This window comes from Euleptes europaea, chromosome 5, assembly GCF_029931775.1.
Source record: "Euleptes europaea isolate rEulEur1 chromosome 5, rEulEur1.hap1, whole genome shotgun sequence".
NCBI lineage: Eukaryota > Metazoa > Chordata > Lepidosauria > Squamata > Sphaerodactylidae > Euleptes > Euleptes europaea.
The window spans coordinates 53272475-53344563 of NC_079316.1; the positions used below are offsets into that span (position 1 = coordinate 53272475).

Consider the following 72089-nt stretch of genomic DNA (forward strand, 5'->3'; position numbering starts at 1 on the left):
CTTCGGAGTGATAGGAGCGCCACCTTGTGGACGTAGATGATGTTAACAGCAAGAGTAGCTTAGCAAGCGACCATAAAGCTCCGTGTGCGAAGGAGATAGCCTACTTTGCCTAAGAGGTCTCTAAATAATAGTGTCATTTCCATGGATGCTGCTGTATAAATAATATCCTGTAATAGGGGAGAGAAGCTGGGTATTATTTGTATGACCCATCTGGGAAGCTTCATGCATGGGGGTGAGGGCTTTGCCTTCCAAGCCTTACTGAGCAATCTAGGCAGAAGAAGAAATAGTGTGGCCACGAGGAGCCACTCCAGTTTGGGAGACTGTCCCAGGGAGTCACCCTCTAGGAGGCAAGTACTCTCTCCTTCCTCCCCAAAGCCAGATGGTAAAAAGGAAGCTGGAACTGGAGAGGAATTAGCTGCCACTAAATTCTATTTAATTCAATGGCATTTACTTCAGAGTAGACCCACTGAGAATTGGTCCCATGAATTAGATTTGCTAGCTTCCCCCCTTTTGTTTTCTGTGCCCTTAACCACTGCATAAGAAGCAGAAGTTCATTCAGTGAAGGGCATCTCTATGCCTGAGCCAGCATCACCAGATTCTGCTTGTCCTGCAGTTGTTAAAAAGCCTGGAAGCCTGCCTGTGGGGAGGGGGGGAAGGTGACATGCTTACCATGAATATTTACTTTCCTAGAGCCTATGTTTATATCAAGCAGTCTGCCTGTGGGAATTTAAAGAGCCTCCTACAAATCAGTTATCACCTATGGTCCCATATGAAGCATACAATTCAGCATGGGAACTTCTTGTAGCGTCCTACGCTCTGCAGGCCAATTGTCTTCAAAGTGGGGGGCTAGAGCTGGTAAGACCAGGCTTGTGCTAGGTAGACCAGTTGATCCAGCAAGGCTGTCTTTCCAGAGCTCAGCTTAAGTAGCCTGGGAAGTCATTGATCCCAGCTGCGCTGCTGGCAGGTGCTGGAGTTCCTGACCTTGCACTGTGCATTGGTCAGGGTTAGGGTTGCTAGAGCCACGTTGCGAAATACCTGGAGATTTGGGGGGTGGAGCCTGAGGAGGGTGGGGTTTGGGGCAGGATTTAAATGGGGTATAATGCCGTAGAGTCCACCTTCCATGTATAGGTGATCTCTGTCGCCTGGAGATCAGTTGTAATCCCAGGAGCTCTCCAGCCACCACCTGGAGGTTGGCAACCCGAGTCAGGATCCTGCAAGGCAGTATGACCCTCTGCATCCTGCTCTAGTCCAGCCTGGCACTTTTACATCTCCTGTGCCACCTGGGCCTTCTACCACCACCATTCCCTGATGAGTATGAGAGGGTCGGGGTGGGGTGTGGCTAAAGGCCCAGGTTTGAGCCCTGCCTGGTGGAGGTCTGGTTGCTATTTCAGGGGCTGGTAGTGAGGTTTCGCTGGCAGGGTGATCTCTGGTGCTGATGGTACATTATCAGCAGGAGCCCCTGGCTCCTCTGGTCCTCCTCAGCCACCACCCTTGACTCCTCCCCTGAGGACTCCAAGTCAGAGTCCCTGAGCTGCTTGGAGGGGATCATGACGCATACAGAATACACGTGGTAAATGGGCAAAATCAACCAACTGACCCTACATGTGCACTTTCTGTTGTGGCCCCCACCTCATGGAATGCCCCGCCTGACAAAGTAAGGAAGATTCCCACTCTCATGGTTTTCCGCAAACTATGCAAAACTGAGTTATTCAAGAGAACTTTTTTTTACACGGGTTATGGGTACCGTGGACGGCCAAAAAAAACAAACCAGTGGGTTATAGATCAAATCAAGCCTGAACTAAGGTTGATATTACAACAAAATATCCCTAAAACAACAGAAATGATGCTATTGAGTATAATGCCTGATACTATAGTGAACCAGAGACCTTTTTTGATGTATGCTACTATTGCCGCCAGAATGGTATATGCTAGGAGATGGAAAATGACAGATATACCAAACAAATCGGAGTGGATTGAAAAAATGATGGAATTAGTAGAAATGGCAAAACTTACGGCGTTGGTAAATCAAAAGGATGATAATGAATTTGCAAAAGATTGGGAGGCATGGATTAATTATTGTAGAGATGAACTTAAATGTGATATTAACAAATGTATTTTGATCTAATTCAGAAAGGATGTATAGGGCATGGATGGCTTTGTTATAATTGAATTAGAAAAACAATACAAAGAGGAAAAAAATGTTAACTAAAAGATCAGAGGAGGGGGGAGGGGAAGTCAAAGAACTATACTTTTTAAAATGCGCAATGGAATGTATAATGATTATTTGGAAAAATAAAATAAAAATTTCACATGAAATCAAGCCTGAACTGACCCTAGAAGTTAAAATGACTAAACTGAGGCTATCGTATTTTGGTCACATTATGAGAAGGCAAGAGAAAAGACAGTCTTGCTAGGAAAAGTTGAGGGCAGCAGGAAAAGAGGAGGAGGACTCAGTAAGAGATGGATTGACTCAATAAAGGAAGACACAGCCCTCAATTTGCAAGATCTGAGCAAGGCTGTCAAAGACAGGACATTTTGGAGGACACTGATTCATAGGGTCACCATGAGTCAGAAGCGACTTGACGGCATTTAACACACACACACACACAATGGGGCCGTACTGTGACAAAATGGTTCAGAAAGAAGCTTGGGGTAAAGGGTTAGGGCCTATGGATTTACATCACTGCAAATAGTTCATACTATCTGTGCTGTAAGTACACACCTACTATGTAATTTCAGCATTGTTTAACATACCATGTTTAAGTGCTTATGCTTTGTTTCAGGTTTGTGTCAGCTCTGTTTCAGATTTCTGTAATCCAAATGTTATTGCATTGTTTATTGGATATCCCATCCTGTTGATGGTATTTGATTTACACTATGTAATCTGCCCTGAACAGGATGGCCCAGGCTAGCCCAATCTTGGAAGCTAAGCAGGGTCAGCGTTGGTTAGTACTTGGATGGGAGACCACCAAGGAAGTCCAGAGGCCGGCAATGGCAAACCACCTCTGTTCATCTCTTGCCTTGAAAACCCCTACGAGGGTCACCATACGCTGGCAGAGACTTGATGGCACTTTTCACCACCAGTAATCTGCCTTAAACCTCAGTGAGAAAGGAGGACTATAAATAATATAAATTTAAAAAGTGAACATGTGCAGTCATATATACACACATGCACTAACATATGCAGAAAATGTGGAGAAAGCAGAAGATGGCATTAATTACTGCAGAAAAATAAAAAATAAAAAGGCCAGAGATGGTAATAGACCATTGTAGATCTCTAGTACTGAAAGTAGAAAACTTAGTCTAACTTTTGTTCCCAAATTTATTTCTAGATTATCTATACATTCACTGCATTGAAAAATTCATATTCTTCTTACTTTAATTTCCCAGTAATCTGGATCTCAAGTGCTTCTTAGGAGAAATGACAAATCAACTATTTGGTTGGAGACAGAAATGAAATTCTGCCTTTCAAGAACAAGATAGGGCTTTCAGTGTTCTCAATGGCCCTATTCCTATGCTGTTAATGGGCACAACCAGGTAAATTTAGCATGTGCTTATAGTATGCAGATGGCCTGGATGAAGCATTAGTAATTTAATTCTTCCATATCAGACTGCTGTTCAAACACAGGAGCAGGAGAAGCGACCAGTTTTTTTAGAATGATTGTAGAAGATAAATGATCAAAGACAGTAGGAAGAAGATGGGTTGGTCCCCATCTTTAAAAAGCTATGCATGTGCCACACATCTGACTATCTCTGCTGGTCTTCTAGGTACTGTATGAACAGAACAGTAGGCAATAAGTACTACATAGTAGATATGTACATTCCAGATTGCTTGTATAAACCCTGTCCTAGATATACTGAGAGTAAATTAAACTTGCCTTCAGAATTTTATAGATGTTGTTAATCTACTATTATAAGTCATCATAAAATAGTTGTAAATAAAGTCAGAAAATATATTTTGACCAGAATAAATAATTTCTATAGGCCATGAATTGGGAGAGGGCATATAATTTCTCCACAATGAGTGGGGAGAATGAAGGATATAGGGAAATGTGTTGATTTAGTCACACACATTTGTGTTTGCTACGTAGACACTGTAACTGTTTCAGAGAAAACTGGTGCTTCTTAATACATTGGTGAAAAGAAGTACATCCGTCAATTGTGGTAAATCACTTGTTATATTGTATGTGGTATGTACTTCAACAGATTATGATTTTATGGGGGAAAGTATCAGAAACGGCAACAATACTTTGGATTTATACAGTTCATCTCAAGTGGTCAAAGCGTTTCACATGCATTATCTAGGTAATCTTCACAGACCTCTAAGGAAGGCCACTGATCTCCCCCTGTTGTAGGCAGGAAAATCTGAAAAATAAAGATTTGCCTAAAAGGTTTGAAGCAGAGCCTTTTTGTTAGATACAGAATTACAGAATATTCTATTTTTAAAAAAATGCTTAAGGAGCTAAGGTGGATCATATTTTATATTTGGAGGGGGCATAGAACAAAGAAATGGTTCTATGGCCATGGTTCTATGGCCAAAGCCTGTTGTGGGAATGAGAAAATGTTTGGTATGGTGTGTGTGTGTTTGAGGGAAAGAAAGTGTACGAGGTTCTTTAGTCTGTCATTCAGGGCTCTGGCTGACGGGAGCTGTTTTGGTGGCAGAAAGCACTGATTGCTGGTTTAAGGAAACAAAATAGCAATTGTAATTACGGGCTTTGATAAGATAAGGTGTGTGTGTGTGTGTGTGTGGTGGGGGAGGGGGTTCTGAGCAATCACTACCCATTTACACTGAATTAGCAGCTGTCACTCAGGCCCAGGCTCAAGCAGAAGAGGGGTAAAACATTCTTAACTGGATAATTTCTCTAAAGGGTTGGGACATCTCTGATGACAGCAAGTCTCCCTCTTCCTGGCCCTCCTTCTGACCTATGTTTGTGCTTATTGTATAGCTGTGAAAGACCCTTACCTGATCCATGATAGGTAGGTGGAGAGATGCATGAGCACACACACACAGGTGAGAATATATGGACAATAGTGGCATGCTCTTACTTGTTTTTTGTGATTACCCCCACCCATGCTGCCTTTAGGTTCAATGATGCATGCCCTCATGAAAGGCAGAATATCCTCTGCTTTAAAAAAATGTGAAAAGTATTCATTATTCATCAATGTATCTCCTGCCTTTCTTAAGGAGAGAGAGACCATCTCTAGCTGCAGATGCTGTTTAAAACTAAGGACCAATTTGCTTCATCTTCCTGTCTTTCTGAACAACACAAGAAATCTTCCAAGAAGCTTGTACAATGGGAATTTAGAAGTATTAAGAACTCCTAAAAAGTTTACTTTTCTTTTGGTGTTCTTCTGTCCTATAAATCTATGCATGCAGAGTAAGGAGTAAGTCCCATCCAGTGTAATGGGACTTATTCCTTACTCTGCATGCATAGGATCGTTGACTGAGAGCTGAGTTTTCTTTAGATAATTCAGGATCAGGTTTGTGCGGTGAACCACAGTAATGTATGAATGATGTTTTTAACAGAAAATCTGCTACTGAACATCTGCTTGGATATAAAGCTTGCAGTCGGGAATGAGTCTTCAGGATGTAACAACCCATTTTTTCCTTTCTTTTTCAGAAGCATTTCCTGGGAACAAGTGGATGGGTCTCAGGCATGAAATGTTCAGGAACTGGGTCAAGATATTTGGAGGAAAAAACTCTTTGACAGAAATGCAAAATAAAATCTTTATGTCATGTGTGCTGTGTAGGTCCCTTTACATCTTCTTGCTGCTCTGATTTAATTTCCTGTTATTATCCCTGCTAAACATATCCTAATATTTTCTCTTTGGAATAACTGCTTTGCAGTTGCTGCAGAGGTTTTGTTTTCAAAGAATAGAGGGAGAGTTTCCAGTAGTAACCTCCAAAGTTAGTTACAGGAGGAGCATTTCTTGAGTTCTGCAGAAGAACTTCCAAAACAGGTGTCCAGGTGGCGGCAGGAGATCTTCTCCTTTCTTTAACTTTCGAAGTTCACTTCACCTCTTCAGCAGATGAGTCATCTCTGAATAATGGTTGCTTCTTATTCCATTACACAGGGAATAAGCACAGCACAGAACTATCAGTTACTTGCAAGATCAGGTAAGCATTTTTTAAAGAGTTTATTGGAAAACTAGAGTAGGAAAAATCTACAAATCCTATGTCTGGGCACTCTCCTTAGCATGAATAAACCATGCCTTGTAGATATGATTGATTCCTTCTGGGTTCCAAAGTAGTAAGTACATAACATTTACCCTGTGTGCAAGGAAGGAAGTCAGCCTAGAGTTCATGCCATAGTAATTTCTTGACTTAGAAAACTGAATCCATATGCTAAGTGATATACCAAGCTTGGTATAGCACGAAATGCCATAAAATGCTGATAACCTAGTTTCATACTCCATACCTAGTTGTCATACTTCTTCACATGGTGCATTGGTAGCCATTTATTTATCTAGTCTAAGGTGTGGGTTTTTCAAGCAAGCAAAAGACTATTCCCCATAGAGGAAGCTGTGTGAAGTTGTAGACCAGGGAGGCTGCACTATATCCTGGTAAGTAATGAAACCAATCCACAAGTGAATAACTGTGCCTACTGGGGAAGCTACCTTCATCTCAATACTAGTTTGTAGTTATTACTGCTGCTCTGTCTTCCTCCTGTTGCTGCTTCTAGATAGGCAATTGGTTAAAACATCCTGATATAAATTGGAAACAGAAAGCTAGGAGTCTGAAATTACATAGCTTTTTTAAAAAAAAGCATACAAGTTCTCGTCTTACGACATCCCTGTTGGGAGATGGTTGAAATTTATGATCCCGTTTTTAACTGGAGTTCAAGGTGTCAAATCTCAAAGAACGACAGACAGAAGATGGTGCTGATGGCCTTGAGGCTTTCCTCAGAAACGTCATGAATGAATATGGCACTGGAGGCAGGATACTGGGGTGATTCCTTTGGATTCACCTGATGGGGACTCGCCTCAAAACAACTTTTATAATAGTTTCTCCTGATTTTTGTACATACTCGGCATTGCAACTACTTTGGAGGAGTGGTTTTTTTTAAGCAACTCACCCTCCAAAAAACACACCCACTCCCCAAAAAAGCTATTTGTGTTTGAACATGAGTATGCAAGAAAAAAATCATTTTCAGTGTCAAATTCAGTAGTGGCTAATTTATTCAAATAGCCTCGAGGCTAACTGAAGCATTTGGGTAATTGGATTTGGATAGAAAGGAGTGCTGTTTGCAGGGTGTTAACTTGCAAAGAGGTATATGGAGGAGATAAGTAGATTTGTATGGGGGAGGTTGAATAACTGAGGTCGGGATAAAGTTATTGTATTATACTGGGTATGTATTGGAGTGGGGATGGTGGTTACTTCCCACCAAACACAAAATTACGCAGAAGGTATACCCACTCCTCCACCCTCCCCCGCTCCCAATGCTCCAGAAGTTAGTGAGGCTGCCACTTTTGGCCTTATCAACTTGCAGAGTAGATAAAGTTACCTCTCGAGCAGAAGGTGTGCTGCTTGTGAACCCTCACAGGGCTCCCCCCGCCCCCCCCCCACAGCTGACCGACTCTGTTGTTTGGGCTTGGGGGCTCAGTTATCAACAGAGGGAAAATTGCTGCGTTTGGGGGGCACTTTGGTTTGGGATAGGTGTTCGTGCCGCCCCAGTTCCCCCCAAATAGCTTCATTTGCCTCGAAAGTGGTGAATGAGAAGAAGGGTAAGCGGATAATGGGACTTAGGGCAGATAATGGGCACTGTGGCTTATTTATTGGTTTAGCGGAGTGTTTTGCCCCCTCCCGAAACTCTTGTTCTTCAGCCTAATCCTTTTAATGTCTCTCACTTGCTGTAGTCGGCTTGCACTGCCTGTCCCAATCCACAAACCAGATTTGTCCAGCTCCGCGTAACTGCTGGGGGCTGGGTCTGTGCTAGAGTCACTGCAATGAGGAAGGGCCCAAAGGGGCATTACTTGCCACTTGTGAGAGCAGCAGCAGCACCCACATTAGGATAGGGCTGGCCATTATGCCTTTCCCCGAGGCACAGGGAGAAATATCTGTGCCTCTACCAATCAGCCTTTTAATATTGGGGAAAGACCGTTTTCTAGCTACAGACAGTGGGGATTATAATTTAGGTACAAGAATATTGGATTTAAGCATCAAACATCTTCGGTGAGTGGGTATGTGTACCTTCTCCTCCCTTGGTTATCTGGGACCTGATGTTTTTTTCATCCATCTTTTCCTCCTGTCTCCACAACTCTACAACCAATAACTCACTGAAGTAAGAAGTAAGATGTTCTTGAGTTGAGTATCCCTCCAGCACCTTCTCCACTCTTCTCATCTGGTTTAGACTTTGATCAAAACTTACCTGCTCCTCCTCCTTTCTTAGAATCATAGAGTTGGAAAGGACCACCAGGGTCATCTAGTCCAACCCCCTGCACAATGCAGGAAATTCACAACTACCTCCCACACCCCCAGTGACCAGAAGATGGCCAAGATCTTATCCCTTTACTAATGTTGAAGATTTGAAGTGGGGGTGCTGGGATGGTTGGAAATTATAGCCTTCCCCCATGTGTTGAGGGGAAAGAAGTGTGAGTGTAGAACATCTATGCTTCATGTAGCCCTTGGCTGAGCTGTATAACTTGTAGGTTGGTCAGCTATGCTCTAGCGGGCTTTTCGCAAAAAAATAAAATGCTCCATCAGGGACCCTCACCAAGCACCACTAATTGATCTTGTACATAATATGTTACTTACCAAGCCACAGAGGAATCAGAACACACTATAGTCTTACATACATGGAACATGCTCACTCTACTACAGTAGGTTGGCCCTAGGTATGCAGCCATGGGTGCTTTCCATAGAGGCAGGATGCTACAATAGCCACTCTGACCTATAAATCATTCAGCCCCCCTTTTTTACAAGCAGGGACTTCCAATTCTATTAATTCGGTAGTCCATTGCCTGTTAAATGCACCGAGACCGGCAAGCCCCAGTGTCCAGTACATGCCCAGGGGTGACCCGTGTGTAAGCTAGTCTTCGACATTGCGGCGGCGCTACGGCCCAGGCCGCTCCCAAGAAGGCTCAGCAGGGCGGCCAGGTTTTCAGGCGGCCCCTCCAGACGCCCCTTGAACAGCAGTCCGCAGCGACTCCCAGCTGATGCGATTGACCTCCATGCCAGGGAAAGCTGCCACGGCCCATTTCCACCCAGGAAGCGGGTGTTCAAGGGGGCCACCCTCGCCCTCGGGGCCAGCGAGCAACCCCACCAGCCCCGCACGTGCAAGCCCCCCGGGGCCTTTGCCCAGCGGGCTCCCGTCCCCACAGCCCTGCCGATGGCTGCTGTGTGTGTGTTAAGTGCCGTCAAGTCGCTTCCGACTCCTGGCGACCCTATGAATGAAAGTCCTCCAAAATGTCCTGTCTTTGACAGCCTTGCTCAGATCTTGCAAATTGAGGGCTGTGGCTTCCTTGATTGAGTCAATCCATCTCTTGTTGGGTCTTCCTCTTTTCCTGCTGCCCTCTACTTTTCCTACTGCCCTCCGATGGCTGCTGGGGGTGGGCAAAGAGAGAGGTTCCCCAGAAGGTGCGCCCTCCCCTCCGCCGGGACGCCTTCAAGCCGGGTGGGGTGGGGTGGGGGTCCAACCCCAGCCCGATGAGAATGGGCTGGCGCGTTGGCGAGCGGCGCCCAAGAGGAGGGCCCAGGGCCGGCCGGTGCACACTCTCCACCCCCCACCCCCCACCCCCCCGGCGCTCCGGCAGAGGAGCGCACACCTACGCCGGCCGCCGCTCCCCTCCCCTCCCCTCCCCTCCCCTCGCGTCTCCTCCCCTCCCTCCCTCCCTCCCCTCGGGCAGCAGGGCCAAGCGCTGCACTCGGCCGCCCGGCCAGTGGCCAGCCCGCCGGAGCGCGCATCGGACGCCGGCCGGCCCGCTCGCCTCTCCGCTCCGCTCCGCTCCGGCCCCAGCTGTCAGCCCCGTCCGGGCGGCTCGGCGGCTCCCGCCCCTGACAGCCGCGCCCGCCCGCCCGCCCGGCCGCCCCGACGGGACGCGCCCCTTCCCCTCGCCGGCTCCGCGGGCTCCGCGGGGCATGGGCTGGCAGGCAGGCGGCGGCGGAGCGCCCTTGAGCCCTTGAGCCAGGCGCGGCGGGGGCCGGCCGGACCAGCGCCCTTCTGCAGGGGGACCCAGACGCCGCCCCCAGCCCCCAGCCCGGCCCCGCCAGCGGGGCTCCTGCAGAAGTCAAGGGAAGGAGCGGGGGGTTTGGGGGGAAGCCGGCCCCCCGCCTGCCTGCCTGCCTGCCTGCCAGCAAAGCCCCCCAGCCGCCAACGCCCGCTTCTGCCCCGCCACCCGGGCCGTGGCCACGCCGCTCAAAGCGCTCAGGATGAATCCCTTCTCTTCCGCCTTTAGCTATTTGTAAGTAACCCTGGGTCCTTTGGCTTGGCCTGCCCGCCCCCCCGTCCCCCCGCCGTCGGAAAAAGAAAAAGAGCCCCCTGACTTTTCCATCTTTATTTCTGCTCCATTTCAAAGGCGGAAACAAATCACCTCACCATCTACTTTGTTTTTTCCCCCCCTTCTCCCCCCACACCCTTGTCCATCATTCTAGGCTACTGCACTTGTTTGCTTTCTGCTTGCAGGCACAGGTAAGGAATCGCTTTCTTTATTACTTCTTAAAATATCTTCTTTCGTTTTTGTATGGAACGATAGCCAAATGGGCGCTTGGAAAGGTCACCCATGCTGGGTTTTTTTTCTTTTTCTTTCTTTTTAAAGAAAGCGATCACAAGAGGAGGGGATTTGTAAAAGTGGAGATAGGAAAACCTTGAGCGGCCAAACGCCTGAGCGGAGAATTTTAGATTGACGACTGGGATTAAAATAAAGGTAGACGAAAGTTTAGAAGGGAAATTGAGATTGCAGACCTAGGAGCCAGCATCCTGCAATGATGTGGAATACAGAGCAGGAAATAGATGCTGATTTGTTTAAATTGTGCTGCAGTTTTTCTCCAAACCAGCAATTTTTAAAGCGTGTTTAAATTATGAGAACTTTTTGTTCAATTATCCTAACCCTTTTAAAATATACTTAAAAAAACCATTAAAAAGGCAGGCGCTCTTGCGAGTTTTAATCAAATACAAAAGATTTCAGTATTATTAGTTTTGATCGCTAGTGATTAAACGTGCCACCGCTGTATTAAAGTTGCAGTCTGATACCCTGGAAATCTATAACCCTTCTGGTGCAGTATTGATTGCAAATCCAGAAAGAGAAAGAGAAATGCTTATGCAAAAATTCCCCCACAAGAGAGAGGTGTAACAGGTGTAAAATTCTGAGTTAAAAAATTGTAATCTTCCCCCAATTTTCTACCTGCAAGAAACGACAAGAACTGTTGTGGGTGTAAGGGAGGGAATATGGAGCTGTGTAAAAAGCTTCAGCATTTGGGGGCATCGGTGCAAAGAGCGTCTGGTTGTCCACATGGTCCCCTCATCAGAGCTAGTAAGGGAATTTAGTGATATTATCAAAAGAACTGTGGATAGGAAACGTGCACACACAAAGGAAAAGAGAGGGAAATTGTCAAGGGAAGACCTCTATAAACTCTGCCTTTCGGATGGGGGGGGGGAGGTTGCTTTCCCATTTACATGGAACAACCTTAGCATTTGACATGGGGGCTGGAGGGGGGGAGAGGTTGCCTCGTGCGCTGCCCCCCATGAGGTTGAAAGGAACAAATCTCCTCAACATTTGCTCGGAATACGTCTTTATAAATGTCAGGGGCAAACTAAACCCCTTCAAACTTAAAAGAGGAATTGGAGATTTAGAGGGGGTGGAAGAATTCTCCTAAGACCAGGCTGGGAGAGGAGAGAAACAGATTTGGGTAGTGGCAAAATCATTGTGCAGCTCCGCAGCCCGAGTCGTTCCATAACTGAACATACTCCTCACAGGCTTGCGAGTGCTTTGAATGTGTGGGGGTGGTGGGAAACCCACAGCTAGCCTCAGTGTGTATGGAAGGGCTCATAAATATTAGCTGGAAAGACAATTCCGAACTGCCTCGGCTTCTGACACAACTGATCCCTGTTTAAGGGGGATAAAATACGGCTGCCTTTGCTTCTTTTGGGGGGGGGCAATACTCTGGTCCGGGGCACGAGGCCGCTGGAGCACCACAGGGCAGAGCTCTCGGGCGGGCCATTTGAAGTACCAGCAAAGCAAATAAGTCCGATTATGGAAATCCCGAGGATCGATCGTATGGCACCATATATACAGACAGATATGAATGGTACAATGAGCAAAATCTGGTTTGTGTGTGCTTTGGTGGTAATGTAGAATAACCCCAATGATTGCTACAGAACTCTCTTGGATTTTAATAGGTTTAAACAGGGCTGGGACCCTTGCCTAATGCAGTTCAATTGTGTTTTCAATCTGCTTCAACTCAGTGGAAATCTGGGGAAACATGGAGCTATTCTGGTGGTAAAGCAAGAGCCAATGGCACCTGATTCTGAACCCAGTTCTCTAGAATCACCAATGCTTTCCGTATTCTGGGTTCATTTCCCATTGACAAAATGCCTAGTCTGGGCAGGATTAAATTTCTCAATTACAAGTCAAATTCCAGGGTTTCTTACAGCAACCCCTATAACAACCCTGGCTCTGCACTGCTCCAGCTCAATGTCCTCTCAAAACGCCCCTGGAACATGCCAGCATAGCATTTCTCGGAGGAGTAGAGATTATAATGGTGTGTTGTATATTTTTTAATTTCCTAAAGGTAACTGTTCAGTCCCCACCTAATTTTACACAGCATGTGAGGGAGCAGAGCCTGGTGACCGATCAACTAAGCCGGAGACTCGTCCGGACCTATCAGCTGTACAGTCGGACCAGTGGGAAGCACGTGCAAATCCTGGACAACAAGAAAATCAATGCCATGGCAGAAGATGGAGATGCTCATGGTAAGGCTTCTGCATGCAGCTAGCAGGGCTTGGGGGAGAGGGGGGGGGATGCAGCACAGTAATTGATGATTTCCGTCCCCTTTGTCAGCCAGAATCATTACAAGCATTCAGAAGGCGGGGGAGGGGGGTTGTGATGGAAGAATGCGGCAATCAGTATTTATAATAATAGTACATTGTTTTCCCTCTGAGGATTGGAATGGAAGCTTATGGAGAGGGGTGTGGGGCTTTAAGGTTTTTTACACCTGATCTTCGACCACTCAAATGAAGAGGCAAGTAGCGATTTAAAAAAAAAAAAAGTCAGTATGGGCAGGGGGTGAAAATGCCCCAGCTGTTTAGAGGTAGTGGATGGTGTGTTCCTGAAACATAGCCCCTGACAGAGAAGCGAAGAAACTTAGAGGATACAAAAGCCCCAGGTTTTTCAGAACCTAAGGGAGAGCCTGCCCATCTGTGACCTGAGTGGAGCCTGAAAGCTAAGCTTTGGCAACCGACTGAAACTTTTGGCATGTGTGGCGGGTCTTGGCAACAGATCTCCTTCTCCAAGAAAAAGGGGTGTGATGGAGGGTTTCTGGGCAGGGTGAAAGTTTTAAATACTTTGACTGCAAGTGTTAACCTACACTTTCAAGTGACCAAGGCCATATAGGAGGACAGAGGTGTCAGCCAAGACTGGGACTTAAATAAACAGTACAGCCTCTTCCTTGTAACTTTCTTTATATATGTGGGACACCCCGTGAGGTTAGGGGAGATGTTACAAGCTCGGTCTCGCTTTGTTGGAAAAAATGTACGTCCCCTTGTTGCGTGTGCACATATTTGTATAGTTATGCATCATGGTCTTCAGCATTAGCTGCAGTTCTTGCTTATGTGCTCTTATGCAGTTTGAGATTGGTTAAAGATTTTATGTTGACCTTTAATAGCTGGGGCTCAGTGGATTCTACACAAGTATATACGTAGATTTCAACCTTTCAAGCAAAATATCTCAACCATAAACCAGCCGAAATTTGAAGGAGGCCAGTTTGTTTCCAATGAGAGAGAAACCATTTTAAAAACTTCTTATAAGAAAAAGAGCTTACTGCAAATTTAAATAACAATGTACAGAAAGCCCAAAACGAAGCAAGAGAGGCAGCTTGAAAAAGAAAAAACTTCCTATTAAAACATAATAAAAAGGTTAAGCATTTGAAGAGCAAACTGAGCAGTGATCTAAAACAGAGAGAGAGAAACACAAGCAGTTTTTCAGATGTAAAGTTTTAAAAGAGTCGCAAGTCTGTAAATGTTAAAATAGAGGTTCAGGATTGTTCTGTATGAATCTCTGGAGAGACCCCCATGTCTGGAAGAGCTATTAAAACTCTTCTTACTTTCACCTTTTTTAACATTTCCTGAATACTTTCTCCTCTTCGCAGTCCAGTTAGGGGATCAAGTGTGCCTTGCTGCATTTTTCCTGCATCTACGTAGCCGCTTTCCCTTCAAAGTTTGAGCATGAAACATAATTTTACTGGGATAAATCTGTCACAGAAGTGAAAGAATAGAGTTGAAAATGTTACGCTTTCCCCCCACTGCACCAACCTTTCACACCATTAACAATTTATATTAAAACCTCAAGTTTTGTTTTATTTTTAAATAGTATTGATCTGGTTTCCTTTTATTTATTTATTTTGGAGCTGTCAATAAAAAAAGAGATTTATTCCTTCCAATGACCATTTTCTCTGCTGTGACACTTTTACGGCTGATTTAATGTCAGGTCAATTTTTGTCAGTTATTTGTCTTAATTGTCAATATTGGGCTTGGCTTTCTAATTAGGAGTGGAGCCCCATGGATGAAAACATTTGGTCCATTTCTCCAAGTGTCATTTAGCAATCTGTAATCTGGATTAAAAGTCTTTACCTGTATGAATGAAAAGGCAAATTGCTTTGGAAGTAAACTGTAACAGTGAATTATAATAAACTTTAGCTGTGTCGGTGGGTGTTTGAGGACTGGGCAATGCTGCTAGGGGCAGGCTGCGTGACACATTTTGGGAATTTTGGATTGGGATATCTTTTCCACTGGCGTCTTTATAGGCAGGTTGTCCTTGTTCTTTGCATTCCTGCCCTGCTGTTAATCCATGTCTCTGCTCCAGAGTAGAGTTCCTATGGGGCCTGCCAAGCGAGCAGTGATTCAGCGTTGGAGGCCGGTCACCAAAGAGGCTCGTGTGGCAAGGCAAAGCCCACCAACAGGCAATAAATCAGAAAGAGCCTTTGAAAAGGTGGAAAAGGAAGGGGGGAAAGCATGTGGTGCTCGGCCTCTGTTCAGGGCTGCTTTTCTGTGTCTTTCCATCCGTCAGCAGAGGAGAGCATGAAAATTGATGCTCTTTAAACCTTTTACTGCTCTCTTGATCGACCTCCCTTGCTTGTGCCCCCCAAAGACAGATAAATAAGGGGACCTTGTCTACGTGGCTCAATGAAGAGGAGTCGGGGGTCCAATTGCTCTGTAGCAGGGGTTTTTACAGATGTTAATATTTTATAGGCAGGAGAAGTGCTAAAATTAAAGCGGTTGTAATGGGTCGGAAGGAGTGATGTGATGTTGTAATTCATGTACGGTGCAACCTGTACACGAGGGTGGGGGTGGGAAAACTCCAGTCCACCCGGTTTGGGGCTGGAGCACCAAGAGCTGAAAGGGTGTCTGATTCATGTATATCTCTTTGACTAGTATGAAAGGTTAGATATAGGGACAAAATGTGTCCATTTGCTGGTGAGTCTCGGGCCAGTGATGTGGCTGATTCTGCAGTCCTTGCTTTGCTTGGGTATCATGCAGTCCTTCTCTACTACTGCATCAAGTATATTGGGCTCTGCTAAAGAAATGAGCTACTTTTTCTTTGGGCAGGGGTAGGAGAGGATAGGTTTTTCATGTACCTGAGACTATGGTGGATTTTTCGGTGTTGTGGTTCAAAGCTTGGTAGGCCAAACAAGTGCCTTGCAAAAGAGGAAAAGATGGGACAATTGGAAAATGCTCTGTTGTTGGGTAGATTGCTGCAGATACCAACTTTACAATATCCATGCCAACTTTACAATATCCATGCCAATCTAGAGATCAATCTTAACAGGTAGACACTCTTTGATTTATAGCCCTGAGACTGAGATTAGTGCCCTACCCATATGACGGTGACTTTTGCATTCTGGATTCTATGGCTCCCATTTTAATTTCTATGTAGCTTCAGTTGAGTGCAAGCTATGGGGCAGACCACAGAGCAAATGATACAATCCCTGCCTAGAGGGTGTACAAGTAAGACAGAGGATGGCTCTTGATAAAGGTTTCAAGGTCGTCTAGGGGATTCCTAAAAAGGAGGCGTTGAGAACAAAGCACTGAAGGACGATCCGCTTCAGCATAGCCCACTGTTTGTCCTGCCTGCGGAAACCAGGTAGCAAGAGGAGAAAGGAGAACCAATGTTAAGCTCTGTTCTTGCAAGCAAACTTCAGTTGTTCCTGAGATGAAGGACCGGTAGGGAAGGTGCAGTGCTGGAAGTAGATTCAAAGCATCCTTTGGGGTTTTTTAAACAATAGTATTAAATGTGCGGCAATATTTTTTGTTGTTGCATGGGATCCACATTTCTTACCTTAAGTAATGGGTTCTGTTTCAGAAATCTCACGTTTGTCCAGGTTTCAGATTGCATAACATTATGCTTGGGGGGAAATGAATATTTCTCTAGCTAGCAAGGCCAATGACATTTGGAATATAATCTGGAATGTTATTGTGTGGCATGGTCATCTATTGGATGTTTCCTCTGATGTCACTGGCAGTGAGGACATTTTTTGTTTGGACTGACTTCTGGTCCTGGAGAATGTGTGTGTTTGGGGTGGGGGGAGCAGGTTAAATGTGGCCAATGGGGGAAGGATGTATGCAGAGCAGAAATGGCAATCAGAGCAGGGTCAAGCACCACCACACAGCAAATCTCCTTATGAATGCTCCCATAAGTGTCAGGAGTCTATCTGCCTGTTGCATTTTTATCCTGCCCTTTCTCAAAAGCACTCAGAGTTGTGTAAACAGGGTTTACAGACTTCTTTTATCCTCACAACAACCCTGCTAGGTAGACAGGCTGAAAGACAGTGACTGGCCCAAGGTCACCAGATGAACTTCATCGTTGAATAGGGACTTAGAACCATGTGTAATATGTAGTTCCACCCCTAGTGTCACTAGTGAAAATCTCCTTTGTCTTGAAGTGTTCAGCTGGACACAGTGAAACAGGGATAGATTTCTCCAAACTTTACACTGAGTCTCTGCAGAGTCCTTCCTTTGCAGGTGGCATTCTCCTCTATTATCCAGCATTTTAAAATGGGAGGAAGGAACGTGGCCTGCAAGGATGCTCTTGCCATTCTGTTAGAGGCTGGTATCATGATAATACATTTTACTGGGAATGTTCAGGGTTAAGGCTACAGTGTAGTAAAATTGATCTGCTGGTTGTGTGGAAAAGGGAAGCAGGTTTTTACATTTGTTTGGCCTCGTGACTGGAACGGGCTTATTGAAGTAAGTTCTGCATGGGGAGGATTATCCATGATCAATAGCTGATCCTCAAAATCTGCTTTCCTTTGGTAATTTCCAAAGTCCTTTGTGTAAGCTTCTGAATGCCTAGATATGAACTTTGAATTTATGACGATAATAGTGCACAGAGTGCTAGAGGCGGAAGTGCCTCAAATGGCATACGGATTCAAAAGGTGTACAATTAGTATGAGAAACTCCTACCAGTTTTGCCCTCAGTTTACTTCCTTCTTTTCTACTGTATCACTTGTCATGAGTTGTAGGTCAGACTCCAGAGAATAGGCACTGGTTTGTTTATTCCAACATCACCACAGCAGTGACAACTCTTTGTTGTATATGGAGACTTAAGAGATGGTTCTGCCAAGTCAGGAATGCTGGTGATCCATAAGCTTCAGCAATATCCTGTACCCTTCTGTATAGCTTACTGGATCTCTGCCATTATCCGGCTGGATCAGCTTGTTATGATGGCTTGACCTGGATCTGCTTTGCAGAGTTGCGCCTTACCTGGTTCTCAATTACCTGACCTGCTTCTGTAGACCACCCTCTGATTAGTATTATGTATTTCTTGTTGATCTTTGTGCCTTACCTCTCAGCCTATGCATCCCATGTTCTGTTGATCACATTGCAGCTAGCCTCTCCTTTACAATTTCCACCCACCAAGGTGCTTCTACCGGCCTAGTTTAACTATATGGTCTTTTGGATGCTCTGGATTAAATTTTAGGTAACGCAGCACAGACATTTAACCTCCTGTCTTCCCTAATATATATAAAACGAGGGGGTGATTTTAATAACAGAAGGGGCTCGTGGCTGTGGGGAGCTGAACCCTGCTGCTTGCCTCTGTGTTAGGCTTGGTTTTTAAACAGATAGGCTGGTGGACATTGTGCTTCATTTAAACCTCTGTATATGAGCCCCTGAGAGGAGCCCCGTGGCGCAGCATGGTAAGCTGCAGTACTGCAGTCAAAAGCTCTGCTCACGACCTGAGTTCGATCCCGGCGGAAGTTGGTTTCAGGTAGCCAGCTCAAGGTTGACTCAGCCTTCCATCCTTCCGAGGTCAGTCAAATGAGTACCCAGCTTGCTGGGGGTAAAGGGAAGATGACTGGGGAAGGCACTGGCAAACCACCCCGTAAACAAAGTCTGCCTCGGGATGTGACGTCACCCCATGGGTCAGGAATGACCCGGTGCTTGCACAGGGGACCTTTACCTTCATATGAGCCCCTGAAGGGCTTGGTAGTGCTAAAAATGTGTAGTCTCATCCTGAACGAATATCAGAACAAGCTCACGTACATTCAGAATTTCCTTTGGAATCATGAATACTTGAAATATTTAAAAAGAGAAAGTGCAGGACTTTGATTGTGAAGCAGATGCAGATCTTTGCATCATGGGTCATATATACTATACAAATTGCAACAGTTCTGACCTGCAATTTTTCAGGTCTTCTCCATTCAAGCTAAAGGATGGAAGAACACTCTGACCTTCAATAGTTTGTTTGGACCTATATTCCTTGTCTCAGGGACATAACGGGCAGGGGGATCATCCAGAAAAATAGCTGGGATTCTGACCCAAAGACGGAAGCAGCAAATTGGAATTGGGGCTTTAGCTTGTTGTTTGTTACCTTCCCATCAGCAAGTGGGGAGTTGTGGTCCTTGATGGCCCTGGTTTGTGTGTGGCTCAGTGGTAAGGCTCAAACTTGAGATCACAGAAGAAAAAGAAGGGCTGTAGAGGCATGGTGAATACCACTCACTGGCACTGCTTGGTAGACAAAATGGAACCCCTCATAGCTGGCCGTGCTTCAAGCAGAGAGATTCATGATGTGCATCATCAAAAAGAAAAAGGCTGCCTGAGTTCTGGCTTAGAAATGCATCTTCCTCTTAAGGTCATAAAGGACAAAACAGGATTCTCGGGCACCTTGACTTTTAAACAAACAAACTTTACATAGAAGAATATTGCTGCAATGTCCTTAGTTTCCCATTTACTGCAAGGGGGAAAGTCTGGGTTGAGTAAGATGGCCCTTTGGGGCTGGCTGGCTCCAGCTCTTTGGGGTTTATGCGGCAATGAGAAGAAGGGGACAAGCCATTGATCTGTGATTTGCATAGCTACTTCAAAAGTCAATCAATGCCTCCATTAAAAAAAAAACTGAGACTAAATCAATATGCCCTCTCAACTCTTACAAAGGTGAAATGCAATAAGGGGCCATCCTTACCCTTCATGGCTTCTTCTTGCCAGCTGCAAAGTCAGCATTGGTGTGAAGAGAGAGACAGCAAGGGGACCCAAACCATCATATGGATCTTCCTGACCTCCAGAGAATGGAGATGCTCTGAGAGCAAGAGGACGAAATTGCAGCCATACAAAATTCGAGCATGATTAGAGGGAGTGCTGCTGCCCCAGTCACAGAGCTGTCTCCATCCAAGAGCTTTGGATTGACCTTTGTGTTCCCTATCGTCTCAGGCATAGGGAGGATACCACAGTCACACAACCAAGGAGCCAAATAACTATCTTGAGTTTGTTGGATACAGAAGTGATGTGTTGAAGTAATAGGAGAAAACATTCAGAATGAGAAGAACTGCAATAGGAGGGTTCCTTGCTTGAGTTTAAGATGTTTGTTTCCTCAAGAGATCTTGTAATATTTGCAAGTTCTATTGTGGTTGGGTGGTGGTGGTATGTTCGCGTTGTTCTGAGTATATGGGGTCAGGGAGCCAATACAAGCCGTAATTATCCAGTCCTTGTACATGTAGACATTTGTGTTGTATTTCATGCTCTGCTTTTACTAACTGCCTGCCATGCAGGGCATGTTCTGTAGCCAAGAAACTACTTGGAGTGGCACAGTGAGGAAGTCACTGATGTACCACAGGGACTCATCTAGTGCCTCATCATCAGTGACAATGGAGACATTCAGCATCACCTTCAGGCAGGGTTGCCAACCTCCAGAGAGGGCCTGGAGTTCTCTCAGAATTACAACTGACCTCCAGACTATGGAGATCAGTTCCCCTGATGGAAATGGCAGAGTTCCCCCCTGCAAAAAATCCTAACCTCCTCAGGCACGCCCCCCCCCAAAAATCCAAGCATTTTCTAAACTGCAGTTGGCAACCCTACCTTCAGGGTCTATGTTCCCACCTGCTGTGTCCAAGAAGCCCCTGCAGTGCAGGCCCAGGAGGTGAACCATGTAGGAAGCTACATTGGAGATCTTCAAGAGACACAGCATGTTTACATTGAATTAGATTTTGAGTGCCAGATGCCCAAGCAAACTTTTGATGCTAGGGAGACATTAAATTTGCAGTCTAGAAGTTACATTTATTCTGTGTCGTATTACCTAATAAAACATGCTTTGCATTTGCAAACATAAAAGCATAGCCCCATTAGCAGGACTAATGATGCTTCATTGGCAGAGGAATCTGATGGGTTATTCCAACCTTAGCCCACTGATTTCAATAGGCTTAGGCTGGAGTAACTCTGCTTAGGGTTGCACTGCCAGCGATATGGTAGGTAACATATTTTGAAGAGCATAGAACTATGTGGTAGGATTCAAAACTCTGGTGGGAAATGTGGGGGTAGGGGAGAGGGCTATTGATCATTGCCTTAATTGCTGGTGATAGATTCCAGATTTATACAAGGCCTGCAAATCAGGCCTTCCAATCTAGAAACCCATCCCCTAATACCAGGTCTGTAGATGTATGTCAGCCCTGACCTGGATGGCCCAGGCTAGCCTGATCTCGCCGGATCTCAGAAGCTAAGCAGGGTCAGCCCTGGATAGTATTTGGATGGGAGACCACCAAGGAATACCAGGGTTGCTGTGCAGAGGAAGGCACTGGCAAACCACCTCTGTTAGTCTCTTGCCATGAAAACCCCCAAAGGGGTCGCCATAAGTCAGCTGCGACTTGAAGGCACTTTACACACACACACACACACACACAGATGTATGTAGTTACTGTGTGGTGAAGGAAAGGCATTCTGCATGTACCCCAAGTACACTGTTCACTCGTCTGCAGACTTGGAATTCAGGACAGTGGTAGTCTTTGGCTCACACTGATTTAGATTCTCCTGAGTATCCTGTTTTGTTTTGTTTTTCCTGTAGTGGGATATGGTAGAGCTTAAGACTGCTAGTCATTATGCCCTCTCTAGACTCTGTAGTGAAGTACTTTCTCTGCCCTGGAGAGGTCTGTGGTTTAACCTTGCCTTAACTTTATGCCCCTCTGGTGTTTTAGCCCTAATTCCAAATTTTGCGGGAGGAGAAGGCAGGGCCTCAGCAGTGGTTATTAACTGATGATTAAAAGGTATTCTGCATGTGCTCAGAGGGAAGCGTTCTTCTATGTGCATGTTCTAACAAGATGACTTGCAACTGAGGATAAAAACATGCTGAGGGACAATGGGCCCTTGTTTTGCTCCTTATGCCCCCTTTTGTGTTAGCCATACTTTACTCTACAGGAAAATTCCCCAGTACAACAGAGGGGCCCACTCCAAAACAATGCAGATCTCACTCATTATTTATCCTGTGCTCTTGCTTTGGCTGCGGATGATAGCGGATGGGAAACAAATTACAAAGAAGGAAAGACAAGGGAGAAAAAGTTATAGAACAGGGAAGATGAGTATTAACTTTGTAAAATAAGGTCTCACAGGTCCCCTCCACCCATTCATTCTGTGTTAATTTTATTGAAAACCGCTTACACATATTCCCTTATACCTGTGCAACGAAAGGGCTAATCTGGGTTTTTTAAATGAAATTGGAAATATAGAGAAGGATCATAGGGTACTGCTGATGCCACAGAACATTATATAGCAGTGACCATCGCCTTTTGTCATTTGGATCTTGAAATGCTCGAGATGCTGTCCCTTCTTGAGCGGTGCCCATCTTGTGGCTTCCGCATTACTACTTTTGGTGTCATCTTGTTCCCTCCAGCCAAGCTTATTGTGGAGACTGACACATTTGGGAGCCGTGTGAGAATCAAGGGAGCTGAGACAGGCTTCTACATCTGCATGAACAAGAAAGGAAAGCTGATTGGCAAGGTAAGTAGTCAAGGAAGTGAAATTTGTGGGTATGTGTACACGTAAGCAAATAGACAGCGGTGAAGCCAGGAAAGAGCTGATGAGCAGACAAGCCGTTGTGCCTCTTCTCACTAGATATAGTCAGAGCTGTAGTGAAAGACAAATCTATCTGTGTAATAGAGAAGGGGCAGGAAATGGGACTAGATGTTATACACAGGTTATGGCTTTGGGTATTTGTTGCCCCGTGACAGGAATTAGTCTGAAATCCTGAAAATGGTATCAAATTTTGGTGTTACTTTTGGGCAGCTGTTTTATTTTAGACCCACCCCCTCAAATTTTGTTTTCGTGATGAAGAGAAAAGGAAAACTGCATGTACTTCAACATTCAGAAAATAGATTCTGTGTGTGATATCCTGTAATTAGGGGGTTCTGAGCTTCTTTGTAGCAGGCCTTCTTTCCATGGCCCCTCTCCCTTCTTTCAAGTCCAGTATGGCCTCCATCCATTCCATATTTCCCACATTTTCTTGCTTCAATCTTGGCAAAAATCAAGAAGTTCTGCAATATATTGTACAATCAGCCACATAATTTTAAGTTTTCTTTTTTCTTTTTTTTTGCTGTCAGGTCACAGCTGATTTAGGGCAACCCCAGGGGGTTTTCAAGGCAAGAGACATGCAGAGGTGCTTTGCCAGTGCCGTCCTCTGCGTAGAGACCCTGGTCTTCCTTGGAGGTCTCCCATCCAAATACTGACCAGGGCCAACACTGCTTATCTTCCGAGATCTGATGAGATCAGGCTATCCTGGGCTGTCCAGGTCAGACTGTAAGATATCTTAAATAACTTAAATATGAACAGAATTCCAAAATTGAAGCAGTTGAAATGAAAACCTAGGCGATTAACCTTTTTGTGCCATCATCTGCTTGGCACCAAAGCACTTCTCCCTATTTTTCCACTTCAGCAGGAAATAGATGATCTGAAACAAATTAATAATCAGCATAAATTAATATGAATAAAGGTAATGTAAATTGATGACTCTGCACTTGTAAATCTTGTGCCGTGAAGGATACAGATTCATGTCTCAATTGCTCATTTCCTCTGCAATGTAACAGGAATTTACTATTGCTGAAGGAACATGATTCTATGGTAAGGTTGCCAGCCTCTAGGTAATGGCTGGCAGTCTCTTGGAACTACAACTGATCTCCAGGCCACAGAAATCAGTTCTCCTGGAGAAAATGGTTGTTTTGGCAGATGGATTCTATGGCATTATGCCCTACTGAGGTTTCTCCACTCCCCAAACTCTGCCCTCCCCAGGCTCCACCCCCAAAATCTCCAGGAATTTCCCAACCCAGACCTGGCAGCCCTATAAATAACCCAGCCAGTGCCTTAATTAATTCCTAATAAATTTAGTGTATACGGTGATTGAGGGACTGTCAGGGCATCTATTAGTGCTTGTGACATTACTAATGACATGGGGCACATTCCCTTCTGCCTGTGACCATGCAATTTCAGATATTATTATTAACTGTATTAGGTTACTAATATAATATTCAAATGAAGGAAAACTTAGGAAGCAGCATGGAAAACCTCCTCTTCATCCCTCAATTTCTACTATCTACAAATGTTGTACTTCTCTGTTCTGTTCTTATCAGCTAGTTCATCATTCACTGCTAAGCTGCAAATAGTTTCCCACTTAGCATGCTGATTCTGTGTCCTTTTTAAGCGTATGTAAAGTTTTTCTAAGGAGAGTGTCTCCTCCTAACCATTCTATGTGGCCTTTCAAAAGAAAAGACTCACACATATAAGGTCTCTTCTTTCCTGGCAACATTTTCCTGCAAGCTCCAGAACACTCTATTGTGTGTATAATTTTTTGATCTCTCAGATGTGTGTTCCTTCCCTCAGTGCTGGAGAGCATACCATTCCCTCTTGTGCTTGTTGTCTCTCTTCCCCACACCTGCAGGGTTACCCCTCTCCACCTGCTGCAATTGTAGGGCTATTTCAATAATGATTTGGGCCCAGTACAAGCATAGTATTAAGAGTAAAACTGCTTTATGGGCAAAATAAGGAGTTGCCACCAGGCATGAAGGAGGGAGAGAGAGAAAGAGAAGCCCTGTATATGTGATTTATGTACATATATGTGATATATTTATGCACATAGAGGGAAAGAGGAGCTGTGCAGAATGGCTTCATGACTGAGTTCAGTGACTGAGCTCCTTACTTCCATTTGCTTGAATGTGGGCACAGCACCAACTGTATATAGAACAATACAGAACTGCCCCTGTGATTCAGAACACTGAACAGAAGGGGAACTTTTGACCCATTGCAGAAGATCAGAAGAAGAAGAAGAGTTGGTTTTTATATGCCGACTTTCTCTCCCACTTAAGGAAGAATCAAACCAGCTTATATCGCTTCCCCTCCCCCACAACAGACACTCTGTGAGTAGGGTTGCCAGGGCCCTCTTTGCCACTGGCGGGAGGTATTTGGGGAGGAGCTTGAAGAGGGCAGGGTTTGGGGAGGGATTTCAATGCAATAGAGTCCAATTGCCGAAGTGGCCATTTTCTCCAGGTGAACTGATCTCTATTGGCTGGAGATCAGTTGTAACAGCAGGAGATCTCCAGCTACTACCTGGAGGTTGGCAACCCTACCTGTGAGGTAGGTGGGGTTGAGAGCTGTGTCACCCAGGCTCAAGATCACCCAGATGGCTTCAAGTGTAGGAGTGGGGAAACAAATCCAGTTCACCAGATTAGCGTCCACCGCTCATATGGAGGAGTGGGGAATCAAACCCAGTTCTCCAGAACAGAGTCCGCCACTCCAAACCACCGCTGTTAACCACTACACCACGCTGGCACCATGGGATCTATTTCAATGGGCTAAATAGCTCCTCCTGAGATTGTTTCAGTTCAGGGTAGAAGGCTCCTTGTGCACACACCCTGTGGTCCTGATCCACAGTGGGAAAAGTGTGTACACAGGAATAGAGAACACACAAATCATGTATTGCCGTGTTATGATTCACAGAGTGGGTTGCTAGGGTTGCCAGCTCTGGGTTGGAAATTACCTGGAGATTTTGGGGGTGAAGCCTGAGGGGGGCAGGGTTTGGAGAGGGGAGGGACTTCAATGCCATAGAGTCCAATGGCCAAAGTGGCTATTTTCTCCAGGGGAACTGATCACCTGGAGATCAGTTGTAATAGTGGGAGATCTCCAGCCACCACCTGGAGGTTGGCAACCTTAGGGGTTCTTCTGGAATTACAACTGATGTCCAGATCAGTTCTCCTGGAGAAAATGGTTGCTCTGGAGAGTGGACTTTATGGCATTATACCCCACTGAGATCCCTCCCAAAGCCCTCTCCACAAGGATCCACCCCAAAATCTCCAGAAATTTCTCAACCTGGAGTTGGCAACCCTGGGCAAGAACCCCACCATGTGAACTACTCCTTATGGCAGGTTTTTGCAAGTACATCTTGCTGAATGTTGTCTCGTTTGCCACCAGGTGAAGAAGACATAAATGTACAGAGTAAGGTAATAGCTTAAATTCAGCCTTAAAGCATGGGAATGTGAAGCATCTCCATGTTTTTGCTTTCAGAGTACATTTAGGACTATGCTTTACAAAAGGAGACTTGACAATATGTAGCCAATGATTGGAGAAGTCACCTGTGTTTGGGGAGAGGAAAGATGCAGAGGGAATAAGTAGGGCTTGGGGTTTCCAGTAGGCAGAAGATAATGGGACTTCAGTGCTCTGCAAAAACACATTATGACTAATAGAAATTAGGTCGGATAAGCAGTTATGTGCAGTTATGTTTGAACTGCGTTATTTATTCGTCACCGAATTCAGTGGTGCAGAGTTTTAAATTTTTGTTTAGCGAAATCCTTTCCACCCAGATAGTGTTGATATACAGACTTCTCCCGGTGACTCTGAGGGCTGCCTTCTCTTCTTCTGGGGAGAAAAAGTGGTCATTGTTCGTTTGCAATTGTTACTAGGAATGCATGCAGCACGGGAAGGTTTTTAACTCTTAGGGGTCTGAAGTTCTGCAACAGCCTCTTTGCACTGTTGTGGGAGCCAGTTGTCCCAGTGGTTTCAAGGTGGATTTCGATATTCAGACAAGAATAAAACTAGCCAATCTCCAGTTTAAAATATACACCTACCCATGCTTCAGATTAAAACAGACATAAACTACAGTTTAAAGTTCTCAAGTAAATCATATTAACCTGTCTTTTTAAAACAACGACAAGCAAATCTCCTGGGTCATGTAATTCTATAATGAAATCAACAAAGGGCTGATTCCTGACTTTCCCCCTCACTGCACAACCAACCAGTATAGTACTCTTCTCCCCGCACTATCCACCAGAACTTTTCTAACTGGAAGGAAGAAAGGAAAATGACACAGAACAAGAAAGAAAAAGGTAATTAGGAGAGAGTGAAAAGATTCATCTTTATTTTCTATGCCTTTTAACTTCTTTTTCTTATCAACTTATTTTAAAGAACGGACCTAGGTACTTATTAAACCGCACATATCTAACTCCACAAAGTTAGTTTTTCACTTTCTAATTCACTGTCCCTGCACAAAATGTGTCTGCCTGCATATTGGAATCAACTCTGATAGAGTGCAATTTCCCCTTTGTTGGGGAAACTAGGGTTCAAGAAGGACTTTTTCATCTTTTGCATATTATTTTGGGTTTTGTTTCTCTTTCCACTGAGGCATCATCAGTTGCGGCAATTAAAAACAGGATGTTGGGCAGTGTTGCAATGTGCCCAATGAATTCTTCTACCCACAGTGTTGTTTCAAAAGAATTTACTCAAGATCAAGTGGTCCCTGGCCACTGCATTTTTGATATCCAGTGGTTGGTGGCAACTACCTGGTGTTTCTCTTCCCATTTCACTTTATAGCAGGTTCCCACAGAAACTGGAATAGAAGGTTGGCGAACTGTCAGTAGTGATGATATCAGTCTAAAGTGTATCTTCAACCATTGCAGTGTGAGGACCTTGCTTTTACTCAGCAATGCTCACCTAGCTTTTGATTCATACTTTTGTAGCATCGCCAAATGGCATTTTAGTTCCAGATGAAGAAGAAATGGTTTTTATATGCCGACTTTCTCTACCACTTAAGGGAGACTCAAACTGGCTTACAATCACCTTCCCTTCCCCTCCCCAGAACAGACACCCCGTGAGGTAGGTGAAGCTGAGAGAATGCGACTTGCTCAAGGTCACCCAGCTGGCTTTGTGTGTAGGAGTGGTGAAACAAATCCAGTTCACCAGATTAGCCTCCACAGCTCATGTGGAGGAGTGGGGAATCAAACCCGGTTCTCCAGATCAGACTCTACTGCTCCAAACCACCGCTCTTAACCACTACACCACTCTGGCTCATAAAGATGAGCTGTACCCAGGCCTGCAAATGTTTCACGTACCTGTTCTATGTCTTGGATTCCAGAGCAGAATTTAACTTCTGGAGAGTAGAATTTGCAGAGTTAGGAAAGTAATGTTTAGGATAAAGAGAGCTTGGGTTTTTTTTCGCGATAAAATCTGTTGAAGTATCTGTAAACTGGCGAAAGATGTGGGCTTTTGTGCTCATCACATTTTCTTAACCTTCCAAACAACTCTGAAGCCCTCTTCTTGTTTGTTTGCTTAAAATATTTCTATCTTGCCATCTTCTTAGAATCAAAGCAGCTAACAAAGCAACAATAAATTGCCAACACCCAAAAACAACATAACAGTCCATAACAGGATAAAACACACCAAGATTTACCCTCCACCAGATGCTCTTTCCTTGTACTCAGGTACTTTAATTCCTCCCAAAATATTCAGGGCCCAGCAAAAACGCAAATGTCCTAATCAGATTAATATATGTTCTCTAATTAATTCAGATTTGCCCTACTTTGGAGTTTTATTTTGAGTGGAGAATTTTGAACCTGAGCTGAGCACAGAATCTCATCCCCACACACTCCCAGAGTAAGACAAATCGTAAAGTAAACTTTTATATTGCTTTCCTAGTGGTGACCATATGTTCTCCCCCTCTGTTATTCTGTTTAAGCCATGAGTCTGTTACATTCCAATTTCCATTGGCCTTGCTTTCCTTCTCTGAAAAGTAGCCCTCCTATCTACATATGCAGCACCAGGAAAAGAGTGTGCAATAAACACTTCATCCAGGAATAATTAGAAGAAATTGGGGATAGGGAGTTGGTGGTTTGTATTTTGATGCCTGTCCAAGTACCTGTTGGTCCTCTTAATTTTTCAAACATTGGGATGGGTGCTGGGAACAGGCCATGACAGCTGACGGGGGTACTTGAGGTGTCCACCTAGTTTTGTAGGAGTTTAAATACTCCCATCAACCAACAATAACAGCGAGTATGCAGCAGTATATGCTTTCTTCTGAGTGATCTGTTCGGTGTTCTTTGCAACAGAATTCCCTTTCAGTGTAAATTGAGTAGGCATCTGAACAGCTTCTTTGCAGATAATGAAAGTTGCTAGCCTGGTTTACACTTTGTGCTGATGGAAGGTTGAGGATGTGAAGACGGCCAGGAATTCACAGTTCAGGTTATTTTTTCCCTTGCCTCCCAAGTCTGCCGGTTGGGGCAATGTATTAGAGTCAAAGGTGGCCACCAAACAGTTCCCTTTAAATCCCTAATCCCAATCCCTAATGAGCTGGGTTGCATTCAAACAAAGTGACTCTCAATTAGCGATATCCTTGGTCTGCCAGGTTTTCTAATAAGTGCTAAGGCTACTTTGCACCTTCAGGAGGTGGCATCTTCTCTCTCACTTTTGAGCTACACATTAAAACAATGCCTAGTAAGAAGCAAAGGAAAATGTAGACTGGGAAAGAGATGTGTGAATCGAATGCTCAGATATTCAAATGAGAACTATTAGGGATGGTGATTACTCCTAGTATTATAACCAATACTCCTAGCATTCACCCAGCCTTTGGATTCAACATTTTGACTCTTGGTTGTATAAAGTGGAAAGGAAATAGTAATTCAAAAAGTGCACCAGGCAGTGTAGGTTGCATTAAAGGTGACTGGCATAATGGCATCCGGGCCTTATTGCATCCAACACTCAATGTGTTCCTTTTACGTTCAGATATTGAAGCGTATAAATGGAACTGGGAGATGCCCAAAGGATTATGCTAAGTGTGCTTGGAGGGAGCTGATCTTGGCTCTGGGGCCAGAAGAATGTGGAGAAAAGATGGACGTAAGTCTTTAATCGCCCGTTTATTGCCACTGTTAAATTGTCTCTCTTTGTTCCCATCTGCAGAGCAATGGCAAAGGCAAGGACTGTGTCTTCACAGAGATTGTGTTGGAGAATAACTACACAGCATTACAGAATGCCAAGTACGAGGGATGGTACATGGCCTTCACCCGGAAGGGCCGTCCCCGCAAGGGCTCCAAGACCCGCCAGCATCAGCGCGAGGTGCACTTCATGAAGCGGCTTCCCAAGGGCCACCAAACGACAGAGCCCCACAGACGCTTCGAGTTTCTCAATTACCCTTTCAACCGGAGGAGTAAAAGGACTCGGAACTCCAGCCCCAAGCCAACCCCCTGACCAGCCCCCCCCCCACCTCGTGCCACTCAGGCCCACCCTCTTTCACTTCTGTTGGAGGGCCCTGTGTAGAGACTTAATTGATGGACATTAACTAGAGACTTACCTGTTTATAATAATTACAAAGGGGGTGGAAGAAGAAGAAAAAACTTGATCTAGTTGTTTATAATTGTTCGTTTTTTGTGTTTTTTTTAAACAGAGGCTCTATTTTTGTATTCCAACAGCGATGTGTTCACAGACTTGTGAAGAGGTTCTCTTCACTTAGAAGCATTTGGAGTCTGGGGTAGGGGTGGGGTTATGTTTAATAGGTTACATTTTTAATGTGGGGTAGGAGGTGGTAGATCTAGAGATAAAAATAGGATTTGCCCCTTCCGTTAAATAAATACATTTGGGACCAAAGTGCTACCTCAAAACAAATTGTTGAATAGGATGCAATCTATCAGGACCTTCTGTGCAAGTTTCATTTATTTTCATGAGGTCTATGCAGGAGACATTCCCAGTGTGTGGACTTCAATCTTGGAGTTGCATTTGTGCAACTCCCTTTGAAATCAACAAGACTTCTAGGTACTAGACTTTGTGGGGCTTTGCAACCACTGTTATTATTTTGAATAAGAAAGAGGATGAGGACATAAAACAGAAGGCTGACCACTGTTTGTTTTGCTTTGTTTGTTCTATCAAAGGTAATCTCATCTCCAGGGGGTCTGCATTTTTATTGCTGTAGAATTTTTGTTGTATTATTTGTTATGACAATAAAGTGTCGCTGAGTTCCAATTTGTATTTCCCCATAACACCTCAGTTTCCTAAAGTATTTTTTGCCTTGAGTCTTCCAAGAGGCAGAGAGGAGCTTATGCACATATTACAGACATGGAGAAACTGATGCATATGTTTGATCCCAGGGAAGTCAAAAGGGGATCAAGCAAGGCAGCTGTGCTCCTGCTAGGCTAGGTATAAGCACAGGCAGCCCCTTGTCTGACCTCCTGAGGGATGCTGCCTGGCCCTCCACTTGCCAACCTAGAGACAAAATATGTGTGAAGAAAATGGCATCTGGGGTAACAGCTTTGAGAAAGGATGGCTTACCGGTATAGTAAACTTTGAGGAAAAATAGTTGCTGGACAGTACATTAGTCCTGTACCCATCCAGCAAACTACAGTTGCCTTTCCTTGTGGCTGTATAAAGTATTTTGACACTGGTCTTTAAACCCACTGAAAATATAGTTTGTCCTCCCTGTTTATTTCTCTACAGGAGGTTAGAATAGATCCAGCAAACGAAGACTGGTATGGATGGCACATTTGTCAAAATTTAACTGTAGAAGCACTGAATATTACTTTAAAGCAAGAGGCAAAGAGTCTTTGGCAGTCGTATGATTTTGAAAGGAGTCCTTGCAAAGGACAGTTTTAAAGTAACAATAAGAGGGGAATTATATATTTTTTAAAACCTCAGTGTATGAAAGCTGTGAATTGGCTTCCTTTCACAGTCCATCTTTTCTGATGGTATGTCTTTTATCTCCTTGAGGGGTTTTATTAAAAAAATTGTTATTGTGTACAGATTAAATATGAAATGGTTTTGAAATATTTATTGAATACATGCATTAAAATTTTGTACTAGTATAAATGAGGCTTGATCTCTGGCTGTGTGATTTCCAGCAGGGATAGGAATTTTCCAGGAATGGAAGATGAGGATTGGGAAGGGAAATCTGCAAACAACAGAGGTGGGAAAAAACTCAAAGCTCCAAATCCTTTAAGGATTGGCACCTGGCTTTACTCTCCAGGGATAGGTCATCACCGCAGCTGCTTGGAAGGGACCCGGTTGTTTCTTCTTGTAGACATTTTAACAATATAACTAATTGTTTTCTTTTGAAAACGTCCCGAATAGAAGTATTTTTTCAAAGCTTCTAGTGGTGTTCACATTTTTAACAGCTTTTGAAGGGTAGTAAGTGTGGTTGCAAGAGACTTTAAAAATATAGTCTTTGAGTGAATTCTGAATGCTAGTTCTTGGTGCAAATGGAATGCAGATGTTTCAAACAATCTTTTGATAGCATGAAATGAAAAAAAACAAATTATTTCAAGTTAATGAGTGGATGGTGGAAAAATTGGTTTAGTCTATAAACATTTTTAAATGGAAAACTTCATAGAATCATAGAGTTGGAAGGGACCACCAGAGTCATCTAGTCCAACCTCCTGCACGATGCAGGATATCCACAACTACCTCCTCCTCCAATACTTGACAGCATGAGAGTATTAAAGTATATTCCAGCAAGCTTCCTTACCAAAGGTATTTATTTTTAGCCAAACATAGGTGATTTTTCCTAGAGACCTTGAAGAGGCACAATGTCTAGTCAGTATTTTTATACTATAAAGATATGGGGTACATCTTACTGCCTTTTCCCCATCCCCTTGTACTCTTCACAGATAACGGGGGAAATGGCTTAAAATACCATGATCTTCTTTGTCCGAGTAACTTTGTTTATTAAGTATAAGGTTCAGGTATTGGGATAAAGATGTAATGTAAACATGAAGTTTACCTGGTAGAGAACTTGCCTATATACACAGGTGGATCTTCCAGTTCTGGATGGGAGATGCAGCCCAAGACTATACATGTTTCTTCAGAAGTAAGTCCTACTGTGTTCAGTGGGGCTTACTCCCTGGTAAATGTGCATAGGATTGCAACCTGATTTCTGAGTAGAGTGGGAGCTGTCCTCCAATTTGGGAGCAGGGATTAAATTGCCAGTTAAAGTATTTCAGGGCACAAGGAAAAGGGACCTGGCTGATTTCAGAAATGAAATGTGATGTACAGCTCAGGGAAGGGAAAATATTTTAGGTTTCTATGTAGTAGAATCACTGTTAAGTGATAAAAACTGGAAGGCCATGAACTTCAGTGACTGCGCCCTCTCCTCTAGTGACTTCTGAAGGTTGCTTCCTCTGTTTTGTCCTGTCTTGTGATGCTGGCAGGACAGAAGGAACTCTATTTGTATAACTTTGTACATGCCTAGCAACATGTTTAAATTGGGCCTTCAGAGATCCATAGCCTGGTTGAGTGTTGTGCTTAAGGTAGCCAGCTGCCTGTTGAAAAAAATATGTCCCTTTTATAGAGGTGTAATGGGATGTTATTTACCTTCGTGCCACGAAAAGCTGCTGTCCATTTCCCCACATTAAGCCTCTACTAAAGGACAGGATATTTTTCTCTATGCCTGTTGGCAACCCTAGGTGCTGACATGTTAACATTGCACAAATAGTGGCTAGTAGCCCATTTAAACAAGATGGGGGAATGCGTACAAATGGCATGCATTCATTTTTTCTATGCCATTTAAAATATTTTAAAATCCCCTTTCCTCACAATGTCAGCTCATTTTAATCTTGTTTCAGTTGAGTTTGTTAGCAACATCTTAACCCCCCCCCCCATTTGCACATGGACATTTATGCCAACTTAATTGGTGTTGGACATCTAAATTGGTGTTAGAAAAGTCATTTACTTTTGAGAGACCTTGTTCCTGTCAGTGAAAGCAGAAAACATCCAGAGCAGGGTCTAAAAAAGATTCAGAATCTTTTAAGGCCCCAACAAAACTGGCCATTGAGTACCTACTTTCCTTTCAGAAACTCCGAAATCCCTTTCACTAGACCCTGTGCCTGCATCTACGTCTATTCAATGTTCTTTCTCAGGCTCAAGCTGCTCTGCCTGATGGCCCATTCCAATCAGGTGCTTTCAACCTCTTTCCCTTCATCCTCTATCCCAGCTGCTCCTAATTGTAATCTATTAACAAGGCTGCTTTGCTTTTCCTAAATGTTCAGGGTGCTACCTGTATAATCCTTAAACATAAGCCTGTAAGGGTGATCGGTATCATGGGCTCCATATTTCAGCATGGGCTGTGGGTGGAACATGGATCTGAAGGTAAGAGAGGATATCCTGCCTGAGGCCACCTACTGAGGTGTTGTTTGATACAGGGACTTCCCAGCTTACAGCTCACTTTCTTGGCCAAGTTCTTTCTGTGTCCTCTCCTGCAAGAGAGGGAGGACCCTTAAGTGTTTCCTCTGTTTATGCCACCATCCATTTCCCACAATGATGAACCTACAGAGGGTCATGCTTGATGTGGCCCACAGGGACAGTGGAAAAAGATGAGACATAGTCGCAAGTTCTAAATTCAAGATTGAGTAGTGGAAGTCAACCAATTCTGGGTTCAGTTTGCTGCTGCTACCCTGTTGCATTAGAATCTGATGCACAGTTCAGAGAGTAACTTCTATGTTAAAGTCTTTCCTGGATGTAGTGGCTGTGACATTTTCCTGGGGTGAATCCTTTTTAAAAACTTCCCTTTACCCAGACCCCCCAATTTGTCATTTTTATTTATTTATTTTGGGATTTTTCTCCTGCTCTACTCCAGCCAAGGCTGGGCTCAGAGTGGCTTACAGCATTAAAACATGGATACAAATATCAGTCAAACGCATTAATACAAAAATAATTTATAGTTAACACCTTAAATCATAAATCTAAAATCCAGTTGGTGCATTTTCTCACCTTCTCCACTATACCAGGAATCCCAGTGGGAAATAATATTTGGAGATAGAATTCTGGCATGGATATAATGTCCACCCAAACCTGAGGCTGATAACTGAAGGTATGAGGTAACTTGATAGAAACAAGGTGTTTCTTTTAAAAGATAGAATAATGACAAAGTTTATCTGAAATAACACAAATGGAAAAAAATATTAACAGTTAACATGGAAAGATGGGATTTCAGTTTTTAAGCCTTTCCAGGAAAACTTTCCCATTGTGGCTAATCCGTTATGACTAATCCACAGCATCCAGCTGTAATTCAGTAACACTCTCTCAGTTCTCACATAGTATACGGGGACCAAATGAATAGTTTGATCCCTTCACTGTCCTTAAAGGCACTCTACAGTCAGGTTAACCCATTTACAAAATTCTCATCTCCACATCCCAACTTCCTCCTGTCAATTCTTAACTGTCAAAGCTTAACTGTCTCTCTGCTTCCCAGCCCATGGCTCCTATTGATTGTTGGAGCCCTGTTATCATTGGGTCTTCTGTTGCTGGGTGTTTCTCCCTCTCCCCTCTCCCAGTCACAGTATCTGTTTGACAGTGCCATATAATAGCTTGGAAGTGTGGGGTGAGCCATGAGGTGATGCATTTTTATCTCATCATGTGGCTGTGACTGGAAGGAACATAGAAATGAGTACCCACAATTATTTTCCCTCATCGCAAATGATAACTGTAGCATCTTCAACCCCTCAACTCAACCTTTGTGGCAGTTTTGCTGATGTACTCTACTAAATTAGCATTTTTTTTTGTTTCACTGTCTTTTTTTCTTCCCATTTAAGTCTAAGAGTACTGTTGACATCTGCAAAATCCCTACAGTGTGTGAAGTGCTGCTATTTGGATAGTGAACATACTTGTAGTGGGAGAATCTATGGACACCTCACTCATGGGAGTAGAAAAGATAGAGTTTATTTTAAAAGTGAACATCCTAAGTGTTAAGACGCCACAAACACCACCAAGATGCATTGCTGATGTGATTTCCAGTTCAAACATAGTGGGAATGTTCTTGCAACATACTGTGACAGCCCTGATGTTCTCATACTACATTACATGGGGTGCATATAGATTCTAGTAGAATTTGGGGGGAGGGACAGAGACTGATGTGTATTTGGTGATGAATTAACGTAAGTAGCTCAATCAAAGCTCTTGCTGTACAAGAAGATAGGTATTACTCTGAATACCATGACGAAGAGATGTGGCAGTTTACTATGCATAATTTGTCTCCTTGCAAAGTGTTTCTTTTTAATGAAATGGGATGAAAAATACACAGGACTCTGTCATTACATAATAGGCAAAACCCCAGTACAATCAGTGTTACAAGTTAGCTAGGCCTGTGGCTGTTGTTACGTTACCTCTACTAAGCATAACTATAAAACCGTTTGAGTATGACTGCAGGACTGCTTGTATTTTTCTTGCTCTCATATGGAAGATATTTACTGTGTAATCCTAAGAACACTTTCCTGAGAGTAAACCTCATTGAAAATATCTGAGTAGAACTCTGAGTAGACCTGTTAAGGGTTGCTCTTCAACAGTGCATTCCTAAGCAGAGGTACACTCTTGTAAGCCAATTTACTTTAATCAGAAGGTGTAATTCTAGTTTTGTTTAGAATTGTATAGTAAATTCACTGATCAAAAATAAAGAAGATTGGTAAATTATGGTATCTTTTATATAAATATGCAACATTTCCAAATAAAGGGAAGATGCTGTTGGGCTTGCTTCACAGAGAGGAAGGTCCTCAGCAATGAGGATAGGCAAGGTTGCCCTCTAAATTCATACAAGCTATCTATTTTCTTTAGGCCTACTCACAGAGGTCATATCATCTCGTTTTAAACATTAATCTAGAATAAATGCTACCATATGCTTTTCCTCTCCTTTTAATGATGAATATTGTTTTTTAGAATAACCATTCCACATAATATGAGATGCTCTCCAAATAATGACATATTACCTGCAAGGACTTTGGGGAGGTTATTTCATTTCCCCCTATATCCCTTTCTCTACTCTAGTTCATCTTCTAATTCTTCTGACATCCCTCCATTCCTCTCACCTTTCCTAGTTTCCTTTCTCCTTCTCACCCACCAACCAACCTTTTATCTGCCCCCATCTTCAACTTTATTTATTAGTTTAATTAGGATTGCCAATCTCCAGGTGGTGGCTGGAGATCTCCCACTATTACAACTAATCTCCAGGTGACAGAGATCAGTTCACCTGGAGAAAATGGCTGCTTTGGCAACTGGACTCTATGGCATTGAAGTCCCTCCCCAAACCCCGCCCTCCTCAGGCTCTGCCCAAAAAACCTCCCACTGGTGGAGGGACATAGCAACCCTACTGAGGTCCCTCCCCAAACCTTGCCCTCCCTCCACCCCCAAAAATCCAGGTATTTCCCAACCCAGAGCTGGCAATCCTAAATTTAATTCATTTTACTCCACCTTTCTCCATGTTGGGGGCCCAGTGGCTCCCATCATTCTCCTCTCCTCCATTTTATCCTCACAACAACCCTGTGTGGTTTGTTAGACTGAGAGTGTTTGGTCACCCAGGGAGCCTCCATGGCAAAGTAGCTATATACGAGTCTAGTAGCACCTTAGGGACCAGCAATCTTTTTGGGGAATAAGCTTTTGAGAATCAAAGCTATTCTGAAACTCTACTACACAACACAGGCTTCCATGAGGTGGCTGCTGTTGAACAGTAGCAAGCAGCTGGGCCTGGGTGAGCCATGCAAATTGCGTGGTAGCAGGTAATGTGGCCATTACTGGTGGGCCTTGCCCCAATTGAATCTTCTGTCAAAGGCCATAACCGCCCTGGAAAGGGCCATGCCCCTCCCCCTGACTTTTACTGAGGGATACCAAGACTTGAAGGCTGGTTGTTATGGTTGCCTAGCTACTGCCACTGAGGGCATTCTTTTCTTAAAGCTACATTTTATTATTTTGGGAGGTTTAATCCCTCCATTTTTTGTTAGAGTTCAAGTTTTTCTGAAAACCTGTGTCTTTTCTCAGGTTTAGATTTATTGAACTGCAATGTTCTCTGCAATCCTTAGTGTGGATTTAAGATCACTTTAAGGTTAAATGTTTCTTGGAAGGATGGGAAGAAAATCACACTCTCTTCTTAGTAGAAGGTGTAGTTAAGATGCATAACAACTTAATTAATTTGCCCATAGCAGTCTTACTAAGACAACTACCCTCCCCCCATCAATGTTTCAGGTTTCCTCCAGCCTGAGCCTTTAAAGATTCCCTTTAAGGGAAAAGAACTTGTTCAGTTCACTGCTTGGCAGCACAGCAGAGGCCTTTATTAAACTGATTACAACTAAGTGCAAGCAGACATGCAGATTCTCCTCAACTTCTTTGGGTATTTAGGAATATACAAGTTTCCCAGTTACACAGAACTCTTTGTCAGGCAAATTGGAAAAGCGAGATAAAGTACCTTCCCCAGGTCTGTATGCACTGGAGTGGGGCTCAGTAGAGTGGAATAGGGCACAATACCGATTCCACTTGTCAAATATGGAAACGGCTGGGGCAAATGGTGGGATGCTTTGACTCTCCAAGAATGGGCCCAGAATGCTTGTTTATTGCACATGGCTCAGCTTTCAAACATCTTTCCTTCATGCCTTGTGCTCTCCTCCTACTGCACCGACCCTCCCCACTCCTTTAATTAATTCTGGTTACAAAGTGCTGCCTTTATTGTGCCATGGAGCCGAGGGCTCCCCCGTGGGAAAAGTCACACCTTCTGAACAGCTTCTGATGCCATGCAAATGAAGGAGAAGTCCAGGAAACGCTTTCATGTGGGACCTGTCCAGCCCCCTGGCCCATTAATTACGCACATTTCATTTGTTTGAGAGCAATTCCACTTGGGGGGGGGGAAGGGCAGAGAGGTAGAGAGGTCCTGGGGTTTGCTGATCATTCCTGCTCCATTTTCTAAAGACCCCCTCCTTTTAAAGGGATTTATAGCTAAGAAGGGACTCTGTAAAAATCCCAGCAGGAGGATCCCATATTAATTCTCTCTCTCCACTGAGGAGAATCAGAATCAGATCAAACTGGCTCAGCTTGCAAACTCTTGTCCCCAGTATAGCCAGCTGCTGAATGTTCCCAGCTCCTATTGTATGCTTAGCACCTGTCAGGATGGAAGCACCCAATTGTTCTTGCCACAGACCACCTCCTTCACCTCCACCTCCGCATCTTGCTCCGAACAGTTAGCTTGGCACAACATATCAAGATTTACAAACAACATATCAAGATTTGGAATTTGGCAGGTGCTGAAGATCAGAAGGAGGCCAGAATCCATTTCTTTGTCCTTAGTCTTTGCTCTTGTAGGATACAGACTAATTGTTTGTGAAACAGGCAATTGAAAACTTTGTGTTTCTTTCCTGAAACTATTTTGAGGGGATGGGGAAAGAAGTGAGTCTCTGTGAAACTTGTCCCCCCCACCCCACCAGGTTGAATTTCTTGGCTGCTCAATCAAAGTAATGATTCTTTCACCATTCCTACCATATATGCATTTCTCCAATGCATTATATGGACAGGTGGCATTCTGCCCCTTTTATTTGTGGGAAACCATCCAGGTATTAGAACTGGGGCAATGCACAAAAAATGTTATACTGACACACAGATATGACCCTGTGCAGATGTAGTCTATCTGTTCCTTTCCACACATCTGGATTTCCCATCATGCTCAACTCCTACATAGTTTTCTCTAAAGCTGTGGCCAAACCATCCTTAAACCTCAGGTAGATGCACCATGCAATCCAAGCACTGCATCCCCAGTGCATTTTGTGACATTGCTGGTTGCTTACATGTCTTCCTAAAAATACCGTGGCTTCAGATGACACTTTGGGTTACTTGTGCTTCTGGGCTGGCTCTTGCTTTTGTCCCGACATCCTAGACTGCTGCCGTCTAGGATAAAGCTAGACTAGTGGTTCCAAAACTTTTCGAAGTGGGACCCACTTATAAACTTATACACTTATCGAATTACAGCATGCTACTTTCCCCTTTCCTAACATCACACTACTGAACAAATTTGTGTTTTATTTTTCATTTTTAGTCTTTATAAATATATAGCATTATTGAGTCATGGCTGTTTCATTCATTATACAAAGAAAAAAAACCCCAAAATGTGTCATTGAGCCTCCTTTCCCAGCTTGTTCTATTACACCTGCTTCCTTCCCATTCAATTGCAAGAGTGCCATGACCCATTTTTGGATCCCAATCCATTGAGCTAGCCCATTGAGAAAAGGGCTGGCCCAAAGGCTGACATCAAGCTCAAGTTCAATTTTCCACCTTGCAAGGGCTGATCATCTCTGAAGTACTGATAGATGAGGTGAATATGAAGAAGAAGAAGAAGAATTAGTTTTTATATGCCAACTTTCTCTACCACTTAAGGGAGTCTCAAACCAGCTTACAACCTCCTTCCCTTCCCCACAACAGACACCCTATGAGGTAGGTGAGGCTGAGAGTGTGTAACTTGCCCAAGGTCACCCAGCTGGCTTCATGTGTAGGAGTGGGGAAACAAATCCAGTTCACCAGATTAGCCTCCGCCGCTCATGTGGAGGAGTGGGGAATCAAACCCGGTTCTCCAGATCAGACTCCACCGCTCTTAACCACTACACCACGCTGACAGTATGCTTGGAGGTCAGAGCTGCTCGAGTTAGTCTCAGTCTCCCTTTTGGATGGTGCAGAATGTAGGAGAGGTTGTGGCATGGTTACACATGACGATGAAGCCAAGCAATGTATATTTGATAACTCTTCTCCCAGGCAACTGCGTGTAATTCTTCACATGGCCATATTGCTTTCCCCATTTCCTAGATTGGTTTGTTCTCTTATTTCCCCCCCAGACAATTTCTTGCTCTGCCTTAGCTCCTCCAAAACAAAGGCGTCCTCCTGATATGGATTGGGACTTCCCTGCAATTCACAAGGGAGCAGCAGGAGATGTTAGAAGAATGTGATTTAGCCGGCAAGAAAGTGGCAGGACCACGGATGTGGAATATGGTGGTGTTTTCACAGCCACTTAGCTAACAACTTGAAGGGTTTCCAGTGTAAATTAACAATGCAATGCCATCATTATGATACCCTCTTTTCTTAATGATAAAGGCTAAAATTAATTAGAGGACACAGACACAGGTCCTTTCTAGACAATCCATTCCTAGTTCAAGGAATGAACCATTCCCACCTATTTGTTATGCAGAGTCCAGATGGCTTTACTCCACGCTGTGCTTCTGTTGCAAGGATTTTGTATTTTCCCAGCACCGCATGTCCAGTATATTCTGGGTGGAAAAATATTATTCTTTCTTCAATCAACGTGCAACAAGCATGATTCCTACGATAAACGGGATTGCAGGGATGTTGCAGTAGTGGCCATGATGCCAACTCCATCCTCGCTCCCCACAAACTTGCACCATTGAAAATTTCTCTCCCCTGCCCCACATGTACATTTTCAAAATGTCCTTGGTGATTGGGTGCTCCTCACTTTCTGGGGAAGCCATCTTGGGCCCTATACATATAGTGGAAAGGAGAGTATAAATACAATGCATAAAGAAAGGTAATTCAACAGCAGTTTATAAAAACTGAAAAGTCACAAAGCTACTTTTCTCACATTTAGGCATCTTTACGTGGGTACGCTCTCTTGCAATACAAAACTCCTCCAACTAGTTTGCACGTAAGCCCCTCTCTCCCCCACCCCACCATCCTTACTAAGAGTAAAGTAGCTGTCCTCCTGCAGGATGGGTATCCCTTTGCTTTATACTCCCCCTCCACACCCACGAACAGGCAAGCTAGCCTAACACTAGGAATAAAATCCATATTAATTATTCAGAAAGGTCCCTAGGGTGGATACATATGTTGTTACCCTTAACATACGATATCTGCCATTTATCAGAGTAGGTAAAGAGCAGTAAGAAAGGTAAATCTTCCTTATTCTTTCAAGAAGGCATGCTTGTTGCCTCATATACAGAAACAGAAGTTATAGTAATATGGGAGGTATTGTATGGATAATACAACTTCTGTTCAGAGAATGTCCACATCTATTCTATTCTGGTCTTGGGCACAGTCCCTTTCCATACAGGACCAGAGATCTCTGTTGCTGAACTCAGATGTCAGCATGAATGGTCTACCACTTACAGTGCAATCCTAAGAACACTTTCCTGGGAGTAAACCCCATTGAACAGACTCAAGAAGGATTCTGAGTAGACTGGCTTAGGATTGTTCTGCGGTAGACATCTCTGTCTCTGCATCTGACATCTCACCTTTGGCTAGTCTCCTCAGGTGACACAGCCATTTGAAAGCAGAAGACATTGGGGAGGGAAGCATATTGGATCTTTGCCCTGAATACAGTGCAGAGCTATGGGTTTCTTGCTGTTTTGAACAGACAGGGAATAGCCAGTTCTTCCTTCTGGCTTAGGGTTGCCAGGTCCCTCTTTGCCACCGGTGGGTGGTTTTTGGGGTGAAGCATGATTAGGGTGGGGTTTGGGGAGGGACTTCAATGCCATAGAGTCCAATTGCCAAAGCGGCCATTTTTCTCCAGGTGAACTGATCTCTATCGGCTGGAGATCAGTTGTAATAGTGGGAGATCTCCAGCTATTACCTGGCGGTCGGCAACCCTATTCTGGCTGGTGGAGTAATATGTGTCCACCACCTAAAAAGAGTTAACAAATTGATGGCTACAATCAGTATAGTTAACTATTCATACCTGATAGTAATTCATACCATTTGTATATGCAGAATCAGCCAATGCAGTCAACTGCTTGATCACAACTCTGTTTCTCTTTGTAGAAAATAGTAATGCTAGGCTGACCATACGTACCGTTTTGAAAGGGACAGTCCCGGCCATCCCGTCTTTTTAATTAAAATTTCAATTTTGTCCTGTTTTGCACCTCATTACACTTTTAACATTTGTTTCCTTCAGTCCTGACATTTCTTGTGCTGCATGCAGACATGGCTGGGTAAATTCTCATAGAAAAAGTGCTCAATTGGATTACACTAATATTACATAACCCCTGTCCTGTTTTTGCCATTCCAATGTCCCGTTTTTGTCTCAAGGAAATATGGTCAGCCTAAGTAATGCTCTTCTAAGGCTATTACTTTTCATGGGATGATAGGTTGTGAATTGCAATTGGCTCTGTGGAAGCTGTGTATTATTAGATGCTTGTCCATCTTTTCCAGTGGATTTTTCTGTTTATGCCAGAGTCAGGGGCCATAATCTTTGCATACAGGCCACCATGGTTCATTGCAACTGTTAAGTCTATGTGTGAGACATTTAAAGCTTCAGGTCTACATAGGACCAGATCAAAACAGCCCCCCCAAAAATCTCACTTTTGCTGTAGGATAGTGGGGAAGGGCCCCCAGAAAAGGTGTCTACCACATTGTGTTTGAGAAGAGGATATTTGTCTTATTTGTCACCTGTACTTCCTGCAAAAAAACAAAACAAACCCCTTAGAGCTGCATACATGGTATTTCCAGGCGATCTTCAATTTAGATCCATTCTGCTAAGATTCATCGATGGAAGATGTCTAGTAGCTATTTTTTACTTCACATGAAATTACTTCTGGAATAATTGAATAGTTTCCAGGGATGGATATGGGAGCCCGATACTGGAAATGAGAGTCCTTGGTAGCTTTTAACTAGCTATAGTAAAGTAATCAAGTGTAGGGATTCATCTTTCATCTTTAAGGCATTGGTTTGCTGCTTGCAGTCCACATAAAGCAACACCCAACCGGGAGAGAGAGACCGTTTGCTAACCGCTTGTGAATGGTCTTTATTGCCTGTTATCACTGTTTTGCCTGCTAATTTCAACACAGGATAAATTGCTGGGGACCTTCCTCTCTGAGAAGCAAGCCCTTGAAATCAGTTGTTGCTGCAATTAACAACCAGTTTGGCTTCAGTTCAGCCTGTTAACTATCAGGCCATCAAGAGCTAGTAATGATTGATTCCTGAGCAGTTGTAGCTCTGCGGAAGGGACCTGCAGTAGCCAAGGCTTTGTGAAGGGCAGCTGGCTCAAAGATAAACACCATGGTTTGGGCCACAGGCATCAGCACCAGAAAGCCTGCAGGCTGCATCCAACCAAACAGCCTTTCTTCCCTGCCTTTGGTCAAACCCAGAAAAAATTAGTAATGTTAAATTGTATTATTCTGGTTCCAGAGCTTAGTTTTTTCGGTTGTGGAATTTCATGTCTGGCTCTTTCTGTATGTAATTCCCTTCCCCAATTAAAACACTGTTGTTCTCAGGAACATTTGCAGCTAGTAGATGGTTTCTGTTTGAGTTTTGTGCTGCTCTTGTTTAGTTTTTTAAGTAACTAACAGTGCAATGTTAAAGAGACTTTCCTGGGAGTAAGACCCATTGAGCAGACTTGAATAGGATTCTGAGTAGACCTTCTTAGGTGCCACTGTAAGTAACTGATTAAAATTATAACCTACCTTTCCAGGGACGTATAGCTTACCTAAATTGTAAAATATAATAGTAATAAAAATGCAACAAAAGAGAAAACTGTTTGTAAAATTCCCTAATACTGATACACATAACATTAAATTTTCTTTCATGTTTTAATGCTTGCATGAACTGATGCTTTAAATACCTCTTTTCATTTTGCTTCTCATTCTTTAATGCTGTTGCTTTTGATGTATTAGAAAAGTGACTCAAGTTGTAGATATAAATAATTGCATTCAAAATTCCCTTTAAGAAATTATTTCATTTGGATACAAGATAAAAATGAGCACAAAAATGTGATTACACTGAATAAGTATTCACTGCACAAGTAGGCTATAGGAGCCCGGGCCGTCACTCTGATATATGCTTCCACTGGAAAAGCCTATGAAGGATACTACTTTGTTATGATATTGTTGGGTTGTTGATGAGAACTAGTTTTACTTCAGTCTACTGTATGGCAGGGAATATATATATATATATATTCCTGCATAAACTTTCATGGCCTAGATCCCATTTTTTCAGATGCCGTAACTGAATCTTCACTATGCAGTCACTTTATGTGGAAAGTTTAAAAAGTATAGTGAGACTTCTTAATAATTCATAATTTTATTATCATGGCTCGAGGCATTACGGTTTATCTGCTCATTTGTTTTTAATGTTGATTCTACCCTGATTCAGTCCTCAAACACTGTAATTTTGCAGTTCCGTTAAGACTGATTTATTATCCCTATTATCTCTTTGTTTCTTCTGTGGCCACCATATTCATTAGAATGTTGAGGTTATAGTAAGTTAGAGGCCCGTGAGACTGAAGAATGTAGCATTTGAACATTCAACAGTCCGCATTTTGTAAACTTTTACAGACAGGTTGTTTGCATTGTTTTCTAATTTCTAATTGTTTTTCTGCTCTTATTTCTATTGCACTATTCATTGATTGTCTTATGGTGTCTGACTGGATCATTTTATTTGTGTGTGAGAATAAGGTAAAATTGCGTTATACAAACGTGTACATGGGAACTGTTGATTGCAACATCTGGCACTGGCATTTATGTGTGAATCGGCCATCACAATTATAACACCATGGAGATCTCTCACATCACTTCAAACACAATACTTTCCCATGGAATCAGTTCATATATTCAACTGTCAGTTATCAAACGTAGAGATGTCAACAATGCAAGCTGCAAACCACCCATTAGGGCTGCCAGCCTCCAGGTGGAACCTGGGAATCTACCAGAATTACAGCTCATCTCCAGACTACAGAGATCAGTTCCCCTGGAGAAAATAAATGCTTTGGAAGGTGGACTGTATGGCATTGTACCCCACTGAGGTCCCTGTCTTCCCTGAGCTCCATCCCTAAATCTCCAGTGGTTTCCCAGCCTGGACCTGCCAACCCTATCCCCCATCCCCTGCCAGTGGCCAGGGGGGACATGGCAACCCTACCATACATACTCTACAAGTAAAGCATTGTGTAAAATCCAGAACTTTAGTTTGTACTCTTCACATCTGGGTATGATTTTGTGTGCAACTTTGGGGCTGAAAGCAGGCTGTTATCAGCTCAACCATAACAGAGTTGCTTTGCGCGGAGACAAACCTTGATACTTTAAGAACAGATGGGATTGTGATGCGTGACTATTTGACCCAGGTTAATTTTCTTGATCCAGGAGGTTCAGAAGTGTCAGCAGACATTAATATATATATATATATATAGATTTTATTAAATGTATAGGGTTTTAAGGAAGGCTTTGGTCAGATGTTAATCTGTCCAAACCTGTTTCTTTCCCTTGTCTCCTGCTCTGCATTGTATTCAGATGGACTGTTTGGCTGTGCTTTGTTGGTGCCAGCACTTAAGGGCTTTGCCTGTGCCCATGATCAAAGCTGCTGCTTCAAGCTGTAGCATGCGAAAGAGAATGACACCTGTTTGGAAACACTTAGAAGGCACAGAGAATGCGCTGCAGTGATAGAATATCCCTGACCTTCTGAAATGTATACATATACAAACACCACCAGAGAAAGACTGAAGACGAACAACGGGATTGACACAAATCCAATAATCAAATTTTGTCTGTAGGAATTAGGCATTCCAAAGCATTGTCTTTGTGAATACAGAGCGGTGCTCCAAGACAGTGCTTGGTGGGGGAGGGGGACAAAACTGCTATGCAGTTATTTTCATTTTGTGTGAGAAACGTTAAACTGGTATATCCGAGGGCTAGTTCCCCCTGCCCTTGCAGAGTTCTGGCTTCTTGAAGAGTGCATTGTATGATACGCATGTCTGAAAATGTAATTTTATGTATTTATACTGTGCTTCAAAGGGGGCCCAAAGTGGTTTACATTGTTTTGTACATAGTTGTTAGATCCACCTATTATATTTTTAGGTCTGAACTTTACTCATTTCTAGTGCAGTAGTAGGTCAAGAGTCCTGGAAATTCAAGGAAATGCATTGACAAACAGAGACTGTAATTCCTTGATTCTCTTGCATTTCAGCTGCAAAATTTTAGTCTTCCTCTCTCAGAAAGGTGGAGCTTGACTTATTTTGGGAACAGGGCTGTCTTTAATCTCATGCTGATCACTCCATGGATGGGAAGCTGCACCCGCATAGCTCTAGCTCAGGATGGATTCTGGATGAGAAGGATGTGGTAGCTCCAGTTTTCCTCGATGTCCTGAAATTATATGGGCAGAATTATGTACTTAATTACAGTTAGATTCTTGTCCAGTAGCACCTTTGAGACCAGCATGAGTTTCAGGGTATAAACAGGAGCAGCAGCACTCAGTAAGCATTTTGCTTTGAGTATCTCATATGTGCTACAGCAACAAATATTACTAAGCATAGATGAACATCTTTCCAAGAGCTATATTATGAAATTGATGGGATTTACTTCCAGATCAATCCAGGTCAGGATGGAAATAACTAGGTTAAGTCATAAAGAATGACTAGATGCTTTATTTCCAAGATGATTATGCTAAGTATTTAGACACAAAGCTATTTAACTGCTGAAACCCTAAGTTAGTGTGTTGGTAGCTGTCAACCTGGGAATCACATCTAATTCAAAAGTGATTTGTGCTTCTTGGAGAAAGAACTAGATATAACTACAGCAATTTGCACAAAAATTGTCATTCGTTACAAGGCTGTTTCAGATTTTTGCAGGGAAAAGAAGCAGAGCATACTTATCACCTGTTCCAATTAGAATGTTATCCACCCTTGTCCAAACGTTTAAAGTCAAGAAGCCTGGTTTTAAAAAGGCCTTGGAGCTGGTATGGCACATAGTGGCTACAAGAATAATCTATGGTCTGGGAGATCCCTAGTTCAAATCTTACCTCAGCCATAAACTAACCAGATGGCTGTAAGCAACCCATTCTCTTTCAGCCTCATCTGCAGTATAGGAATAATAATGTAGTCCTACCTTACAGGTTGTAGTAAAGATTACTGAGATAATGTATGTGAAGAGTTCTGAACAACATAGGAGCAGAGTATTCAAACATTCTTGGCTCAAGGTGCAACAGTATCTTTATGGGACTCTGCCACACAAAACCAAGTAAGTCCAAACTAAGCTTTATAGGAGAAGAATTGCTGTGACTGACCCATATCTCTTCCCCTAATATCATTGGTAAGATCAAGGGGGGAAAGACTTCTAATGTGGCATTTTTGTGCTTAGTGTTCCCTTGTCCCTGAATCTTTTCACTCGTGGGGTTGGGGAAATGCCACCATGCTTTAGTGCTGGATTAGGATCTGGGAGACGTGGGTTCAAATTCCCACACAGCCATAGAGTCTTGCTGGGGTGTCTTTGGGCCAGCCACACTCTCTCTCAGCCTAACCTGTTGTTTTGAGGATAAAATGGAGGGGAGCTGAACAATGTGGTAAACTGCTTTGAATCCCCATTGAGGAGAAAGTGGGGTATACATATCTAAATAAATAACGATAATGTCATATTATGTCTCTTTAAGTTACAAGGACAAGTAATCTGATGGCAGCCACACAGGACATCAAGTTTGGTCTTAAAAAAACAAAACAAAATAAAAGCCCTGTGTAGCTGCCACAAGTAAATTTGCCTATGGCATGTAATTTTCTCTTGTGTGTGTGTGTGTGTGTGTGTGTGTGAAGTGTCATCAAGTCGCTTCCAACTTATGGTGACCCTATGAATTAATGTCCTCCAAAATGTCCTACTGTTAACAGCCTGGCTCAGGTCTTGCATACTGAAGGCCATGGCTCCCTTGATTGAGTCGGTCCATCTCATTTTGTATCTTCCTCTTTTCCTACTATTAAATAACAAATATTAAAAGAAAAACACTCAGGTATATAGAATAAAGTCGCATTTGAGCTTTATAGGTGCCTTAAAAGTAGATTGTCAGACTACGGTACTCTGAATCTGACTACTCTGATACCTTTTTTTTTCCTCCTGGTTTTATAGTAAAAGAAAATATACTGGATTGAGTCCATTTGGATTTTAGTAAAATATTTGATAAATCAACAAAATTATTACTGGAAAGAAGAAGAAATGTTTTCTTAAACAGGCAAACTTTCTAGTTGGAGAGAAATAATAATCCTCAGGGGTCAAGCTTAGGATCTGTTATATCCTTGTGGAGCAAAGTTAGCATGGGTTGATGAAATCTGCAGATAACCAAGAGGCATTTCTATTGCAGCGAGGGATCAGGACATTATGTAACAGGAATTGGATGATCTCATGAACCGGAGGAATGAAATCCAGTAGCAAAAAGTGTACGGTCATTCATCTGTTATCACCAGGGGGCTCATCAGATGGAAGCAACCCTTTAAGAATATTTACAAGATTGTCATAAGAAATGCCATACAGCTGCACATAGGAACACCTAAATCCAAGTTGCTAGGTAAGGTACTCCTAAAGAGGAAGAACTAAAATGATCACTGGAATAGAGGATTTTCCTGTGATCATTTTCGTTGGTCTTTTTTGTGTTTTTTACAGCTTCAGTTCACCCACTCTTCTTTATCAAACCTGGATACAATAGACCTGATGGGTCTTTACTACTGCTTTGTGCAAACGGGAATTTCCTTTCCTTTCTTGAAATTACTAGAACTTTCCTGACTAGAAATACCTCAACTAATGTATCTTCCAGTTATCTACAGATTAAAGATACTATTCATGTCTGTTATTCTACATGAAAAGAAATCTCTGAGTGAGGGGAGCTAAACCCTATCCTTCCCCCTTCCTTACTTTGCGGTACTCCATTGTTTGGGGCAATTTTATTTCAGACCAAGAGAGCCAAGTTGAAAGAGAAATACTTAAAGTACTGGAGGAGGGCAAGGTAAAAAGGGGAAATGAGTAGTAAAAAAATATTGTCGAAGGCTTTCACGGTCAGAGTTCATTGGTTCTTGTAGGTTATCCGGGCTGTGTAACCGTGGTCTTGGAATTTTCTTTCCTGACGTTTCGCCAGTAACTGTGGCAGGCATCTTCAGAGTAGTAACTCTGAGAGAGACACTGTTCTTCAGTGTTACTACTCTGAAGATGCCTGCCACAGTTGCTGGCGAAACGTCAGGAAAGAAAATTCCAAGACCACGGTTACACAGCCCGGATAACCTACAAGAACCAAGGAAATGAGTAGGTTTAGCTCCCCTCACTCACTCGGTTTTTTTTTTTTAAAAGGCTATCCTTCCACTTAACATGACCCACAGGGATGCCCACCATCAGGGAAGGGTATCCTTTAGAAGAGAGAGGAGAAGTGAGAGAAACATCTTTACCAGTTAGTAAACATCTTTTCTGGAGATTGGTTGTTCCCTTCCTGGGTCACTCTTACTGTATAAAGCTTGGGCTGACCAGAAGGAGCTCTCTGCCTCTTATTAATGTGCTTTGCAATCTGTTTCCTCAGATGCATCCAAGACTAGACCAAGATGTACTGGATAGTTGGTTTGTTTACTATTTTATTTATAGGGTTTTTTTTCCTGTTATAAGCTGCTTTGGATCCACTTGAGGGGAAAAGTGGGTTGGAGGCTACAACAGAGAATACTGAGCTAATTAGATTTAAACAGCGATGTCTGCATGAACTACACATTATACAGCTACACATTATATAGTCCTGATTACAGATTAGAAAGCAGAAGGAAATAAGCAGGAAATGTTTGGAACTGTACTTTACTGAGCTTAAGCATGATTTGGATACAGTCTGCAAAGACAGCATACTTGCTGATAACACAGGCTGTGGCCACCTTGGGCCAAAGTGGATGTGAACTTTATTTTATTTATACCCCCACCTTTCTTTCCATAGTATCATCATGACAACTCTGTGAGGTATGTTGGGCTGAGTCAGGGGCGCAAAGGCCTGCCACTGTGGCAGGAGATCTTCCAGCAATCCCCAACATGGCCTGGCATCCCTAGGCTGACTGGCCCAAGGTCTCCCAGCAAGTTTCTGTGGCAGGGTGGGGATTTGAACCTGGGTGTCCCAGATCCTAGTCTGACACTCTAACCCATATGCCACACAGGACTTTTTCTCCTCCCCCCCCCCTTTTTTTTGGAGCAGCAGGAATTGCTACAAGCAAGGACAGGATATTGGGTGCTGGGCCCAATAATCTTTTTCTTTGATGGTCTGGGGGAATGTAGTGGTTAGCCAGTGTGGTGTAGTGGTTAGGAGCAATGGACTGTAATCTGAAGAACCGGCGGACTCTATTCTGGTGAACGGGGTTGGTTCCCCCACTCCTACACATGAAGCCTGCTGGGTGACCTTGGGCTAGTCACAGTTCCCTCAGAACTCTCTCAGCCCCACCTAACTCACAAGGTGTCTGTTGTGGGTAGAGGAAGGGAAGGAGATTGTAAACCTGTTTGATTCTCCTTAAATGGTAGAGAAAATTGGCATATAAAAACCAGCTCTTCTTCTTCTGGTCATGCTCAGGTTGTATTATTTGGAGTAAGGTTGTTTATGCATGGGTACTTTCATTCACATTCACCCCCTGTCTGTCTCAGTTGTTCCCTGAAGTTATGCATGAATTTTCCCTCCACTAGAGGTGACCTCACTGCCAGCTCTTACAAATCCTGGACCTTCCTGTTCCTCTGTTAACCCTATTCTTCCTTCTCCCCTGAGCTCAGCGCAGGTGAAATCTCTGTGCAAAAGGCAAAGTGCAGGACACACAAGCTTAGTTTCGCTCAGAGCCAGTTACAAAGCAGCAAGTCCAGAGGTGGGGATTCAAACACTTCCTGCTTCCTCAGAGCTCCTTCAGAGAAGAAAAAGGGCTTTTAAAAACTGAGGCTGCTCAGTTTTATGTCCTGAAAATGCTTTTTTATGTGGCAATTGGGTTTGGGGGGGAGGGAACTTTTCTCTCACTACAGCCAGTTACGAAGCAGCATTTCAAGGGGCGGGGATTCAAATACTTCCTGATTTGAGCTTGGAGACTGCTAGTGCATGGATTCCCTACAGGAAAGTGTGGGTCCAATGAGTAACGAACCTCAGGTAAAACTCCCATGCATAAATGATCTAAGAAAGACAACTTGTTCCAATTCCACCTGGCAGTGACACTGGGTTTGTTGTATTTTTTATGATCTCCCTTAAAGATGTGCGACTTGGCTGAACTCACATAGATTAGTATTATTTCCCCTGCAAGAAACTTTCTGCAGTGTGCTTTCTCTCTCTTTGTAGCACACACAGTTAGGGCTGCCAACCGTCTGGAGATTAAAAAATGGCCTGCCCCCCTTTAATAAAGGCTTAATGGGATATTATATACCAGGTGATGTTATTTACCTCCATGCCATGAAAAGCTTCAGCTGCACATTGTCGCATATTAAGCCTTTATTAAAGTTGAAGGCAGCAGGAAAAGAGGAAGACCCAACACGAGATGGATTGACTCAATAAAGGAAGCCACGGCCCTCAGTTTGCAGGACCTCAACAAGGCTGTTAACGAAAGGATGTTTTGGAGGTTATTAATTCATAGGGTTGCCATAAGTTGGAAATGACTTGTTGGCACTTAACACAACAAAGAGACAGGACTTTTTCTCCAGGCCTGTTGGTAACCCTATATGTGGTACCGATTGAATAGGTAGATGCATATACAGTAAGGTGAATAGATTAATTCAGTTCTGCTGCATTTTTTGGCAGTGTGCTTTACTGTGCTGTGAGTCAGCAAGAAACATGCTTTTAGGAGCACCCAGTTCAGTTGCTGGTATTCATCCTAGAGTGTCAGTAGATGTTAGGCCCAAAAGTCAAGCTGCCTGGAATAAGGTTAAATTATTATTTGACTGCACCTGTCTGAACTTTCCCTTGGTTCTAGATCTTCCAGGTGTTGTGATAGTGTTATAGAAGGTTTTACCTCACAGCTGGAGTGGGATCTTATGTAGGATTATTTTACTAAGAATTAAAGTGTAGGATCTCTGGCTGCCAGACCTATGAACAAATACCTTTCAGATATACAAAGCTATGTATATACTCGTCTGAGTTTTTATGAAATATTGTATTTCACTGCTACTGTATTTGGGTTCTAAATCTCGTGAATTATACCTCTTGATTATGTAGAAACTGGGCAGTGTGTAGGGGTGGGGGAGTCTGCTGGAGCCTTAGAAAGTAAGGAAGGCTTTGGGCAGAGCTTCAAGTGGTCAGGTAGGTGACAAATCAGACACTTGGATTTGATTAAAAATAATTCGTCCAAAAAGGGACAAAGGTACTTCAAGCGGTACAACACTTGATATAAAACAGAGGTTAATTGTTATCTGTTGGCTTGAGAACCATTGCTAGCCATTGGCTGAGGCTTTGCTGATATCACAGAAGCCTGGTAGTAAGTCAGAGCTACAAGAGCTCTGGCTTCTGGGAATTGAAATGAGGTCCTTCTTTGGTCTTTTGTAATCATTTGCTGGGCTGCTATGATGTTATGGAATCTTCACAAAGATCCGAGCAATTCAGAAGTCAATACAAAAGCCTTAGAAAGTACTGTGTGCTCTGTCTGGGAATTGGTATGGAGATGTGGGCAGGGGATGCATGTTTTGTTTTTTTGGGTGGTTCTAGCTTCACCTCCTGGTGTCTGGCAACATTAGAGGGGAAAATGTGGGAGAGATCTTCAGCATGTACACATGAATTATTGGTAGAAAAGACATGAAGAGGAGAAAGCTGCTGAATTTAGAATAAATTAAGATTTTTGTGGACTTCTTATATAAACTGATAGTAGATCTTCCACATGGAAATTGTGAACTATAAAGTATGGAAACTATAAAACAATGTGAAATGAATCACATTGACTTGTAGCTGCTCCTCATCTTGAACTGAAATCAAATGTGCATTATAAAGCACAGGAAGGTTTAAATGCAATAGTAAATCAATCTCACTTTTAGCAGGGCTGGTGGAAGAGGATGGTATACAGTGCCATTGGCATAAATTCCTGAGAATGAGACACACTGCATGGGTAAGATGATATGACCTCTGCAGGTAAGAATTGCAAGCTTCTTAGTTTCAGAGAGCTCCATGAACCAGCAAAAAATGCAAACTTTCACCATAGAAGTCAATCCAGTAAAAAGTATCACTTTCCATGCTTTGTATCTTACAGTTCCACTGACCAAGTGAAAGCATCTTGAGAGGCTGATCAAATTCATTTGAAAGCAGGGGGAGGGGGAGGGATGACACAGAGATATCAGTGGCCTAATCTCACTTTGTGGGCTGGATTGACTTCCAACCGAAGGCCATAAAGTGGTGGTGCCTGGACTTCCAGCCCAGAGTGATCAGATGTGACTGAGGATAGGGTTCCTGCACTGAATACGAATAGTTGTGTAGATGCAGGAAGTCTGGCTTTCGCACCTGTAAGAAAAGGTACATCACTAGCATGAAGGTACAGAAGACTTGGCCTTATCTGCATCTAGTCACTCAGTTCTTCCCAGTGATGCCCAGCTGTTCTGATTCTAGGGGCTTAATCTTGCAAAAGTTAGTCACCACTGCACCCTATTGAAAGCAATGGAATGGTGCTTAGATATTTAGGGAACTTGATTACAGTGGTTCCTGTAAATCATATTTTTCTTCTGCTGGATTGTGCTCTGTTTGGATTTCTGATCACTCCAGATAGGATTGTTAATTTTTTTCCTGGCAAGGCTCTCGCAAATTTGCTGGTTCATTAATACTGGCTAATGATTTTTCTTAATTGAATTATCAGCTTTTTGGGGCCATGGGGAAGAAACTCCAAATGAAAAACTTCATCTAAAAAAGAAGCATACTAAATGTCAGTGGTATAGTTCTCTAGGCAGGTCAGCTTCTCCAAAGGAGAAGTTAGAGCTGTTTATTTTATTTTACTTTATTTTTAATTTGAAATGATTCCTTAAACATCACTCTGGACAACTACTCAAGGGGGTTTACAAAAACCAACAGCATAAAACAATTAAAAACCAATCAATTACCCATTTAAAACAACCAGTGCAGGTAAAAGGAAAAATAATAACAAAGCAGGGGGAAAAAACAAACCGAAATCATAAGAGAGCCAGTTAAAGTAACTATCTGAGAGAATATAAAATAGTTTTTTTTTGGTCTTGTAGGGAAGCCTGTTAAATCAATAATTGTTTCATCTCTCTTCTAACCTGTCACATTATGATTTTCATACTTGTGGCCTGTATTGCTGCTGTTCTCATTTACATGTTCTAGTACTTCGCTCAGTTCCTTTAAATCAGACATTTAGGTTCCTTTGATCTCAGAGTTATCCTTTCTCCTTGGATCTCAGGGTATTGACTAGCAGGGCAGGAATGGGGTTTGGAACCGAGGCACATTGCTTCTCCTCCTGCTCCCCCATTTCTGCCAGCACGGCCTGTTTGCGGAGCCCCAATGTGACCCTGCTTAAAGATTCTATCCTACCGCTCCAGGGACAAGTATGGAATCTTGATAATTTCTCATCTGTACTTCACAGTCTTTCAGGGACACAGGGACATGGCACAGGGTTTGAAGAGATGTTGATATGTAATTAAAGCTTGGATTTAGTTCTCAGAACTCTTCTAATCTATGGAAGAAGTGAGATAAGACATGTCTTGATCCTTGATTAGATCTGAGGTTTTTGTAGGATTTGTTTTTTAGCTAATATGGGTACCTGTATGTTTGCCTCAACTGAGCAAATAATAGTTCCCTGGGACCATTTCAGGTTGGGAAAATAGTATGGGGAAAAGTTCAAACCCCCTTCTTCTCATGCATGGACCCAGTTGGAATGTGCCTGATTTTTAGAGGGGAAAATTCTGGGAACTCTGGTGTTCCAGTCTACAAAATCTACCCCTTACTGAAGTGTTTGGACTTCGTCTTCAGATTCCAGATGGGGAGAGGGATTCACATGATTTAATATTCCTTTATATAAAAATGTTCTCTTCACACAGAATTTCCCAGTCTGGGTAATTCCTGGAGATTTGAAGGCAATGCCTGTAGAAGGGGGGATTTGGGAAGGGATTCCTGATAGAATCTATGGTATACCATAGAGTTTGCCCTCTGAAGCATCCATTTGCTCCAGAGAAACTGATCTCTGTATTGTATATGCTATAGCAGGAGACCTCCCAGCATCCTGCTCCTTTGCCAGCCAGCACCTTAGGTGCTGACAGGAGGAAAATGGGGGGGGGGAAGAGTTCACACTGGTGGGCTGTTAGGATTTCCAACTCAGAGCTGGGAAATTCTTGAAGATTTGGGGTGGAACCTAGGGAAGGCAGGGTTTGGGGATGGGAAGGACCTCAGCAGGAAATCTTCAGGTCCCACCTGGAGGTTGACGACCCTACATATGTAAGGAAGGGCTATAGGCTAGCTGCCTCCCTTATGTTAGTTTCTGTGTTGAGGAGGAGAAGTTACAGTCTGGACTGGTACCACTCAGAAGCAAGTTTATCAGCGCAGGGAGAATTAGGCCTAAAACAGATATTTATAATAAGTACTATAAAAGCCTTTGCAGGCTGTCCCACACCTGAAAACTTAAGCTAGAAGGAGGAGAGAAAAAATTTCATATCTTTGAGTGCCAACACTCCCTTATTTCTCTTAAAAAGTGTTCTGGCATGAGGGAGGCTCAGATACTTTCCTTGCAAAGGTCCCACCCCTGCCCTAGATCTCAGGCTGTTCTTTCAGTACAGTAGGGACCTACAAACCATGTTTCTCTGTGCATAGCTCATCCTGATTTTTCACATATTGCATGATAGATGTGGGGATTGTGGGCTAAGCAGTGCACATGAAGGAAGAGGTGATGATGATGCTGTAATCTGCCTCCCCATGCCAAAAATGCTGTTTTTTTTTAATAACTAAGGTTGTGTTTTCAGTGGTGCGCTAGAATCAAGAAGATTCCAATCTGAATGCACCCCTAGTTAAGTAACTCAGTTGTTATCTGCCTGTGAGAATCTTGGATGGAGAAACACCAGGTGTAATTATAATTAAGGGATTATAAATAACTAGGTGGAGGTGGTGGGCATGGAAGAATCTTCTGATGGGTATAATCTGCTAGGAAAGGCAGGAAACCAGGTGTATTTTATTTTCTGTGCCAGCAGAGGGAGCACTGTGTCATTGACAAATGTCATTACTCATACCAAAGCATGAGACAAACTGGGGAGCAAAGGTTGCCAATGCTACAGATAGCCCATTAGCAGAAGACGGTGGCAACCCCTAGTTCTGTGCTGCATGTGCTGCGATCACAATGGGGAAGGTTGAGGGGGAAGAACCGAGAAGTAATACTGAGAGTGTGAACCACAATCAATAGGAGAGGAAGCTAATCCATCAACTGTTCACACAGGGGGTTAAGACAGTCTAAGTGTCCCAGCCCCTTAGAGACCCCAAGAAACCATTAAGTTCAGAGACTGATGAGACCAAAAAGGCTGGAGAACACATTGTGACAATGGGGGAAAAAATCAAGATAAAGTGTTAATGAAATAGATACAAATTAAATATTTTGGATACTACTTTCCATCAGGTATCAGTAGAAACCATCAACAGTTTTGAACCACAGAATTATGGGTTCAGTATCTCTGTGCCCTGAGACATGAGATATAACATGTGCTTACCAAGTGAGGTGTGGATGGGAAACCTTGGATTTATTACAGGTTGATTTTTGGCTCATCACGTTAAAACTCAATTTAAAAATTACCCCCCCTCAAAAAAAAAAAAAAAAGCTTAGGTATGCTCTGTCCTTCAGTGTTACTCCTCTGAAGATGCCTGCCACAGCTGCTGGCGAAACATCAGGAAAGAAAATACCAAGACCACGGTCACACAGCCCGGATAACCTACAAGAACCAATTAGGTATGCTCATTTCTCGGGTTTGTCTTCAGTGTCTTGAGCTACGTTTTCAAGGCTTTCTGTGCAGCCACAGATCTAGGAATGTCCTCCTATTTTAAACTGCTAAAGGAAGCCGTCCTTCAGACGTTGCATGTTCTGCATCTTTTCTCTTTTCCCTTTTGTGAAACAGGTGTGTGTGTGTGTGTGTGTGTGTGTCTGTCTGTCTGAATGGGGGAGCGATTGAGCTGCTGTTCAGACATGTCTGGAGATGCAGCTCCCCTGCCCATGCTATATTACGAGATACAATTGGGTGCCTAGCTAACTGCTAAACAGAGTTCCCCAATGAAGATGTCCAAAATGTATCAGTTATATATTGTACTTTATAGATCTTGCTCTTTACACTTCTCCTGTTATTGGTATGTCTCTCATTATTGTTTACATATGGTCTCCTTGAAAATGGCTGCTGGTTTGCAATTGGGTTTGAATATGAAATAAACTGACTGCTTAAACCTCAAGGCAAGTATTGCATTACAACATATTTTCCATTTGAAATGGAATAGTCTCTTCAATGTATGTCCCTTTCTTCCCAAATCTCAATGTTTAATGGAGTTGCAAACAAATAGGCTTACAAGCCAAGATGAGTTTATTTATTTATTTAATTTCTATACCACCCTCCCCCAAGAAGGCAGGGCTCAGGGTGGTTTACAAGGTCATGTAGTAATACACATATATCAAACAATAAGACCTAAATATAAACTATTATGTATCTAATGATAATCACAGTATAATAAAAACAATACAAAGATGGCACCCAGTTTAAACCAAAGGCCTTGCTTTGGTCTGCCAGTAAAGGCACCTGAACCGGCTGCACCAAAGAACATTTTCACGTTATCATTCTTGTTTGCTCAGCCATTTATGTTAAGTAATACCAGAATGTTGACTGAGAATTTCCAAAGATATTTCACATTATATAGGATGGTGCAAACAGTGCTTGATGGAATCATTGCAATGGACAGTTCTGAGTGAGTGTTTCTGTCAACTGATAGACTAGGGAACTTGGAAGCTGCTACTTGGAACTGCAATCTGAATAAATGTGGTTTATCATTTAACAGTGTTTACTGGCTCTGACGAGAGTAACATACAAAACCCAGGAACAATTATTTTCACAGATTAGTGTACAGATCTTAAAAGCTTCTCAGCCGCTAAAGGCAAGGACTAACTGCAAAAGTCATATTTATTTGAGCAAGCAGTAATTTGGTTGGTACGTGGTCCCACCCTTTCCCCATCACAGGAATAATAATACCCCAACTATTTCTAACAGGTATTTACCTATTAGTGGTAAAAATCCAAGCAAGGAAACATAGTTCCTGACAATCTCACAACCTCTGTATGGAATCTGATTCTTTTCTACCTTCCACTGTTTTACGTAGATTGTTCTCATGTTTTTTTGTTATATGTTGCAAATCCTCCATGACTACAGAAAGCAATAGACCTCCACTTCTTAGTAGAATCAGAGACCTACAAGGACGGAAGATCCTTGAGTGATCATCTAATCCACCCCCAAATTCTATCCCACAGTAAGATTCATGATGCCTTTATTTTAAGCACCCAAGTGAGGGGCTCTTGTGGCATACACACATGGATCATTATTCTCTTACAACAATCCATGTGACAGCTGTGAAGTATATTCATACTTCCATCTAAATCTTCACGTAAACCTTTTTCTTGGATGAAGGAGGGAAATCCTATACATTTAGAGCCACATTCACTATTCAGTGGATAGCAACTGAGATTCTCTCATTATTCAGATTAATGAAAACACCCTCCGGCATAAGTTAAAAAACCCTCGCAAAAAACCAAAGTGGATTCAGGAGGGGCAGATTGGGAATGGTTGTGGTTAACCCCTTTGCTGCTGACTGTTTTCCCACTGCAAGCCCCTTTCCACTGCCTTAGCCTCCTGCCTGTTGAGCTTCATTATTTGTTTGCCCTCCACTGAGTTTAAAATTAAAATAATGGAAATATATGTACAAAGGGCCATTCTATAGGGTTGCCAGGTCCCTCTTTGCCACCAGCGGGAGGTTTTTGGGATGGAGCCTGAGGAGGGTGGGGTTTAGGGAGAGGAGGGACTTCAATGCCATGGAGTCCAATTGCCAAAGCGGCCATTTTCTCCAGGTGCTCTGATCTCTATTGGCTGTAGATCAGTTGTAATAGCAGGATAACTTCAGCTACTACCTGGAGGTTGGTAACCCTACCCTTCTACCATTTGTTCATGCTGAGTGTCTGGTGTGAGCATGCACATTCTGAACAAGTTTATGCCAGAAGACTCAATGGCTAGACCTATACCTTGTCCCCATTAATGGCTCCTTGCCATGAACAAGCTCCAGGCAGGTGGTGTGACTGCAGACACTGCTTAAGTGGTTTTGCTTTTGCCAAGGAAAGTGTGTTCTTCTTAACTCCCTTCCAAACCTGACTGAGCAACCACAGCTACAGCCTGTGAGGAGCCCCCAAACACCTACAGTACTTCTTAATAGGTTGGAAGAATCGTTCTGCCCAAACTGAGTGCCAAGCTAGATAAGATGCTACTAAGTCTAGGAATGGTGCTCCTGGGTGTTTTTTAATTGCTAGAGAGCAGTTGGGGGAAGGCTGATGTGGATGAACTTAACGTTGATCAAAAGGGCACCGATGGCATTCCCGCGCTTACAGTCTTTACCATTCATCAAGGGAACTGCCCTCTCCATTGTAATGAAAGGTGGGGTCTTTTTGGGCGGGAAAGTTTTGTGCTCAAGTTTTTAAGAAATGCATCTTGTTTGCTACAACACAGTCCTCACTAAACTTCCTTTAACCAAATACAGACATTTTATTTTTAAACATTTACATTTTAGTTTGAAGATAATTAATTGATAGATCCATTGGCTGTTTAATCATAAAGTGCTTTCTTCTTTTATTACAAGGGTCTGAAACTTAGACAGGCAGTATGAGAAGGCTCAGATTTTCTAACCTAACTTTAGAAAGGGAGGTCCAGTTTCTTCAAGATAAGATGGGCTGAAGTGAGCTGGAATGCCTTGCTAACCCCTGGAGTCCATCGCTGTGATAACAGCTGTTATGCTGGAAATCTAATGCCTATGAAAGAGTTAAATGCTGGTCGATGGGCAATATCAGTGACATGCCTCTGAATTGAGCATGCTCCCGGAGTGAGACTGTGGACTGGTGTTCCTCAATGAATAGGGGCCACTCCAAGGGAGTTTTCCTTTGAATAGAATGGGGTCAGGGAGCCGCTTTGGGAACAATGGTTACCACCGGCAAGCTGAATTTCTTACAATCACACACCATACCCCCTGATCAAATAGCTCCTTTGTCAGTCTGATATAAAAACATGTCATACAATGATGATCTGGAAGAATGACATGGGCTCCCCTTTCATGGAGATCAGAAGGGCTTGTTGTGCACAAAAGGGAGCCCCCATCAGAGTCAAGAAAGGGGAAAAAGAAACGGAGAATAAAAGGGGAGCGAATGGAAACAAACAGTAACAGCAACTGCCACAACAACAACAGAAAAGGGAGCAAGCAAGATAGCCATGCCGTCCGCTCTGCAGGATTGGGAAATGCCGCAAAATTGCACCCAGTCCAGTCTGATGTGAACAGGAGATTCCAGTTGCTCTGCCCTTGGGAGTCCATTGTCATTCTGCACTGGAACAGAAGAAATTGCTGGATGGGAAAAGGTCAACAGGCCCAACAAACATTCCCCAATCTTATTTTGAAACTCTAAAAGTTTCAAACTCCTAAAACATCCGCATTCAGAAAACAGCAATAAAGACAATAGAGCTTGGAGGTTTTTTTTGTAATAAGGAAGAGTTTAAAGAACTTAGAGAAATGCTTAACTTAGAGAAATGATTGAGATAGCAGTATTCCAACACTTTAAAGTCTGTTAAAACAGAAGTGGAGGACGATGAACAACTGGAGAAACAGTGCAGTAAATATATTAGAAAGACTATGGAAGTCCCATCGCCAGAAGTATTTAAGAAAAATCTGAGAGGCATCTTTTAGCGATGGCTTATATTATTTTACTTAGAATGTTTATAATTATACATGAGAAAAACATTAAGGCAATTCACAAAAATATAAAACATTTACAATCACATCATGTAAACTAACTGCTAGACAAAGTAAAAAGAGAGAGACTCAGACAGTAGCAGCACATAACAGAGTAAATGACAGCAACAATAATTAAAACCTGTAACAGAGGATCAAATTTACCTGCCTTGCAAAATGAAAGAGGTCTTAATGGAATGTCTGAGAGGGCCAAGGGCAAGCTTCTTAGGGCAGAGAATTCCACAGTCTGGAGTACCTGTCTCATGTACCTCCCCCCTCAAATCTCACCTCTTTGGGCATGGATACTCCAAGTGGGGCTCCAGCAGCTGATTTCAGATCATGGGCAGAGGTGGTCCTAAAGGTAGCCTGGGCCTAGGTTGTTCCGGGCTCTAAAGATCAGCATAAGCCCTTTTAATTGGGCCCAGAAACAAACTGACAGCTGGTGAAGTAGGCATTACATTGATGAGGACAGAGGGATATGATTTATAGGCATTAGAGACTTGGTGGGAGGATTTCCATGACTGGAATGTAGTAGTGGATGGATACAAGTTGTTCAAGAAAAACCTAAAGGGTCAAAGAGGAGGCAGAGTGGTACTGTTTATGATCAGAAGGTTCGCTTGTCAGGAAATGCTGGAGGAGACGGGTGACAGTCAAGTGAATGAGGATAAGCGAAGGAAGGACAAACAATATTGTGGTTGGAGTCTGGGTGAAGAGGTGGATGCTGCCCTCCTTGAGCAGCTTGACAGTGTATCCAAGCAACATGACCTTGTAGTAGGGTTGCTAGGTCCCTCTTTGCCACCAGCAGGAGGTTTTTGGGGTGGAGCCTGAGGAGAGTGGGGTTTGGGGAAGGGAGGGACTTCAATGCCATAGAGTCCAATTGCCAAAGCGGCCATTTTCTCCTGGTGAACTGATCTCTTATCTGCTGGAGATCAGTTGTAATAGCAGGAGATCTCCAGCTAGTACCTGGAGGTTGGCACGCCTACCTTGTAGTTATGGGTGACTTCAACTTCCCTGATGTGTGCTGGCAGACAAACTCTGCTAAGCATCCAGAGCCATATAACTTTCTGACAGGCCCATTGCTTTCATGGAAGGCTGTAAAACCTGAGCCACTCCTGACAAGACAGCCTTGGTGTGAATGTTAAAGTCCCTCAGGACAACCAGCCTAGGGGTCCTCCACACCACCCCCAGGACCACTTCTTGTCAGCTCAGGCAGGTAGACTGTCAGGCAGTGGCGTGGGTGGTACACCAACAAAATCCCAAACCTGGCCTAACATTAGGTACACAGTCTCAAAACTGATACATAGATATGTTTGGACCATAGGAACCCAGTAGTTACTGGCATTGTTTCTGCTTTCTGCGTCATGTGATTTTACAGCTTGGTCTGTAGCCCGAGGTACTTTGGTGTCTAAAACTGAAATTCCAAATGTCTCCTTCCTTAGTGGAAAAAAGTATATTAATCTAAGCCATATACAATTTCCTATTTTTTAATGGTACCCAAAGTACCATGAAGGGGGCTGCCTTATGCTGTGTGACAGTGAACACCTTTCTAGCTTGCCCCCATCATCCTGCAGAGGCAAATGATTTGTATTTTTATTGACAAACAACTGATCCTCATACAATAATAATTATAGATTATTGGGATGAATCAATCTTTGCAGCATCCACTGATGTCTTCAAAATCTTTAGGCTAGACTAGAATAAGAATTGGTGTTATTAAAAATGTGTCGTGTAAAGATTTGTATGTAAGACAATCTATAGCATTAGATAATGCTAATTATCAAATATAAGCTCATTGATAATGATTTTTTCCACAATTCATATATAATGTATATGATTATAATGCAACATTGAAGATGCTAATGTTTTCAGTGTCATAAAATGACTTAATATCTAGATACGCTGCTACTCTTATTCTGACTATAAGAAACTGTTTTTGTCTAAATAACATACTTTCTTTTGTTCATTAATTTTTATATTTTTTAATTTTTCTAATTAAGTTTTTCCTGTTTCTTGCTCCTTTCTCTGTTTCAAATATTGAGTATTTTCACAATTTTGCTTGTAGAATACTAAGGCCTTTATAGTACAATCCTAAGAATACCTTCCTGGAAGTAAGCCCCATTGAATATCATACGATTTATTTTATAATAGGATTGCGTTATCAACAATCCTAAGAAGATCTACTGAGAATACAACTGAGGTCTATACAGTGTCCCAGGAAAGTATCCTTAGGATTACATTGTTATACTTCTCAATTTTATAAAAATGTAAAACAGTACAATTGTATATGCCAAATACATTATAAATTAAGTATTTTATGTTGTTAAAGCAGTAAAAGTTTAGGTACGATAAGAAAGTATTGTATATATTTCATCCCCCAAATATGCTTTAAAAATATGGGGAAATGCAGGGTGTTTTTTTAAAATATGACTTTAAATTTTCTAGAAATTTTACATGTTCTGTTTCTAAGGTTGATCATGAGTGACCTCTTTAGATTGTTATACACATACCAAGGTAAGAAAGCAAAGGCACACACAGGAATTTTTGTAAGAGCCCCCAGTTCTAGAATTTTGTTCCCATGAATTTTGTCTTAACTGTTTCTGAAAAAACTGTTAATGTTTAATTTGAGCTGCCTATTTTGGGCTGGGCTTTAAAGGGTTGGGGGCTGGATTTTTAGTATCTCTTATAAAACTGAGTATTTCAGGAGGTTTTTTTTTTTTAATCTACTGACAAGTTTTTGGAATGTGACAGGCTAGAAGTAGGGATAGATAATAGATAGCAAAGTTTTACAAACAATTTTATCATTGCCTCTAATACCATTGTTTCTACACAAGCTTCTTATTAAAGGCAAAGACTGATTTTGATCCAGATCAAATCAGTCTGATCTGTATCATAACAAACATTTGCCAAGTAACAGCCATGCTCTAGTGGAAAGAACTAATGTTAGAGGTGTCATGTTGCTTCTCTATGGCTGAAGACAGGCAAACTTCTCCTTTTCTTCTTTCTGTATCTCCAGTGACCCTGAATGAGTGGAGACATGGTCACAATGCACCTGCCCAGCTTTGTGCTATCATTTTTGAGTCGTGCAGTTTCACAAAAAAAATTTAAATGAAATTGGGGATTGCACAGGTATGTAATGTTTGATATAATTAATACAGGCAGTATGTGTTTGTATATGAGAGGGATGATTAGGGTTGCCAGGTCCCTCTTCGCCACCAGCGGGAGATTTTTGGGGCTGAGCCTCCTGCCTGTTGAGCTTCATTATTTGATTGCCCTCCACTGAGTTTAATTTTTTTTTTAAAATGGAAATATATGTACAAAGGGCCCTTCTATAGGGTTGCCAGGTCCCTCTTTGCCACTGGCGGGAGGTTTTTGGGGCGGAGCCTGAGGAGGGCGGGGTTTGGGGAGGGACTTCAATGCCATAGAGTCCATTTGCCAAAGCAGCCATTTTCTCCAGGGGAACTGATCTCTATCAGCTGGAGATCAGTTGTAATAGCAGGAGATCTCCAGCTAGTACCTGGAAGTTGGCAACATAGGGATGATGACCAAGGGCACTCAAGGTGACTGACTCAGTCCTGAGTAGGGGGGGGGGTAGTTGGAGCCTCCTGATCGTGTTGCTGCAGGGTGCAGTAAGCCAAAAATAAAATCCCCCCAAGCCCCGTGTAACTGCTCATAGAATTCCATGGGGGTACACCACTATTTTTGCTGGCGTAACTTTGCGCCAGCAAAAATGGGTGTTCCTGGGGCAAAAGGACTTAGGGAGTTGACTAAAGTCAGCTCCACCTCCAGGAATGCTCCCCTTGATGCCGTTACAAGCCCCTGCACAGGGAAAACACTGATGATGAGGCTGTGCCAGTGCCCGTGGCTCGTGCTGCCATGCTGCATCCCAGAGCCATCATAAATGGCCCTGTGCCAACGTTAGTGCCAGTTTAGCCATCCCAAGTGGCACTAACATTAGCACAGGGGTCACCCCTTTCCCTTTCACCCCCTCTTGTGGATTGCTCTGCCGGTCAAAACTGTATATACAAGGTGTTGCAGGGGAGGGACTGTGGCTCAGTGGTAGAGCATCTGCTTGGTATACAGAAGGTCCCAGGTTCAATCCCCGGCATCTCCAGCTAAGGGGACTAGGCAAGTAGGTGATGTGAAAGACCTCTGCCTGAGACCCTGGAGAGCCGCTGCCGGTCTGAGTAGACAATACTGACTTTGATGGACCACGCGTCTGATTCAGTATAAGGCAGCTTCATGTGTACAACTTTACTGTAACAACATAGCCGTTCTCTTTTTGAAGAAAAGTTCTCCTTCAATGAATAAAACTTTGGAACTTCTCTTTATTATTCTTTTCCACGTTTCCATACTTTTCTCGTGATCTAATCTGCTGTGGGACAAGAAACTTCTAGGAATAGAAAGAAAGCACCAAAGGGACACCAAGGAGAAGCATTTAAACACCAGCCTAGTGCAGACTTAACTCAAATAATGGTGTCAACTGTGAATGTGGGTTTAAATCTTTGTGGAATCCTAGATTTATTTAATCCAACTGAGTAGGTCATGTTGGTTCCAGTAGGCTCAGACTGTTAGTCCTAGACATAAACTGTTAGTCCTAGACATTGCTAGATACACACCAAACAAATATTGTGTGTTGTATTCTTATTTTCTAGTAATTCTGCAAATAATTTTCTAGTAACTCTGACCTGGACTTTTATACCACAATGGATGCCTGGTGTCATGTATTATAGCAATACAAAAGCACTCAGATACCATGGTGATGAGTGCATTAGAAATCCTTATAATAGCTGCATTCTGATTCTGCAAACTGAACTCCCCTCCCCGCTATCTGGGCATTTTGAACTGACGAGGCACTTGAGCCCCATGAAAAAGACCCTGTGTTTTTACAAGAAACAGAAGCTGCTGGACACTTCATTGCTATGGGGATGTAACTAAACTGGGCTTGTTTAAGGCAGAGGGCACAAACTAAGAGGAACAAAAAAAAGACACAAGGGAGGGGGATAGAAGGAGGGAGCTGCATTGATTTCAGTCTGTTCAGGTCTAGCTGGAAAACACAATGCAACGAAACGGTCCCTTGGTCGGCAAGTCTCTTTAGTGAGGTTTTTCCCAGGGTTTGGAGTGGAATGGGGAGGGATGGTGCAAAGGAGAAGAGGAGAGGAGATGTGTACCTAGGACGGGTGTAAAACAGTGTCTTCCTCCTGAAAATGAGGCAAACTTTTATGTAAGTGCCTCTAGCCTTAAAGGGGCAGACTCAGTAAAGACTTCGCTATACAAAGGCCTGTACTTTTTAGTATTTACCTGTAAGCAAATCTAAAAGGAAATCAGGTTTGGCAAAGTTTGCCTATTAGAATGTTACAAGCAGGAACCCAGAAGGACTTGCGGGAGGCATCTCATTTTCCCCTTCCCCTCTCTATTTCCTTTTTCCCTTGCCTGAAAGCTCCCCCAAATGTTTCCCCTTTCCTTGCTTCCTTCTCTCCTTCCTGCCCACCAGCCAACTTACCTTTATCTGCCCCTCTGTCTTCATCTCCCCTCCCTTCGGTATTCTCTACTAGGAAATAGGGTTGCCAAGTGCCCAGTGGTGGCAGGTAAAATCCCGCTAATCCACCGGGCTGCCTGTCAACCAGCTGAGGGCTGGCGGGCAATACATGCACATGCGCGACGCACCTACATCACTTCTGGGTTTACTCGGAAGCGACGCGGGCACTCTAGCAACCTCCGCAGAAACTCTATGGAAACCATAGAGTTTCAGCAGAGATTGTGAGGTAATTTAGGCTAAAAGTATGAGACTTCCCCAAAATCACCCAGTGAGTTTCCACAGTGATATGGGGATTTGAACCTGGGTCTCCCAGACCCTACTTTGAAGCTGTAACTACTACTCCCCACTAGCTTTCATAGAGTGGCTGCTGAAGGAATCCATTTCTTAAAGCTGCAGATGCTTCTTTTATCATTTTGGGATTATTAACTCCCCCCTTTTAAGATTTCAGATTTTTCTGCAAACCCGGGGTGTTTTTCAGGTTTGTAGAAAGATCTGTCTTGTCCATTCACAGCTCCAGTCACTGATTTAAATATTGGATTTGGCTGACTTTGCTATTAGAATATATGATGAACACTTGCGTACTGGTATATGCAAGATGCTACTCAATTGTACACACACTGGTCAAGTCTGATTCCTGCAGCATGACTGTACACATTGTATGGGCACACAAACCACCTGGGGTGAAGTAATGCTTCTATTGGGAAAAAAGCTGAATTCACATCTTTAAAAACCACTTTGACCCTGATCTTTTTAACAGCCTTACTACTCTTTGTAAAGTAATTAGAAAGATTTGACTCCATTGTCATGGAAACAGAAGCCTCTTCCAGGTGAATTTTTTTTCATAAGTTGCAATTTATTTCTTATGGGGTCCTGGACATCTTTCCTCAAGCATCATTTTTGCAGGGCTCTTGGTCTTTCCTAGCATTAAAATATTTTGAAATTATGATAACACTAGTTTTCATTCAGATACTGTCCAGAGTGATTATAAGTAAGAAATACAGCTGTTTTGGGTATCAAAGGTCTCCACTTCCTCCCATATCAACATAGTTTTGTGATTTTTTTAAAAGGCTGATCCATTTTTTTAATTTAAAAATATTTTAGAGGATCGGTACCCCCCCTCCCTTATGCCACAGGCACAAAAGCACAGAAGTAGCCCCTGAAGAAGCGTCACCGCCCAGCGAGGCCACCTGCTTGCTCTGAAGTAATGACAATCATTTTGTTGTTTTTTGAAGATTATTTATCGCCTTGAGAATGTACCTCTGCCGCTACATCTCCATCTTAAAAAACAAACCCCAACCCTCCTTACTGTTGTTAACATATCCTCTTGCTTATCACTTCTGTCAAACCTTTGTAACCATCATCAGCATGTTCATTATCTCAACCAGTTGCAATGCCCATATTTGAGACTAATTTCAAAGCTTCTAGTATTGTCCAGTTTGAATTAACTCCTGTGCTAAGAACCGCATTCTCTTGCCTCTGCCACCCGCTTGCTCTATAACTGGAGACAGAATCCTTCCTGGAGTTTTTTTTTGAGACCCCCCCTCAAGAGCAGTTTGCTTCAGCTAATGTTATTCTTCTCTCTCTCTCCAGAGACCTGCTCAAGCAGGCATACAAAACAATACAGTACCATTAAAAACAGCACAATACAAACTCTGAGAAGTTTAAAATGATATTCATAAACAGTCCACATGCTACAGGTAAAAAAAGGTAAAGGTAGTCCCTTGTGCAAGCACCAGGTCATTCCAATCCTGACCCATGGGGTGACGTCACATCCCTGATTGCCACCCATCTCACCTCTGCAGGAGAGGGCACAGAGAGCAGGGCTTGAGAAGAGAATATTAACTGGTGGGCTGGACAGTTAAAATCCAAGCCAGCAGTTCTGTCTGAGAAGCTAAGAGGAGAGGCCATGTTCTTCATGTTGGATTTTGAGGCCAGTTCAGTGAATGTGAGCTCTCTTTTAGAACTACCTTCACATGATCATGTGTCTAGAATATATGCATTTCTGATCACAGTAACATTTTACCCTATTCCTCCGATTCCTGGAATTCCCCCACCACTGTTTTCTCCTAGCCCTGATCACTCTGGGGGAGGAACTGTGAAGCCAGAGGACATGGGGCCAAACTAGATGTGATGGCCACCACAGGGCTAACCTGTGGCTGCTGACAACATTTTAGAGAAACGTGTAGCCATTAAAACATTTCTGGGACTGTGGTGCAGCAGCAACAGGTGACCCTTGTCCCCCCTGTGTCTTTTAAAGTGGCACTTTAAAGTGGCCTTTTAAAAGGTAGCACTTTAAAAGTGGGATGGGCGGACAGGACATGATTGCTTGTTGCTGCTGTGCCACGGGCCCAATCAGGATCAGGCCCTCGAGGCAACTTATAAATGGCTACATTTCCCTCTAAAATGGCACCGGTGGCCTTGTGGGCCACGGCTGATGTCACGTTTGGCCCACATTATTTGTTTTGATATGATGACTGGATTGGATCTAAATCACTGTGCAGGGGAACACAGTGAATCTTTATTTGTGGGCACATTGTGGATCTCAACAGCCCAGTACTCACCTTTTCATACTTTAGTTTGTCTCCAGTGTGTGCTGCTCTCTCACTCTGTCAACATTCCTTCTTCCCAAATTCAGTCTTAATTTCCTACTTCCCCTTCTGCACTCCACTAAAACTTCCCTTGCTAAAATTGTAGGTAGTTTTCTTTCTGCTGACCTAAAGTCTCCTTGACCTCTCTGCTTCCTTTGATACAGCTGGCTGTGTTTCCACCCTCACCCCCTCCACACCTTAGGACCATGTTCTTTGCTGGTTCTCTTCAATCTATTAGATTACTTGATCAATGTTTCATTGGGGGTGCTCCTCCTCTAACCTCTCCCTCTCTATTGAGGTCCTTCAGGTCAATGTACTTAGTTCCTTCCTTTTCTTTCTTTACACTGTTTCCTTGCATGGCCTCACCAAATTCCATGGCTTTCAGTACTACCTTTATACTGATGAAACTCAGCTGTACCTTCCTATTCCAGACCTCTTCTGCTCCATCCAGCCTGCATTTCTGTCTGCCTGGCCAATATATCCCATTGAATCTCTCATTACTTCACATGCCCACAACAGGGAGAACTTTCCTCACCAGTTTTATTCTCTTCAATCATTCTCTATATGCTCATCACCGTTCTCACAATTTTTACCAGACATGCAACCTTGAATATTTCATTCTTCTCTTTCCTTTGCTTGCCACGTTCAGTTAGATACTGTCATAAAGCTTCTCCTTGTCCAATACTGCAAAAATCTGCCACCTTGTACTGCAACCTACTTCTCTCTAGCTTTCCTGTTTTACAACTCAGTCCTCTCTGTCAAAATCATCCACCTCCCCAAGCATTCTGCCCATGCAACACTTCTTTTCCTGTTCTTTCTCTGGGTTCCCGTCCCCTTGTGTCTACAGGAAAAACTCCTTGCTCTTATAGAGTTACCTTGCCCCATCCTGTCTTTCATGCCCTGTTTCTTGTATTCCTCTGTCACCTTCAGCTACCCTCGGGCCTCTTGCTGTCTATGAGCCCATCCTCACTTGCTCATCCATGTGGAGAACTCCCTCCCTGAATGTGATACTACCTTCTCTTCCTTCAAATCCTTCCTCAAAACCCTCCTTTTCTGTGAAGTCTTTGCTTAACCCCGTAATACCCATTCCCAAACTGTTACTAAGTTTTAATTACACCTAACTGTATTTTCCCACATTCATATCTTGCTACCCTTGCCATATCCACCTCTCCTGCTGTTGTTTCCTCACTGTATGCTCCTTGAGATAAGAGCTCTGCCAATTTTTTCCTATGAAACCCTGCAATTTATTTACTTTATTTGCACCGTGTGCACCATATACATTGATAGTACTGTATAAACAAAAAAGAAGAAAACTCCAAATCTCAGATTTTCAAACTGCAACATTAAATTCTTGGCAGCATAAACCTGTCATTCATGGATTACTCTTGTTTTTTGACAGGTATTTTATGTGCCAGCTATGTTTTAATAAACCAGTGCAACCCAAAATGGATAGACTGCAATCATGCAGCAAAAAACAAAAGTGCAAGTTGAAATATGTCCTTCCTGTAACCTTACTGAGATCAGTTGCAGTTCCTACAGGGAAAATATGGCCTGAGGTTTCTTGTAGCTATCCAGCATAGCTTCTTCTAATGCTTAATATGTATAGAGCATCCAACAGTATACAAGGTCAGGAAAGCTTCTCTTCTCAAGGCACAACTTGCATACATAGGATTGTAAATCTGTCTGTACCCTGAAATTCTTATCCATATGCCTCACATCATTAAAATGGGGTCAAAAGCAGTAAACAAAATAAGTTAATGACAGACCATGGGGATCTCTGAGTGTAAGTGGTCAGACCCCTCCTCCTGCCAAGGGACGCCACGAAGGCATGGGGGCCAAAGTCTGGCATCAGAGCAAGACACTGCTCCCCACAAAATGGATGCCTCTCAGAGTGTTCTGGGATCCATCTTGTGTGTCAAGGCTGGGCAGGAAGACGGTTGGTCGCTGAACTTTCCCCCAGGCCCTAAAGTGTGCCTAGCTGGACAATGGGGCTAGGTAATTCCGATTGTGTCACCCTAAGGTGATTCAGTCATTGCTCCGAGCAGACTGTTACTTACCCTATCGGCACCCCTCCCAGCAATCCATCAGTATTCAAAAGGATGGTCCAGGCATTCTCTTGGGTCCTGATGACTCATCACGCCTTTCTTATTTTTTTTGTTGGAACCCCAGAAAAGCAATCAATTCTTTTGTCTCTGGCTTTCCTGCCAGCTTACCTCATAACACCTCAGGATATGAGGTATAGATATTGGTTCTTTTTGACCATTCATAATGTGTGTGTGTTCTGGATCCGTACGTGTACTCCCACTTGCATGTGGGCTCTTTCTTTTGCCCCTGGAAATGCTGGTCATTTTCCTCTTTAGCACTGCTTTCTGTGGATGCCCCATCAAGACTGGTAGCTATCACCCATCCCTGAAACCCTATCCAACTTCCTCCCTTTTCTCTTAGCCAGCTCTTGTATGCTTCACATGTGTATGCTCATTGTAAAGGTTCCCTGTGCAAGCACCGGGTCATTCCTGACCCATGGGGTGACATCACATCCCGACATTCACTACACAGACTTTGTTTACGGGGTGGTTTGCCAGTGCCTTCACCAGTCAACTTCCCTTTACCCCCAGCAAGCTGGGTACTCATTTTACCGATCTCAGAAGGTGGAAGGCTGAGTCAACCTTGACCCAGCTACCTGAAACCAACTTCCGTTGGGATCGAACTCAGGTCGTGAACAGAGCTTGGACTGCAGTACTGCAGTTTACCACTCTGCGCCACAGGGCTCAGTTGCTCATTACTTGAGATGTATTTCTTGTTTTATTACTTAATTCTTAAAAAAAGAATTTCAACTGTACAGCTGCCTGCTCATTTGAGAGTTTTCACCCAGGACTATCCTGGTATACG

The 72089-nt window shown here is 43.1% G+C and overlaps 1 protein-coding gene across 2 annotated transcripts; it reads left to right on the plus strand.

Annotated features, from left to right (window-relative positions):
- The first annotated feature begins 10361 nt into the window (after window positions 1-10361).
- On the plus strand, window positions 10362-30116 carry FGF8 (fibroblast growth factor 8). 2 transcript variants are annotated; one of them, XM_056849813.1, is made up of 5 exons: window positions 10362-10401; window positions 10592-10628; window positions 12728-12908; window positions 22300-22406; window positions 29616-30116. In XM_056849813.1, the coding sequence occupies exons 1-5, from the start codon at window positions 10370-10372 to the stop codon at window positions 29901-29903; spliced, it is 645 nt and encodes a 214-aa protein (XP_056705791.1). In that variant the 5' UTR covers window positions 10362-10369; the 3' UTR covers window positions 29904-30116. The 2 variants fall into 2 exon arrangements, with proteins under 2 accessions (XP_056705791.1, XP_056705792.1); XM_056849814.1 differs by having other exon boundaries at window positions 10364-10401; window positions 12761-12908.
- Window positions 30117-72089: the final 41973 nt, after the last annotated feature.

Bases quoted from the DNA above. Each gene is read 5' to 3' on its own strand.
- FGF8 (XM_056849813.1), top strand. From the start codon at position 10,370: ATGAATCCCTTCTCTTCCGCCTTTAGCTATTT. The intron at 10,629-12,727 runs GTAAGGAATCGC...AATTTCCTAAAG, and splicing joins CTTTCTGCTTGCAGGCACAG to GTAACTGTTCAGTCCCCACC. The intron at 22,407-29,615 runs GTAAGTAGTCAA...TCCCATCTGCAG, and splicing joins AAGGAAAGCTGATTGGCAAG to AGCAATGGCAAAGGCAAGGA.